The sequence below is a fragment of the Aquarana catesbeiana genome, linkage group LG05, assembly GCF_042186555.1.
Source record: "Aquarana catesbeiana isolate 2022-GZ linkage group LG05, ASM4218655v1, whole genome shotgun sequence".
Taxonomy (NCBI): domain Eukaryota; kingdom Metazoa; phylum Chordata; class Amphibia; order Anura; family Ranidae; genus Aquarana; species Aquarana catesbeiana.
In genome coordinates, this window is record NC_133328.1 from 650,991,496 (window position 1) to 651,061,910 (window position 70,415).

At 50.1% G+C, this 70,415-nt stretch overlaps 3 protein-coding genes across 7 annotated transcripts in view; 2 read left to right on the plus strand and 1 right to left on the minus strand.

Annotated features, from left to right (window-relative positions):
- The window catches only part of LOC141145691 (uncharacterized), a 22,072-nt gene extending 20,470 nt beyond the window's left edge, over positions 1–1,602 (plus strand). For 3 of the 4 annotated variants that reach the window (XM_073632555.1, XM_073632556.1, XM_073632552.1), the window contains exon 8: positions 1–1,602. This exon is cut by the window's left edge and continues 964 nt beyond it. The gene's annotated coding sequence lies outside the window, so the exon portion shown is untranslated. The other variant, XM_073632553.1, reaches the window with a different exon arrangement.
- A 17,179-nt stretch (positions 1,603–18,781) lies between these two features.
- AP5Z1 (adaptor related protein complex 5 subunit zeta 1) lies at positions 18,782–21,383 on the minus strand. The gene has a single exon (XM_073632557.1). It carries the CDS (start codon positions 21,320–21,322, stop codon positions 18,920–18,922), a length of 2,403 nt encoding a protein of 800 aa, XP_073488658.1. The 5' UTR covers positions 21,323–21,383; the 3' UTR covers positions 18,782–18,919.
- A 4,397-nt stretch (positions 21,384–25,780) lies between these two features.
- LOC141145693 (uncharacterized) lies at positions 25,781–56,535 on the plus strand. 2 transcript variants are annotated; one of them, XM_073632559.1, is made up of 4 exons: positions 25,781–25,900; positions 34,409–34,498; positions 45,676–45,789; positions 50,405–56,535. In XM_073632559.1, exons 2-4 carry the CDS (start codon positions 34,456–34,458, stop codon positions 56,320–56,322), a joined length of 6,075 nt encoding a protein of 2,024 aa, XP_073488660.1. In that variant the 5' UTR covers positions 25,781–25,900; positions 34,409–34,455; the 3' UTR covers positions 56,323–56,535. The 2 variants fall into 2 exon arrangements, with proteins under 2 accessions (XP_073488660.1, XP_073488659.1); XM_073632558.1 differs by having other exon boundaries at positions 25,787–25,900; positions 34,409–34,535.
- The last annotated feature ends 13,880 nt before the right edge of the window (positions 56,536–70,415 follow it).

Genomic DNA, 70,415 nt, shown 5'->3' on the forward strand with positions numbered 1-70,415 from the left:
TCAAAATTTGGGGTTTCCTGTCACATCCTGTTTTAGTGACACCAGAACAAATGGGGTGAATCTCCCCTGTGGGGACACAGGAAGTAGAAGAAAGGTGTGAGGCGCTGGATCTTTTAAGGCAGTAGATGTTCCCAGTCAGGTCTTAGGGGGAATGATGGGAATGGGCAGATCTCTCAGGAGTGGTGGATGAAAGTCCAACGTGTTTCAAGGCGTCGTGTGGCTTTTACCAACGCGTTTCAGCGGATAAAGTGGGTTTTTTTTTTAATCCAATGCGTTTCGGGGGATCAAGTGGTCCTTCATCAGGGCTTGGTACTCTTGAATTGAGCCTGTACTGGACTGCCAACATTGGAGGAATCCCGAGGCTTAGTGTGGTCACTCCAGATGCTGGCTAAATTCGACCCCTGGCCCTCTCTCCAGTCTTGCACAGGTGTACCGGCTCCCCTCCCCCCATCTGGACAGAAATAGCTTCCTCTTATTTCACTGCACACTGTGAGCATCTCACAATGTGTATTAGAAGTTGCAGCATGTCAGATAGAGCCCCGCCCCATTTCCTGGCTGGAGGACGCCCAGCATCATCTAGCGCTTTCCTCTCCAGACTGTCCCTGACCCCGCCCTTTTCTTTCATTGGATTTCAGTTCTTTCAATCATGAAGGCTCAGCATCACATGTGGGCGTGACCAAGACATGCCACCCCTACAGGCTGTCACCCCCCCATCAAGGAATTTTGATATTTGCATAACTCCTCCCAGGAACCTCCCCACTGCTTGCATCACAATTTTAGTTCTTTCAATCTTGGAGGGTCAGCATCACATGTGGGCGTTACCTATGCAAATCCAGCCAGCCTAGGAACGCCCACTCCTCCAGATTGACACCTGCCCATCAAGGCATTTTGATATTTGCATAACTCCTCCCACTGCTTGCATCAGATTTGAGGGGCTGGGATGTTTTTAGGAAGCTATGTACAGCACCCTGCTGGCCCCTCCCACCAGCCAATGATCTGCCTGCATTGCTTAGAGAAGCACAGAGGCCCGGTGATGACATCACTGGGACTAAAATAAACGTCATAAAAATGAAAAGATTTTATTTAAAAGTGTAATTCACATGTTGGTGGTTGGGGGGGGGGGGGGGGGGGATAATAAAGGAAACCTGACAGGGGGTCTGACCCTTCCGCTCTCCATCCAAACCTACATAGAAATCCACGGAGGAGACACTGGATACAAATCAGGAAGTCCGAATCCCCAAATCTGCAGTTCACTGACCCTCAGCCAGGGGGAGCCTGTCAGATGCTGCCGCTGCCAATTAACATGCAGAAAATGTGCCTGGACCCGCCCACCAATCTCCCGCCTCTCCCTTGGGAGCCCCGCCCAGTCCGTCCAGCAGCCAGTAACAGCTTAGTACATCCCGCCCACCGAGTCCTTCCCGCTGAAGACCATCTGTAAAGATTTTGTTACAAAGTAACAATACAAAGATACAAGAGAAATACAGAGGATCCCGCCCCCTGAGAATGCTGCTCACCTGGCTGCCTCAAAGTGGGGGTTACAACCTAAAAGTTGGGGGTGTAAAGTGGGGGTTCCAACCAAAAAAGTGGGGGGGTCCAACCTAAAATTGGGGGGTGTACAACGGGGGGGGGTCCAACCTGAAAGTGGGGGGTGTACAACAGGGGGGTCCAACCTAAAAATGGGGGGGCGTGCAGAAAGGATTCCAACCAAAATGTGGGGGGGTACAACAGGGGGGTCCAACCTAAAATTGGGGGGCGTGCAGCGGGGATCCAACCTAAAAGTGGGGGGTGTACAACGGGAGGGGTCCAACCTAAAAGTGGGGGGGGGGCGTGCAGAGCGGGTTCCAACCAAAATGTGGGAGGTGTACAACAGGGGGGTCCAATCCTAAAATTGGGGGGCATGCAGCGGGGATCCTACCTAAAAGTGGGGGTGTACAACGGGGGGTCCAACCTAAAAGTGGGGGGTGTGCAGCGGGGGGTTCCAACCAAAAAAGTGGGGGTGTACAACAGGGGGTCCAACCTAAAAGTGGGGGGGGGGTGTTCAGCAGGGATCCAATCTAAAATTGGGGGGTGTGCAGTGGGGATCTAACCTAAAATTGGGGGGTGTACAGCAGGGGTTCCAAACTAAAGACAAACTATGGGCTGGGCCCTTAAAGTAAATGTCCCCCCCCCCCCCAGCACTTCTGGTCCTTCCAGGGTAATACTTGTCGAGTAAGACAGCCATGCACATAGCATTTCCTTCAGGGCCCATTCACATTTCTGAGTTGTAGTAATCTGCATATGAATGCGCACATTACCACAGCACACACTACATGCATTGTGGTGTCGTTCATTTTGAATGGCGCCCAATTCACATGCATTGCAGCACGCCCCTGATTGGTGATCCTTGTGCAGCTCCGCCCCCTTCCTGTAAAGAGAAGCTGATACCTATTTCAGGAACTATTTACACTTACGGGATTTCCCAAAAATTGATTAAAAGGGTCAATGGAAGATTGTGACAAACCTTCGCCCATCTTTGTCAAATTCTGACTACATTTTAGGATCGTTGCCTCCATCTGGTGGCCGTAATGCGATATTTTTTTCTGAAATCCCTCAATCAGGTGAATACCACATTGTGGCCACTAGATGGAGCTGAGGATCATCGGAAATCAACACATTAGGGCAGAATTAGTGAAGGACGGGTGAATGTTCGCAACAAATGTTTAGATTTAAATCGAAATGGTCCTAATAAACACATAGCGGCATTTGTTAATATATATTTGTTTTAATTTATTGTTAAATGCAGCAAGGACCAGAATTCTGCTTTAGATCAGCTTCTGGACTGGAAGAGGATGGGGCGAAATGGGGGAGCCAATCAGGACCCACCTGTGTTTTCACATGAGCTGACCAAAGGAGTGACCTCATCCATGTGCTGCTCCTTCCCTGTCCAATGAGCGGGTTGGGGGGTGTTTCTTTTTGAGTGGAGACCACCCACTGTCGGCTCTCCCACTCAACCGTCTTCTGTCCAGCCTGATTCTCCTTCAGGTCCTGGCAACCTCACCATCTGAGCTGCAGGGGGAGGCTACAAGGGACCTCTCCCAACCCAAGGGACCCGCCTGCCCAGGAACAGGGACCCGCCTGCCCAGGAACAGGGACCTGCCTGCCCAGGAGGACTGGCGTCCCCAGGCTGGCTGTAGGGGAAGGTGCCGGGCGACTGCTAGTCCCCGAAGGCTGAAACCTGGGCAGTCCTTCCCCTCCCATGCCGTGGCGAAGGGGGATCTATCAGTTGGTGCCTAATATTTAAGGTTTTCCCTAGGTGCCAATTAACCTGGCTCCTGGATTGGTCATACTGGCTACCAATTCCATGTTGATTTGTCCACCCCTGTGGATATTAGAAAAAGCTACTAGGATCTCCATAGTTTCCCTCCCATTTTTCTTCACTGTCAGCACTGATGGTGCAGAAGTTATCTGGGCTTATTGAAACCCTCGTTCAGCAGATCCCCTGCTCAGTAGTACCCCCAGCTCTGCTAATGCCCCACTCAGTAGTAACTCCAAGCTCTGCTGATCCACCACTCAGTAGTAACCCCCCCAACCATACCAGGTCACATGCCATCGAAATGATGTGGGGTCCATGTTGATGAGGACAAGGGCCTCTTTCCCACAACCCTGGCCCGGTGGGTGTGCGGGCTTATTGGAATCTGGAAACCCTTTTAGGATAAAGTGGTTCCCATATACCCACCCCAAGTTATTTGTGTGAACTTCCAGTTTGGAGGCGATGACTGTTGGGTCAGTGGGAACCTGAAACTACCAAAATGGATCCATTTCTTGAGGTCACGGGTCCCAGGTCCAGTACTCACATTATTAGTCTCCAATATGACGGGGGGGGGGTCATGTTGATGAGGACAAGGGCCCGGTGGGTGTGGGGGTGTGGGCTTATTGGAATCTGGAAGCCCTTTTAAGATAAAATGGTTCCCATATACCATCCCACATTTAAATTCTTGGTGTGAACTTCCACTTTGGGGGGGGGGGGGGCGATGACTGGTGGGTCAATGGGGACATGAATAATCCATTTATGAGGTCCAATTCCTTGAGGTCATTGGTCTCAGGTTTGGTACTCACATTTATAGTCCTCAATATGACTGAGGGAGGGTCATGTTGACGAGGACAAGGGCCTCTTCCCCACAACCCTGGCCCAGGGGCTGTGGGGGTGCGGGCTTATAGGAATCTGGAAGACCCAATTAGGATAAAGTGGTTCCCACATACCATCTCACGTTTAAGTTCTTGGTGTGAACTTCCACTTTGGGGGATGACTGTTGGGTCAATGGGGACCCAAACTGATCCATTTTTTGAGGTCACATTCCTTGAGGTTATGGGTCTCAGGTCTGGTTGTGGGGGTGTAGACTTATCGAAATCTGGTAGCCCTTTTAAGATAAAGTGGTTCTCGTATACCCCTCTCACATTTAGACTCTTGGTGTGAACTTCCACTTTGGGGGGTGATGACTGTTGGGTCAATAGGGACCCAGAATAATCCATTTATGAGGTCCAATTCCTTGAGGTCATTGGTCTCAGATCTGGTACTCACATTTTTAGTCCTCAATATGACTGTGGGAGGGGGGTGAGGCATGTTGATGAGGACAAAGTCCTCTTCCCACCAACCCTGGCCTGATGGTTGTGGGGGTGCGGGCTTATCGGAATCTGGAAGCCCTTTTAGGATAAAGTGGTTCCCACATACCCTCTAACGTTTACATTTTTGGTGTGAACTTCCACTTTGGGGGGCGACTGTTGGGTCAATGGGGACCCGAAGCGACCCAAATGAATCAATTACTTGAGATTGCTGGTCTCTGGTCCAGGACTTACATTTTCTTGTCTGATTTGGTCAGCCTGGCACGGCTCAGAATAAGGTACTCCATGTGGAAATTAACTAACCAGCCAATCACCATCATCAACAGATTCCAAAACATTTTCATATTTAGGGTTCCCCTTAGTGTGTTACACCGTCTATGACTACTACACCTTCCAGCACGCATGGCTCTGCGCGATCACATGACACAAAAGGGGTGGAGCCCCATCACAAACCGACAGACCAAACAAGCACAGCTTGTTGAATTTTACCAAAAATGTTCGGGTTCTTCCTGTGTTACGAAGTTAGTTTATTTATTACAGAAGGTTTTTGTTGAAGTTTATTACACATGTAGATGTTGTATTATCAAGTTGCGTTATTTGTATTGTAAGGAGCTGGGAATTGTCCGCTATGTCCTACAAAGAAGCCGGGAAATACCGCCAAGTCCTGGAAAGTGACGGAATACTGCGATTCCTACTAGAGATCCGGAACTTTCCATGTGTGTACCCCAGTCTTGTGATCGAAGTGAAGAGAATAAAATAAAACTTTTATGTTCTTTTTTTTAAACCTGGGTGTGATTTCTGCCTCTCCGGAACGTTCTTCTACAGTGGTCAGTCTCACTCGGCGATGTCTCGATCTTTAGTCTACTCAGACTGCCAACATGGTGGTGAATCAGATAACGCAGGTCACCTCGTAGTTAGTTGACACCTCTGACTGGCCAAACGTGGGACTGGTTTCTGATAAAAGTGGCTCACTATGAACTTAAACTTGATTTGGTACCTTCAAGCTCACTACCCAGCTCATGCAATGCCATCTTCTTCTGCACCCCACCAATGGGCTCCTGTAAGGTCATGTGGGCCTATCAGCTGGGTTTAACTAATACAGGTAGACCTACATTCTTAACAAGTGAGGCCATAATACATTTTCCTGGGGCCAGCATGGCACCGTACATGTGGGGGTGGCTCTGCCCTCCTATTTTCCCCCCAGGACCAGTGATAGCCCTTGAAGGGATTGACCAGACCATCGAGTACCCGTCTATCTCTTTCCGAGGGTTCCTCAGTGATGTTTGGATTGGTCACACTGGCTACCGAATTCCATTTGATTTGTCCACCCCTGTGGATATTAGAAAAAGCTACTAGGATCTCCATAGTTTCCCTCCTATTTTTCTTCACTGTCAGCACTGATGGTGCAGAAGTTATCTGGGCTTATTGAAACCCTCATTCAGCAGATCCCCTGCTCAGTAGTAGCCAAAGCTTTGCCAATGCCCCACTCAGTAGTAACCCCCGGCTCTGCTGATCCCCCACTCAGTAGTAACCCCCAGCTCTGCCGATCCTCCACTCAGTAGTAACCCCCAGCTCTGCTGATCCCCCACTCAGTAGTACCCCCAGCTCTGCCGATCCTCCACTCAGTAGTAACCCCCAGCTCTGCTGATCCTCCACTCAGTAGTAACCCCCAGCTCTGCTGATCCCCCACTCAGTAGTAACCCCCAGCTCTGCTGATCCCCCACTCAGTAGTACCCCCAGCTCTGCCGATCCTCCAATCAGTAGTAACCCCCAGCTCTGCTGATCCTCCACTCAGTAGTAACCCCCAGCTCTGCTGATCCCCCACTCAGTAGTAACCCCAAGCTCTGCTGATTATCCACTCAGTAGTAACCCCCAGCTCTGCTGATCCTTCAATCAGTAGTAACCCCCAGCTCTGCTGATCCTTCACTCAGTAGAAACCCCCAGCTCTGCTGATCCCCCACTCAGTAGTAACCCCCAGCTCTGCTGATCCCGCACTCAGTAGTAACCCCCAGCTCTGCTGATCCTCCACCTAGTAGTAACCCCAAGCTCTGCTGATCCTCCACTCAGTAGTAACCCCCAGCTCTGCTGATCCCCCACTCAGTAGTAACCCCAAGCTCTGCTGATCCTCCACTCAGTAGTAACCCCCAGCTCTGCTGATCCTCCACTCAGTAGTAACCCCTAACTCTGCTGATCCTCCTTTCTTTGGTCCCTGCTCACCTCCCGCTATAATGCTCCCACGCTGTACACCACAAGTGACCGCTGCTAAGCTCTCCTCCTCTGGTTCCCCCAGCTCCACTGATCCTCTGCTGCTCAGTCCCTTTCACCTTCTGCTAAAGCATTGCCATGTTGCGCACCGTGTGCCGTCGGCTAGTTGCTCCAGTCCGGACCTCACTCACCTTCACGCTGCACACCAGATGTGACGTCTGCATTAGACACTCCCAGAATATATACACATGAACCGGAAGTGACTGCTGATCCCAGTGCATCCTGGGATATCTCATACCTGTAATATCTCCAAAACAAAGCAAACCTAAATAAAAGCTCCACAGAAGCTGCAGGTGCTGTCAGCGAGCGTCTCATAGACTTCTATGGAGGCTTTGGAGACACTTTAAAGCACCAAGAAAGTGACATGGGGGATCATTTTTGAAGTGAAGCAAACACAACGTTTGACCAGGACTGTAAGGCCACCATTTTATTTAGTGGGAGGAATTTTGATTGGCATTCAGAGCGCTTTAAAAAAAAAAGTGTCCAATGTCACATTTTGAGGCGAGTGTGAGCGAGGCTTTAGGGGGAAGATTCTCATAGACGTGCCCATTGGGGAGTCATCAACAGATACGTTTGCTACTCCCACCAATACTAGACTGCTGAAGTCCCTTCCCCAGCTACCCGGCTCACTATATTCAGAAACCTTAAGCCCAACGTGGACCTTTCAAGTGGGTCATACCGGTGCCCCCGAACACGTTCCTCACCCCCTCTGGGATACCAGCTGGGATTAGTGCTAGATGTGGTGTGCTGTTCTCTGCCGGATCCTCCTCTCCATCCCAGGTATGCGACATCCCCTGGGAAGGAGGGGAGGAGGGGCTGGCGGGGAACAACAACCACAAGAGGATCCCAACCGCTTCCCTGCCTGCCCCTCCTCTCCATCCCAGGTGTTTGTTGTGGTGGGCTGTTCCCTGCCTGCCCCTCCTCTCCATCCCAGGTGTTTGTTGTGGTGGGCTGTTCCCTGCCGGGCCCTCCTCTCCATCCCAGGTGTTTGTTGTGGTGGGCTGCTCCCTGCCGGGCCCTCCTCTCCATCTCAGGTGTTTGTTGTGTTGGGCTGTTCCCCGCCGGGCCCTCCTCTCCATCCCAGGTGTTTGTTGTGTTGGGCTGTTCCCCGCCGGGCCCTCCTCTCCATCCCAGGTGTTTGTTGTGGTGGGCTGCTCCCTGCCGGGCCCTCCTCTCCATCCCAGGTGTTTGTTGTGTTGGGCTGTTCCCCGCCGGGCCCTCCTCTCCATCCCAGGTGTTTGTTGTGTTGGGCTGTTCCCCGCCGGGCCCTCCTCTCCATCCCAGGTGTTTGTTGTGGTGGGCTGCTCCCTGCCGGGCCCTCCTCTCCATCCCAGGTGTTTGTTGTGGTGGGCTGTTCCCTGCCGGGCCCTCCTCTCCATCCCAGGTGTTTGTTGTGGTGGGCTGTTCCCTGCCGGCCCCTCCTCTCCATCCCAGGTGTTTGTTGTGGTGGGCTGCTCCCTGCCGGGCCCTCCTCTCCATCCCAGGTGTTTGTTGTGGTGGGCTGTTCCCTGCCGGGCCCTCCTCTCCATCCCAGGTGTTTGTTGTGGTGGGCTGTTCCCTGCCTGCCCCTCCTCTCCATCCCAGGTGTTTGTTGTGGTGGGCTGTTCCCTGCCGGGCCCTCCTCTCCATCCCAGGTGTTTGTTGTGGTGGGCTGTTCCCTGCCGGGCCCTCCTCTCCATCCCAGGTGTTTGTTGTGGTGGGCTGTTCCCTGCCGGGCCCTCCTCTCCATCCCAGGTGTTTGTTGTGTTGGGCTGTTCCCCGCCGGGCCCTCCTCTCCATCCCAGGTGTTTGTTGTGGTGGGCTGCTCCCTGCCGGGCCCTCCTCTCCATCCCAGGTGTTTGTTGTGGTGGGCTGCTCCCTGCCGGGCCCTCCTCTCCATCCCAGGTGTTTGTTGTGGTGGGCTGCTCCCTGCCGGGCCCTCCTCTCCATCCCAGGTGTTTGTTGTGGTGGGCTGTTCCCTGCCGGGCCCTCCTCTCCATGCCAGGTGTTTGTTGTGGTGGGCTGCTCCCTGCCGGGCCCTCCTCTCCATCCCAGGTGTTTGTTGTGGTGGGCTGTTCCCTGCCGGGTCCTCCTCTCCATCCCAGGTGTTTGTTGTGGTGGGCTGTTCCCTGCCGGGCCCTCCTCTCCATCCCAGGTGTTTGTTGTGGTGGGCTGTTCCCTGCCGGGCCCTCCTCTCCATCCCAGGTGTTTGTTGTGGTGGGCTGTTCCCTGCCGGCCCCTCCTCTCCATCCCAGGTGTTTGTTGTGGTGGGCTGCTCCCTGCCGGGCCCTCCTCTCCATCCCAGGTGTTTGTTGTGGTGGGCTGTTCCCTGCCGGGCCCTCCTCTCCATCCCAGGTGTTTGTTGTGGTGGGCTGTTCCCTGCCTGCCCCTCCTCTCCATCCCAGGTGTTTGTTGTGGTGGGCTGTTCCCTGCCTGCCCCTCCTCTCCATCCCAGGTGTTTGTTGTGGTGGGCTGTTCCCTGCCGGGCCCTCCTCTCCATCCCAGGTGTTTGTTGTGGTGGGCTGTTCCCTGCCGGGCCCTCCTCTCCATCCCAGGTGTTTGTTGTGGTGGGCTGTTCCCTGCCGGGCCCTCCTCTCCATCCCAGGTGTTTGTTGTGTTGGGCTGTTCCCCGCCGGGCCCTCCTCTCCATCCCAGGTGTTTGTTGTGGTGGGCTGCTCCCTGCCGGGCCCTCCTCTCCATCCCAGGTGTTTGTTGTGGTGGGCTGCTCCCTGCCGGGCCCTCCTCTCCATCCCAGGTGTTTGTTGTGGTGGGCTGCTCCCTGCCGGGCCCTCCTCTCCATCCCAGGTGTTTGTTGTGGTGGGCTGTTCCCTGCCGGGCCCTCCTCTCCATGCCAGGTGTTTGTTGTGGTGGGCTGCTCCCTGCCGGGCCCTCCTCTCCATCCCAGGTGTTTGTTGTGGTGGGCTGTTCCCTGCCGGGTCCTCCTCTCCATCCCAGGTGTTTGTTGTGGTGGGCTGTTCCCTGCCGGGCCCTCCTCTCCATCCCAGGTGTTTGTTGTGGTGGGCTGTTCCCTGCCGGGCCCTCCTCTCCATCCCAGGTGTTTGTTGTGGTGGGCTGTTCCCTGCCGGCCCCTCCTCTCCATCCCAGGTGTTTGTTGTGGTGGGCTGCTCCCTGCCGGGCCCTCCTCTCCATCCCAGGTGTTTGTTGTGGTGGGCTGTTCCCTGCCGGGCCCTCCTCTCCATCCCAGGTGTTTGTTGTGGTGGGCTGTTCCCTGCCTGCCCCTCCTCTCCATCCCAGGTGTTTGTTGTGGTGGGCTGTTCCCTGCCGGGCCCTCCTCTCCATCCCAGGTGTTTGTTGTGGTGGGCTGTTCCCTGCCTGCCCCTCCTCTCCATCCCAGGTGTTTGTTGTGGTGGGCTGTTCCCTGCCGGGCCCTCCTCTCCATCCCAGGTGTTTGTTGTGGTGGGCTGTTCCCTGCCTGCCCCTCCTCTCCATCCCAGGTGTTTGTTGTGGTGGGCTGTTCCCTGCCGGGCCCTCCTCTCCATCCCAGGTGTTTGTTGTGGTGGGCTGTTCCCTGCCGGGCCCTCCTCTCCATCCCAGGTGTTTGTTGTGGTGGGCTGTTCCCTGCCGGGCCCTCCTCTCCATGCCAGGTGTTTGTTGTGGTGGGCTGTTCCCTGCCTGCCCCTCCTCTCCATCCCAGGTGTTTGTTGTGGTGGGCTGTTCCCTGCCGGCCCCTCCTCTCCATCCCAGGTGTTTGTTGTGGTGGGCTGTTCCCTGCCTGCCCCTCCTCTCCATCCCAGGTGTTTGTTGTGGTGGGCTGTTCCCTCACGGGCCCTCCTCTCCATCCCAGGTGTTTATTGTGGTGGGCTGTTCCCTGCCGGGCCCTCCTCTCCATCCCAGGTGTTTGTTGTGGTGGGCTGTTCCCTGCCGGGCCCTCCTCTCCATGCCAGGTGTTTGTTGTGGTGGGCTGTTCCCTGCCTGCCCCTCCTCTCCATCCCAGGTGTTTGTTGTGGTGGGCTGTTCCCTGCCTGCCCCTCCTCTCCATCCCAGGTGTTTGTTGTGGTGGGCTGTTCCCTGCCGGGCCCTCCTCTCCATCCCAGGTGTTTGTTGTGGTGGGCTGTTCCCTCACGGGCCCTCCTCTCCATCCCAGGTGTTTGTTGTGGTGGGCTGTTCCCTGCCGGGCCCTCCTCTCCATCCCAGGTGTTTGTTGTGTTGGGCTGTTCCCTGCCGGGCCCTCCCCTCCATCCCAGGTGTTTGTTGTGGTGGGCTGCTCCCCGCCGGGCCCTCCTCTCCATCCCAGGTGTTTGTTGTGTTGGGCTGTTCCCTGCCGGGCCCTCCTCTCCATCCCAGGTGTTTGTTGTGGTGGGCTGTTCCCTGCCGGGCCCTCCTCTCCATGCCAGGTGTTTGTTGTGGTGGGCTGTTCCCTGCCTGCCCCTCCTCTCCATCCCAGGTGTTTGTTGTGGTGGGCTGTTCCCTGCCGGGCCCTCCTCTCCATCCCAGGTGTTTGTTGTGGTGGGCTGCTCCCTGCCGGGCCCTCCTCTCCATCCCAGGTGTTTGTTGTGGTGGGCTGTTCCCTGCCGGGCCCTCCTCTCCATCCCAGGTGTTTGTTGTGGTGGGCTGTTCCCTGCCTGCCCCTCCTCTCCATCCCAGGTGTTTGTTGTGGTGGGCTGTTCCCTGCCGGGCCCTCCTCTCCATCCCAGGTGTTTGTTGTGGTGGGCTGTTCCCTGCCGGGCCCTCCTCTCCATCCCAGGTGTTTGTTGTGGTGGGCTGTTCCCTGCCGGGTCCTCCTCTCCATCCCAGGTGTTTGTTGTGGTGGGCTGTTCCCTGCCGGGCCCTCCTCTCCATCCCAGGTGTTTGTTGTGGTGGGCTGTTCCCTGCCTGCCCCTCCTCTCCATCCCAGGTGTTTGTTGTGGTGGGCTGTTCCCTGCCGGGCCCTCCTCTCCATCCCAGGTGTTTGTTGTGGTGGGCTGTTCCCTGCCGGGCCCTCCTCTCCATCCCAGGTGTTTGTTGTGGTGAGCTGCTCCCTGCCGGGTCCTCCTCTCCATCCCAGGTGTTTGTTGTGGTGGGCTGTTCCCTGCCGGGCCCTCCTCTCCATCCCAGGTGTTTGTTGTGGTGGGCTGTTCCCTGCCGGGCCCTCCTCTCCATCCCAGGTGTTTGTTGTGGTGGGCTGTTCCCTGCCGGGCCCTCCTCTCCATCCCAGGTGTTTGTTGTGGTGGGCTGTTCCCTGCCGGGCCCTCCTCTCCATCTCAGGTGTTTGTTGTGGTGGGCTGTTCCCTGCCGGGTCCTCCTCTCCATCCCAGGTGTTTTTTGTGGTGGGCTGTTCCCTGCTGGGCCCTCCTCTCCATGCCAGGTGTTTGTTGTGGTGGGCTGTTCCCTGCCGGGCCCTCCTCTCCATCCCAGGTGTTTGTTGTGGTGGGCTGTTCCCTGCCGGGCCCTCCTCTCCATCCCAGGTGTTTATTGTGGTGGGCTGTTCCCTGCCGGGCCCTCCTCTCCATCCCAGGTGTTTGTATGTGAAATCCCATACGAAGGGGGGGCTGGCGGGGAACAGCACACAAAAGAATCCCAACCTCTTCCCTGCCATGCTCTGGGCATTTGTGCAGAAAACCCCAGTAGAAGTTTCACATTAAGTTGAAAGTTTAAATATGAATTACATTATTTAATGCTATTTCTAAAAATAATTATTTTTATATCATCAGCTGGCCGATCACAGCGATGTTCTGAGCTGTAGATGGGAACATTATTTCAGGGGCTCCCCAAGTTGAGAAACTCAGATCTAGCGACCTCTAGAGGGCCCTGTGCACCTCCGAGACACAACGGGGTTGGTGTAGTAAAGGGAAAGAGGCTTCTCATTTTGCAAAGGAATTGGGAAAGTCACATGGAAGGGAAAAAAAAGCCAGCAGAACTTCCCCATATTCACAAAGCTCTGGGGAAAACTCCCTTACAAAGTACACGGCCTATTTACCTTCAAAGTAAGTCACCCCCAGTGTCTCCAATCCACTTCTGAAGCACCTGACCGTCTTCTCAGTGGACCTCTACCTGAGACACGAGGAAAAGCCCCGCAATACCTCTGCAACAAAATAAAGCTCTACACCCCAGGTCCCTCCCTCTGGTCAACTAACCAGAACCTCCTCCACATCCCCAAGACCCGTTATAAATTAAAAGGCCAACGAAGGTTCGCAGTCCAAGGACCACGGCTATGGAACACTCTACCCGTGGACATCTGCTCGGAAGAAAACCATCTGGCCTTCAGGAAGAAGCTCAAGACCCATCTCTTCTGAAGACCCAGATGGACACTGGCGGCAAAAGCTCCTTGAGGCGATTTAGTTGGCATATGTAGCGCTATAAGTTAGTTATTCATTCACACAGGGTTACATTTCTGGATGAACTGTTTATAACAGGGGGAGGCAACTTGGGACCCTCCAGCTGTTGCAGAACTACTAGTCCCATCATTCCTCTGGGAGTAACTGCCAGCCTTGCAATGCCTCATGGGAAAGGTTGCCTATCCATGGTTTACTACAAACCTTCAAAGCTCAAATTCCTCCACCATGTATCTGGATGAAAGTTGCCGTACTTCCTCTGTTATGTGAGGCTCCTGTATCATCAGCACCACCTAGTGGCCACAATACGTCTTCTACCACACTCTATGACCACTAGATGGCGATGACAATATAGGAACCACAGGTTTTTTTTATTTTGTTTTTTTTTTTAAATAGAGCAGAGTAGGGGGTGCTAGAACCCCAGCCAGGTTTTTGTTGCCATCTGAGTCCCCGTTAGAGATTTCCACTGACTTCCTGTCTGGTTAAAATGGTTGTCAGTGGGAAAAGGAAGTGAGGACCAATCTCTATCAGGGAGCCCCAGGAAGACCTGACCTGACATACACACGGAGGAGGGGCCGTCCACACCATAAACGCAGTCCGGATGCTTTTCTGCATGTGCGTTTTTGATGCGTTCCAGTGCACCCCCCCCTTTCTTTTTCCTTAACTTTAAATAAGGGTCAGTTCACACCACATGCAGCCCAGGGCATTTTTTTTCTACATTAATAAACGCATGGAAAGAAGGTTATATGTGTTTTCAATGGCATAGTTCACACCCGTGCTTGTGATTCCAGTTCCAGGAAAAAAAAAAAACAAAGTAGAACATGCTGCGTTTTTCCAGCACTGGGATGCACCGGAACACGCACCGTCCTTATTTAAGGTTAAGGAAAAAAAAAAAAAGGAGGGAAAAAATGCACTGGACTACATCAAAAAACACACCAAAAACGCGCATGCAGAAAAGCATCTGGAATGCATTTTTATGGTGTAAACCAGCCCTAAGGACGTGCGTGTTACGGTGCGTTTTTGGTGCATTCCAGTGCATTTTTCATGCTTTTTGCAGCATTCCAGGACAGTCCAGTGCAGGAAAAATGCAGCATGTTCTACTTTTCTTTTCTGGAACTGCAAGCACCGGTATGAACAATGCCACTGAAAACCATATAGCCTACTTTCCAAATGCGTTTTTTGGACTGCATGTGGTGTGAACTGACCCGGAGATGGTTCCTTCCCCCCCCCCTCCCCCTCCATCATACACGTGTGCATTTTGTTTTTTTGTGTCCAGCTCCCCCATGCAGTATTCTGGCCCCCATGCACCCCCCCCCCCCGGTCCTCCTGAGGGCGGGTGCCAGAACATGGAAAGAGGACCAAGATGGAGGTCCCGGGCCAATGACACTCAAGGAGGACCAAGATGGAGGACCCGGGCCAATGTCACTCAAGGAGGACCAAGATGGAGGACCCGAGCCAATGTCTCTCAAGGAGGACCCGAGCCAATGTCTCTCAAGGAGGACCAAGATGGAGGACCCGAGCCAATGTCTCTCAAGGAGGACCAAGATGGAGGACCCGAGCCAATGTCACTCAAGGAGGACCAAGATGGAGGACCCGAGCCAATGTCTCTCAAGGAGGACCCGAGCCAATGTCTCTCAAGGAGGACCAAGATGGAGGACCCGAGCCAATGTCTCTCAAGGAGGACCAAGATGGAGGACCCGAGCCAATGTCACTCAAGGAGGACCAAGATGGAGGTCCCGGGCCAATGTCACTCAAGGAGGACCAAGATGGAGGACCCGGGCCAATGTCACTCAAGGAGGACCAAGATGGAGGTCCCGGGCCAATGTCACTCAAGGAGGACCAAGATGGAGGACCCGGGCCAATGACACTCAAGGAGGACCAAGATGGAGGACCCGGGCCAATGTCACTCAAGGAGGACCAAGATGGAGGACCCGGGCCAATGTCACTCAAGGAGGACCAAGATGGAGGTCCCGGGCCAATGTCACTCAAGGAGGACCAAGATGGAGGACCCGAGCCAATGTCACTCAAGGAGGACCAAGATGGAGGACCCGAGCCAATGTCTCTCAAGGAGGACCAAGATGGAGGACCCGAGCCAATGTCACTCAAGGAGGACCAAGATGGAGGTCCCGGGCCAATGTCACTCAAGGAGGACCAAGATGGAGGACCCGGGCCAATGTCACTCAAGGAGGACCAAGATGGAGGTCCCGGGCCAATGTCACTCAAGGAGGACCAAGATGGAGGACCCGGGCCAATGACACTCAAGGAGGACCAAGATGGAGGACCCGGGCCAATGTCACTCAAGGAGGACCAAGATGGAGGACCCGGGCCAATGTCACTCAAGGAGGACCAAGATGGAGGTCCCGGCCAATGTCACTCAAGCAGCAAAACCGCAGGACAGCGCTGGCTTTGCTGTGGGGGGGTGGGGTGAGAATGTATACAATAATAAAACACATTGAAGAGGGGGAGGGGAATTGGTGATGCTTTGCTATCACTTTATATAGTTCCCTTTGTGCAGTAATGTGGCCGTTGTCGGGATCTCTATCACATCAGCAGCCACTTCCCTGCCTGGCTCTGCAGAGGGGGGTGCGATCGACCCATCAGCTGCGTGCCACCGACGGGCAGATGGCGACAATCCCCTCTCTAGATGGCGGATGCTCCAGGGTGCGGTAGCATTAGCTCCATACAGCAGGTGGCGCTGTGTTCCCAGCAGAAATGGGGGGGCTTCCCGTCTGCTGCCAGAACAAACAAGGAGGTGGAAGCCTTGCACTTAAATCTATGGATACAAAGCTACCTCTGATTGGCCGAAGTGGAGATAGTGGTGTCATCTGCCCGCCTCTCCACCACAGCCAACCAGAGGTGGCTTTGTATCTACTGATAAGAAAAAAAGACTCCCTGTGAATGGCTGAGAAGCGCTCAGCCCGCCTCATCACTTACAGTAGAACTATAGGTAAAATGTTTTCATATCGGATGGAGTAAGAAGGGGGGGGGGGGTCATAACCCGGGATTTATTTTTTCGCCATCTGTGTCCCATTGAGATTTCCCTTCACTTCCTGTCCCATAGCCAAACAGGAAGTGAGAGGAAATCCCTACAAATTAGGGAGGACCCCCAGGTCACCAGAACTAGTGTCCCCATTAGGGGAGATTTCCCTTCACGTCCAATAGCCAAACAGAAAAAATAGGGGGACTTTGGAGGCACAGTAACACCAAGTATTTACATCAAAGATAATTTATTGAAAAAACATATACATAGAATATTGGTTAAAAACCACAAATCACCAAAATACAGCGAGATATTGAGTAGATCGATTGCTATACAAAGCCATCTATATACATCACAGCTCAGACATGTGGATAGCCATCCAGAGTAGCGGCAGGTCCGAGGCGATGGTTGAATAGCAGATCAAGGGATAACAGATTCGTATCACATAAGTGCTCAACTCGTTGCGCGTGTCGTCCACGCTTCTTCAGGAGGCGAACACTGTGTTGTGGTAAGTATAAATGTATCAAGTCATAAGAATGACCCCCAGGAGTTTGAAAAAAAAAGCAGACGGTGCAGATTAGCACCACACGTGTAAATTCAATAAAGATCTAAGGGGACATATGGTAAAACCAGTGATTGAATTATTTAATGGGGTATGTATGTTGTAGATAGTAAAGCCTCATAGAGCTAATGCAGATAGATATAGGGGCTTGTGAACAAAGCTTCAAGTAGCCAACAATTTTAGAGATGCCAAAAACACAGTAGTTACATCCGCCTGAGCCCCAGGGGGAGAAGATTAGCAGCGTGTGGTGCCGTCCGTAGGCTGGAGCGGGATTCTTATGACTTGATACATTTATACTTACCACAACACAGTGTTCGCCTCCTGAAGAAGCGCGGAAGACACGCGCAACGAGTTGAGCACTTATGTGATACGAATCTGTTAACCCTTGATCTGCTATTCAACCATCGCCTCGGACCTTCCGCTACTCTGGATGGCTATCCACATGTCTGAGCTGTGATGTATATTGATGGCTTTGTATAGCAATCGATCGACTCAATATCTCGCTGTATTTTGGTGATTTGTGGTTTTTAACCAATATTCTATGTATATGTTTTTTCAATAAATTATCTTTGATGTAAATACTTGGTGTTACTGTGCCTCCAAAGTCCAAAGTCCCCCTATTTTTTCTTTTGTCAATATAGTTTTAGGACGTGGCACGCTTATACTTCAATATGTATCCACAGTACCACTCTGTGTCATGATACTTTCTTCTGTTGTATTCAATAGCCGAACAGGAAGTGAGAGGAAATCCCAATTAAGGGGGATTCCCCCCAGGTCACCAGAACTGGTGTCCCCATTTGGGAGATTTGCCTTCACTTCCTGTCCCATAACCAAACAGGACGTGAGAGGAAATCCCTACAAATTAAGGGGGACCCCCAGGTCACCAGAACTAGTGACCCCATTGGAGAGATTTCCCTTCACTTCCTGTCCCAAAGAAGAAAGCGAGAGGAAATCCTTACAAATTAGGAGGGACCCCCAGATCTCCCCAATATGGAAACACTAGTTCTGGTGAGCTGGGGGTCCCCCTTCACTCGTAGGTTTTTCCTCTCGCTTCCTGTTTGGCTATGGGACAGGAAGTGAAATCTCCCCAAGGGGGACACTAGTTCTGGCGATTGCCCTTCACTTCCTCTCCTATAGCCAAACAGGAAGTGAGAGAAAATCCTTACAAATGAAGGGGGTCCCCCAGGTCACCAGAACTAGTGTCCCCATTGGGGATATTTCCCTTCACTTCCTGTCCTATAGCCAAACAGGAAGTGAGAGGAAATCCCAACAAATGAAGTGGGTCCCCCAGGTCACCAGAACCAATGTCCCCATTGGGGGAGAATTCCTTTCACTTCCTGTCCAATAGCCAAACAGGAAGTGAGAGGAAATCCCTACAAATTAAGAGTAACCCCCAGGTCACCAGAACTAGTGTCCCCATTGGAGAGATTTCCCTTCACTTCCTGTCCCATAGCAGAAAGTGAGAGGAAGTCCTTACAAATTAGGAGGGACCCCCAGATCTCCCCAATATGGAAACACTAGTTCTGGTGAGCTGGGGGTCCCCCTTCACTCGTAGGTTTTTCCTCTCGCTTCCTGTTTGGCTATGGGACAGGAAGTGAAATCTCCCCAAGGGGGTCCCCATTGGGGGAGATTTCCCTTCACTTCCTGTGAAATAGCCAAACAGGAAGTGAGAGGAAATCCCTACAAATGAAGTGGGTCCCCCAGATCACCAGAACCAGTGTCCCCATTGGAGAGATTTCCCTTCACTTCCTGCCCCACAGCAGAAAGTGAGAGGAAGTCCTTACAAATTAGGAGGGACCAACAGAACTAGTGTCCCCATTAGGGAGATTTCCCTTCACTTCCTGTCCTATAGCCAAACAGGAAGTGAGAGGAAATCCCTACAAATTAAGGGGAACCTCCAGGTCACCAGAACTAGTGTCCCATTGGAGAGATTTCCCCTCACTTCCTGTCCTATAGCAAAAAGTGAGAGGAAATTCTTACAAATTAAGGGGGACCCCCCAGGTCACCAGAACTACTGTCCCCATTGGGGAATTTCCCTTCACTTCCTGTCCCATAGCCTGAAACCTGAATCTGCTGAGCAGATGATTCCTCAATTGTCCGGAAACACAATAATGCACAACAAGACACAGTTGCTCGAGTGCTTTAATGTAAGGAAAATATATTCTCTCTCCAGGCAGCATGAATGAAATATACATATTGGGAATGGCTGAGACCTACAAGGCGGCCGGCACCATTGTCATCGAAACGTTATTGGGGGTGTGGTCATCCCGGGGTCTTCCTCTCCCTCTGCAGCAGATAACTGGAGGTCCGGATGGCGAGTGGCAGGGAGTAGGCACGGTCCTGGTGAAAGCATGGCTTACCCACATCGCCCGGAGGGGTCAGCACAAACTGAGCCACGCTAGGCAGCTTCAGGAGGTTGAGGAGCTCGGTGGCCCGTATGAGGATCTGCTCGCTGTCCTCCCTCCCGTACGCCGTCACCATGGCGGAGCTCTGCACGCAGGACCTCATCTTGGATAGGTAGAGGGACATCCTGGGGATGAGGTCCTGGCTGCGGGAGGCCAGCTTGGTGAGAGTCGTCATCAGGGTGGTGATCACCCGTGGCGAGGAGATGGGGGTGCTGGAGGAGCCTCGCAGCTGAGTGATCTCAAACAACAAGGCCTCCAGGACCTCGAAGAACCTGTTCACCTGCTCCACGGTGCAGCGCTTGTCGTAGGACACGGAGACGTACTCCCCAATGGCCCACACCACGTGGGTGAAGAAGGCCTCCTTGTTCTGGATGTTGCCCACCGTGCTTATAAAGTCCAGCAGCTCCCGAGAAAGTTCGATGACCATGGAGGGGTGGAGGCGGCACAGGTGAGGGATCTGGGAGCTCAGCACCCGGTGCGCCTCGGCCTGGAAGGCGGGGGAGCCGTAGAGGAGGCCGCTGCGCCCCAAGATGGTCAGCAGGACTTTGTTGACCAGGGGGCCGTCTGCAAACGTTGCGATGTTGCGGATGTAGAGCTGGAGGAGGGCGGGGACGACCTGCGCACACTGGACCACACGGGGAGAGGTGCTCAAGTCCGACAGTAGGTGCCGCAGCTGGGCGAAGTCCTCGGGGGGCGGCCCGTTCCATGCCTCGCAGCGCAGCAGGTACTGAAAGGCCTTCTTGTATTGGGGATGGCGGAACGCCTCGGCGGAGCTGGCGGGGAGCGAGGACAAGTCCGGGGCTGTCTTCTCCACCGACAGGGCAAAGTTCTGCTTGAGCTCCATGGCGGCCGTCAGGCACGGCAGGTCCAGCAAGGCGTGGAGCATCTCGATGGCCGAATCCGCCTTAAACAGGAGCGGGAGGAGCTCGGCGAACTCCGCCGCCAGCGACGGGGCGTTCCACGCCAGCAGCTTCAGGAGGTTGGGGAAGCCGGAGCGGAAGGCCTCCACGTTCTCTGCCAGGAAGGCGCCATTGGCTCTGCAGAAGCGGAGGAACTGGAAGGCCAGGGTGGGCCGGTGGTAGTAGTCTGCGGGGACCCTGGAGAAGAGGTGGCGGTAGACGGCCTCGGACTCCACCGCGGCGGCTTCGCTGTGGTTGAGGTAGAACTGGGCGACGGGCAGCAGGGCGGGCGCCAGGGAGGGCTCGGAGCAGAGGCGGCCGTGGAGGACCTTGAGGAGGGGGAGGGTCCGGTAGAGGAAGGACACATCTTGCTTACACAGGAGGTCGATGAGGAGGACGGCCTCCACCACGCAGGCCTTCTGGAGGTCCAGGTCGGCTCTCCTGGCCGGCTTGCGGTTGCATTGCTCCAGGACCCGGAGGCAGTACTCAAAGCTCTTCTCCCTCAGGCGTTCCCGGGGCGGGAGGAGGCGGCTGGAGGTGGACGAGGCGGACACCATGGAGATGACGGAGCCCTCCACCTCCGACTTATCTTCAGGCCCCGCCCCCGCCGTGCCGTAGAGGAGGAGCCAGCGGCGGAGGACGGAGAACCCTTGGACGTTCATCCACTGCTCCTCGCCCAGGTTGGGGCTCCCGCTGAGGACGGTGAAGAAGTCGGTGGAGGCCGCGCCGTCCACCTCGCAGATGGCGCCGGGCTGCCTGAGGCGGGGGCTGGTGAAGAAGCCGGCGGCGGGGGCCGCGGGGCCCCCCTGGTGGTGGAAGGAGGCGTAGCGCAGCCAGTCGGCCATCTTCTTGCTGACCCCGTTGACGTTCTCCTCCTGGAGGATCTCCGGGCGGGCGCCGGCCACTCCCATCAACGCCGGCAGGGCGGCCCGCAGGACGTGGCCCTCGGGGGCCCGGGACTCCAGCACGCGGCACAGGCGGGGCCCCAGGTCCGTCAGGTCGCTATGGGTGGCCTGGGCCAGCAGGGCGGAGAAGAAGGGGCCCCCGGGCTGAAGGTTGGGGCCCCAGGACAGGCTCACCTCGGGGGAGGGGCATAGCTGGACCAAGATGGCGGCACTCAGGGCCTGGAGCTGAGGCTGGGGCCCCCACAGAGTCTCTACTAACTGCCCCAGCAGGGGGGAGGGCAGGCGGCGGCGCCCCCTACTGGCGGCTGTGATCAGCTGCAGCCTCCGCAGGATCTCCGCCGTCTCCGGCCCGGGGCTGCTCAGGAGGCTCCGACACCGGCTATAGAACTTGTCCAGCTCCTCCCCCGACACTTCCCGGGCCTGCCGGAGCAGACTGTCCGCCGCCGGACCGAACATCCCGCAACACTTCCGGGTTCAAAGTCAGCTGACTGCGGAGGAGGAGTCACATGACGACCGAGCGCGCCGCTGTCTGTCTTCCGTGGAGTCACGTGATCATCCCCGCCTCCTCTTCCTCCAATGGTGGGATGTAAACAGGGCGTGTCATGGGAACTATTCCATTGCCATAGCAACCGGCTCTCTGCTTCCATAGCAACCAGCTAGTGTTCTCCTTTTCTGGAAAGTAAAGACTCTGATTGGTTGCCATGGTGACTGCAGAGCCCTGACTGGCCCCAGGAGCTGACAGTCTACCAGGATAACTATGTATGGGGGGACTCCAGTACCATTCCCAGTACTAGCACTGTACCAAGTCCTACCAACCCAAGAACCATACAAAGTCCAATCACCATACCTATCCCAGAACCATACCAAGTCCTACCAACCTAGAGTTGCCACCTCATCCCTCTAAACCCGAACACATATGAATTACACGGGTTCTGAGGTGAATATACTACAGACGAGGCACCAAGTTCAATTATCACCTTAATTAGCCTCAGAATCTGTGTAATTCATATGTGTTCGGGTTTAAAGGGATGAGATGGTAACCCTATACCAATCCCAGAACCATACCAAGTCCTACCACCATACCAATCCCAGAACCATACCAACCCAGTCCTACCACCATAACCATACCAAGTCCTATCACCATACCAACCCCAGAACCATACCCAGTCCTACCACCATAACCATACCAAGTCCTATCACCATACCAACCCCAGAACCATACCCAGTCCTACCACCATAACCATACCAAGTCCTACCACCATACCAATCCCAGAACCATACCAATCCCAGAACCATACCAAGTCCTACCACCATACCAATCCCAGAACCATACCAAGTCCTACCACCATACCAATCCCAGAACCATACCAATCCCAGAACCATACCAAGTCCTATCACCATACCAACCCCAGAACCATACCCAGTCCTATCACCATAACCATACCAATCCCAGAACCATACCAAGTCCTATCACCATACCAACCCCAGAACCATACCAACCCAGTCCTACCACCATAACCATACCCAGTCCTACCACCATACCAATCCCAGAACCATACCAACCCAGTCCTACCACCATACCAACCCCAGAACCATACCCAGTCCTATCACCATAACCATACCAAGTCCTATCACCATACCAATCCCAGAACCATACCAATCCCATACCCAGTCCTACCACCATACCTATCCCAGAACCATACCCAGTCCTACCACTATACCTATCCCAGAACCATACCCAGTCCTACCACCATACCAATCCCAGAACCATACCCAGTCCTACCACTATACCTATCCCAGAACCATACCCAGTCCTACCACCATACCTATCCCAGAACCATACCCAGTCCTACCACTATACCTATCCCAGAACCATACCCAGTCCTACCACCATACCAATCCCAGAACCATACCAAGTCCTACCACCATAACCATACCCAGTCCTATCACCATACCAATCCCAGAACCATACCCAGTCCTACCACCATACCAATCCCAGAACCATACCAACCCAGTCCTACCACCATACCAACCCCAGAACCATACCCAGTCCTATCACCATAACCATACCAAGTCCTACCACCATAACCATACCCAGTCCTATCACCATACCAATCCCAGAACCATACCAAGTCCTATCACCATACCAACCCCAGAACCATACCAAACCAGTCCTACCACCATAACCATACCCAGTCCTATCACCATACCAATCCCAGAACCAATCCAGTCCTACCACTATACCTATCCCAGAACCATACCCAGTCCTATCACCATAACCATACTAAGTCCTACCACCATACCAATCCCAGAACCATACCAATCCCATACCCAGTCCTACCACCATACCTATCCCAGAACCATACCCAGTCCTACCACTATACCTATCCCAGAACCATACTGTTACGTTCCCTACCGTGCCATGCAAATGGCCAGGCGTAGTCATGCCCCAAGTGGCTCAAGGAGGTATTGAACCCATGACTTTCTGTGTACTGCTCCTATTGTATTGCCTCTGAGCCACATCTCAGTTCATTATTCAGCCTGGTTTCCAGCTATGCCTTGTTCTGCATGCAGCACTGAGGGATATACTCTGGATCTTGCTTTGCAATTAGCACCTGTCACTCCTGGTTCAGCTGAGGCAGTTTATCTAATCAGCTGGGTATAAAACACTGCCTCACTCTGAGGGCTTGGTCGGTTCATTGTCTCTGTATTGCCAAAGGTTCCTGTGTTCCTGTGTTCCTGTGTTCCTGTGTTCCTGTGTTCCTGTGTTCCTGTGTTCCTGTGTTCCTGTGTTCCTGTGTTCCTGTGTTCCTGGACAGACTCCGGCTTCTGACCCTGGCTCTGTTTATCGTTTATTCTGACTTCTGGAATCCCTGACTACAGTTTCATCTTCACATTCCTTTGGTAAATCCCAGTCCTACCACCATACCTATCCCAGAACCATACCCAGTCCTACCACTATACCAATCCCAGAACCACACCCAGTCCTACCATCATACCAATCCCAGAACCACACCCAGTCCTACCACCATACCAATCCCAGAACCACACCCAGTCCTACCACCATACCAATCCCAGAACCATACCCAGTCCTACCACCATACCTATCCCAGAACCATACCCAGTCCTACCACTATACCTATCCCAGAACCATACCCAGTCCTACCATCATACCAATCCCAGAACCACACCCAGTCCTACCACCATACCAACCCCAACCCCATACCAAGTCCTACCACCATACCAATCCCAGAACCATACCCAGTCCTACCACCATACCAATCCCAGAACCACACCCAGTCCTACCACCATACCTATCCCAGAACCACACCCAGTCCTACCACCATACCTATCCCAGAACCACACCCAGTCCTACCACCATACCTATCCCAGAACCACACCCAGTCCTGCCACCATACCTATCCCAGAACCACACCCAGTCCTGCCACCATACCAATCCCAGAACCACACCCAGTCCTGCCACCATACCAATCCCAGAACCACACCCAGTCCTGCCACCATACCTATCCCAGAACCACACCCAGTCCTGCCACCATACCTATCCCAGAACCATACCCAGTCCTGCCACCATACCTATCCCAGAACCATACCCAGTCCTGCCACCATACCTATCCCAGAACCATACCCAGTCCTGCCACCATACCTATCCCAGAACCATACCCAGTCCTACCATCATACCAATCCCAGAACCATACCCAGTCCTACCACCATACCTATCCCAGAACCATACCCAGTCCTATCACCATAACCACACCCAGTCCTATCACCATAACCACACCCAGTCCTATCACCATACCAATCCCAGAACCATACCCAGTCCTGCCACCATACCAATCCCAGAACCATACCCAGTCCTGCCACCATACCAATCCCAGAACCATACCCAGTCCTGCCACCATACCAATCCCAGAACCACACCCAGTCCTACCACCATACCAATCCCAGAACCACACCCAGTCCTACCACCATACCAATCCCAGAACCATACCCAGTCCTGCCACCATACCAATCCCAGAACCACACCCAGTCCTGCCACCATGCCAATCCCAGAACCACACCCAGTCCTACCACCATTCCTATCCCAGATCGCTACAGAGCCCTGTAGGGATCAGGCCCCCCTTCCTCCCAGCTGATGGGGGGGCCTGATCCCTACAGCTGGGGGGATAGGGGCCTGATCCCTACAGCTGGGGGGATAGGGGCCTGATCCCTACAGCTGGGGGGATAGGGGCCTGATCCCTACAGCTGGGAGGATAGGGGCCTGATCCCTACAGCTGGGAGGATAGGGGCCTGATCCCTACAGCTGGGAGGATGGGGGGCTGATCCCTACAGATGGGGGGCCTGATCCCTACATCTGGGAGGTTAGGCGGCCTGATCCCTACAGCTGGGAGGATGGGGGGGCTGATCCCTACAGATGGGGGGCCTGATCCCTACATCTGGGAGGTTAGGCGGCCTGATCCCTACAGCTGGGAGGATGGGGGGCTGATCCCTACAGATGGGGGGGCTGATCCCTACAGATGGGAGGATGGGGGGCCTGATCCCTACATCTGGGAGGTTAGGCGGCCTGATCCCTACAGCCGGGAGGATGGGACAGATGTAATAAATTGAGGATACAATGTGTGATATATTGGGGAGGAGATTTACTAAGTCTGGAGAAGAGTCTGGAGCCGCTCTGCATTGTAACCAATCAGATTCTAGATATAATTTTCTAAAGTTTCACTGAAAATCTGAAGATAGAATGTGATTGGCTGATGCTCCAGTTTCAGGTCTCTCCCCATAGAGGATACAATGTATACACTGAGCGCTCCTCCTCCTCTATATATAATGATACAATGTGTGACCCCGCCCCCTCCTCCGCTCTCCGCGGCTCCTCGGCACCGGAAGTGCTGCCGAGTCAGTGTCAGCCGGCAGCCACGTGACCCCGCACCACTTCCGGTCTCCTGCAGTCACGTGACCAGCGGCCTCCTCCACAGCACAAGATCCGAGAGACACCGGAGGATGGAGGAGACCCCCGGGGTGAGCGAGGGGGAGGGGAGCACACTGCAGAGCATCTCAACCCCCCCCCCCTCCTCTGCAGAGCATCACCCCCCTCCATATACACTGCAATACTCTGCACCCCCTGTATACACAACACCCTGCAGAGCATCACACCCCCTGTATACACAACACCCTGCAGAGCATCACCCCCCTCCATATACACTGCAATACTCTGCACCCCCTGTATACACAACACCCTGCAGAGCATCACACCCCCTGTATACACAACACCCTGCAGAGCATCACACCCCCTGTATACACAACACCCTGCAGAGCATCGCACCCCCTGTATACACAACACCCTGCAGAGCATCACACCCCCTGTATACACAACACCCTGCAGAGCATCGCACCCCCTGTATACACAACACCCTGCAGAGCATCACACCCCCTGTATACACAACACCCTGCAGAGCATCACACCCCCTGTATACACAACACCCTGCAGAGCATCGCACCCCCTGTATACACAACACCCTGCAGAGCATCGCACCCCCTGTATACACAACACCCTGCAGAGCATCACACCCCCTGTATAGAGTGCCCTACACAACTTTATACACAGTATAGCACTCTGCAGAGCATTACACCTTCTACACACACAGTACCCTGCAGACCATCACATCCTCTGTATACACCGTGCAATGCTCTACTGAGCTTCACACCCATATCCACAGTCTGCAGAGCATCACACCTGAGCAGACGCAGAGCCCTCTCCCCGTATACAGACGGTGTAATACTCTGCAGAGCCCTCTCCCCGTATACAGACGGTGTAATACTCTGCAGAGTCCTCTCCCCGTATACAGACGGTGTAATACTCTGCAGAGTCCTCTCCTCGTATACAGACGGTGTAATACTCTGCAGAGCCCTCTCCCTGTATACAGACGGTGTAATACTCTGCAGAGTCCTCTCCTCGTATACAGACGGTGTAATACTCTGCAGAGCCCTCTCCCTGTATACAGACGGTGTAATACTCTGCAGAGTCCTCTCCCTGTATACAGACGGTGTAATACTCTGCAGAGCCCTCTCCCTGTATACAGACGGTGTAATACTCTGCAGAGTCCTCTCCTCGTATACAGACGGTGTAATACTCTGCAGAGTCCTCTCCTCGTATACAGACGGTGTAATACTCTGCAGAGTCCTCTCCTCGTATACAGACGGTGTAATACTCTGCAGACTCCTCTCCTCGTATACAGACGGTGTAATACTCTGCAGAGTCCTCTCCCTGTATACAGACGGTGTAATACTCTGCAGAGTCCTCTCCCTGTATACAGACGGTGTAATACTCTGCAGAGTCCTCTCCCCGTATACAGACGGTGTAATACTCTGCAGAGTCCTCTCCCCGTATACAGACGGTGTAATACTCTGCAGAGCCCTCTCCTTGTATACAGACGGTGTAATACTCTGCAGAGTCCTCTCCCCGTATACAGACGGTGTAATACTCTGCAGAGTCCTCTCCTTGTATACAGACGGTGTAATACTCTGCAGAGTCCTCTCCCTGTATACAGACGGTGTAATACTCTGCAGAGTCCTCTCCTTGTATACAGACGGTGTAATACTCTGCAGAGCCCTCTCCCTGTATACAGACGGTGCAATACTCTGCAGAGCCCTCTCCCTGTATACAGACGGTGTAATACTCTGCAGAGTCCTCTCCCCGTATACAGACGGTGTAATACTCTGCAGAGCCCTCTCCCCGTATACAGACGGTGTAATACTCTGCTGAGCCCTCTCCCCGTATACAGACGGTGTAATACTCTGCAGAGTCCTCTCCCTGTATACAGACGGTGTAATACTCTGCAGAGTCCTCTCCTGTATACAGACGGTGTAATACTCTGCAGAGTCCTCTCCTCGTATACAGACGGTGTAATACTCTGCAGAGCCCTCTCCCCGTATACAGACGGTGTAATACTCTGCAGAGCCCTCTCCCCGTATACAGACGGTGTAATACTCTGCAGAGTCCTCTCCTTGTATACAGACGGTGTAATACTCTGCAGAGTCCTCTCCTTGTATACAGACGGTGTAATACTCTGCAGAGTCCTCTCCCTGTATACAGACGGTGTAATACTCTGCAGAGTCCTCTCCTCGTATACAGACGGTGTAATACTCTGCAGAGCCCTCTCCCCGTATACAGACGGTGTAATACTCTGCAGAGTCCTCTCCTCGTATACAGACGGTGTAATACTCTGCAGAGTCCTCTCCCTGTATACAGACGGTGTAATACTCTGCAGAGCCCTCTCCCTGTATACAGACGGTGTAATACTCTGCAGAGCCCTCTCCCTGTATACAGACGGTGTAATACTCTGCAGAGCCCTCTCCTCGTATACAGACGGTGTAATACTCTGCAGAGTCCTCTCCCTGTATACAGACGGTGTAATACTCTGCAGAGCCCTCTCCTCGTATACAGACGGTGTAATACTCTGCAGAGTCCTCTCCCTGTATACAGACGGTGTAATACTCTGCAGAGTCCTCTCCTCGTATACAGACGGTGTAATACTCTGCAGAGTCCTCCCTCTGTATACAGACGGTGTAATACTCTGCAGAGCCTTCTCCTCGTATACAGACGGTGTAATACTCTGCAGAGTCCTCTCCTGTATACAGACGGTGTAATACTCTGCAGAGCCCTCTCCTCGTATACAGACGGTGTAATACTCTGCAGAGTCCTCTCCCCGTATACAGACGGTGTAATACTCTGCAGAGCCCTCTCCCCGTATACAGACGGTGTAATACTCTGCAGACTCCTCTCCTCGTATACAGACGGTGTAATACTCTGCAGAGTCCTCTCCTCGTATACAGACGGTGTAATACTCTGCAGAGTCCTCTCCTCGTATACAGACGGTGTAATACTCTGCAGAGTCCTCCCTCTGTATACAGACGGTGTAATACTCTGCAGAGTCCTCTCCCTGTATACAGACGGTGTAATACTCTGCAGAGTCCTCCCTCTGTATACAGACGGTGTAATACTCTGCAGAGTCCTCTCCCTGTATACAGACGGTGTAATACTCTGCAGAGCCCTCTCCCCGTATACAGACGGTGTAATACTCTGCAGAGTCCTCTCCCTGTATACAGACGGTGTAATACTCTGCAGAGTCCTCTCCCCGTATACAGACGGTGTAATACTCTGCAGAGTCCTCTCCTTGTATACAGACGGTGTAATACTCTGCAGAGTCCTCTCCTCGTATACAGACGGTGTAATACTCTGCAGAGTCCTCTCCTTGTATACAGATGGTGTAATACTCTGCAGAGTCCTCTCCTTGTATACAGATGGTGTAATACTCTGCAGAGTCCTCTCCCCGTATACAGACGGTGTAATACTCTGCAGAGTCCTCTCCTTGTATACAGACGGTGTAATACTCTGCAGAGTCCTCTCCTTGTATACAGACGGTGTAATACTCTGCAGAGTCCTCTCCTCGTATACAGACGGTGTAATACTCTGCAGAGTCCTCTCCTTGTATACAGACGGTGTAATACTCTGCAGAGTCCTCTCCTTGTATACAGACGGTGTAATACTCTGCAGAGTCCTCTCCCTGTATACAGACGGTGTAATACTCTGCAGAGTCCTCTCCCTGTATACAGACGGTGTAATACTCTGCAGAGTCCTCTCCCTGTATACAGACGGTGTAATACTCTGCAGAGTCCTCTCCCCGTATACAGACGGTGTAATACTCTGCAGAGCCCTCTCCTCGTATACAGACGGTGTAATACTCTGCAGAGTCCTCTCCCCGTATACAGACGGTGTAATACTCTGCAGAGTCCTCTCCCCGTATACAGACGGTGTAATACTCTGCAGAGTCCTCTCCTCGTATACAGACGGTGTAATACTCTGCAGAGTCCTCTCCCTGTATACAGACGGTGTAATACTCTGCAGAGTCCTCTCCCCGTATACAGACGGTGTAATACTCTGCAGAGTCCTCTCCTCGTATACAGACGGTGTAATACTCTGCAGAGCCCTCTCCTCGTATACAGACGGTGTAATACTCTGCAGAGTCCTCTCCCTGTATACAGACGGTGTAATACTCTGCAGAGTCCTCTCCTTGTATACAGACGGTGTAATACTCTGCAGAGTCCTCTCCTCGTATACAGACGGTGTAATACTCTGCAGAGTCCTCTCCTCGTATACAGACGGTGTAATACTCTGCAGAGTCCTCCCTCTGTATACAGACGGTGTAATACTCTGCAGAGCCCTCTCCTCGTATACAGACGGTGTAATACTCTGCAGAGTCCTCTCCTCGTATACAGACGGTGTAATACTCTGCAGAGTCCTCTCCTCGTATACAGACGGTGTAATACTCTGCAGAGTCCTCTCCTCGTATACAGACGGTGTAATACTCTGCAGAGTCCTCCCTCTGTATACAGACGGTGTAATACTCTGCAGAGTCCTCTCCCCGTATACAGACGGTGTAATACTCTGCAGAGTCCTCTCCTCGTATACAGACGGTGTAATACTCTGCAGAGTCCTCTCCTTGTATACAGACGGTGTAATACTCTGCAGAGTCCTCTCCCTGTATACAGACGGTGTAATACTCTGCAGAGTCCTCTCCCTGTATACAGACGGTGTAATACTCTGCAGAGCCCTCTCCCCGTATACAGACGGTGTAATACTCTGCAGAGTCCTCTCCCTGTATACAGACGGTGTAATACTCTGCAGAGTCCTCTCCCCGTATACAGACGGTGTAATACTCTGCAGAGTCCTCTCCCCGTATACAGACGGTGTAATACTCTGCAGAGTCCTCTCCTCGTATACAGACGGTGTAATACTCTGCAGAGCCCTCTCCTCGTATACAGACGGTGTAATACTCTGCAGAGTCCTCTCCCTGTATACAGACGGTGTAATACTCTGCAGAGTCCTCTCCTTGTATACAGACGGTGTAATACTCTGCAGAGTCCTCTCCTCGTATACAGACGGTGTAATACTCTGCAGAGTCCTCTCCTCGTATACAGACGGTGTAATACTCTGCAGAGTCCTCCCTCTGTATACAGACGGTGTAATACTCTGCAGAGCCCTCTCCTCGTATACAGACGGTGTAATACTCTGCAGAGTCCTCTCCCTGTATACAGACGGTGTAATACTCTGCAGAGTCCTCTCCCCGTATACAGACGGTGTAATACTCTGCAGACTCCTCTCCTCGTATACAGACGGTGTAATACTCTGCAGAGTCCTCTCCCCGTATACAGACGGTGTAATACTCTGCAGAGTCCTCTCCTCGTATACAGACGGTGTAATACTCTGCAGAGCCCTCTCCTCGTATACAGACGGTGTAATACTCTGCAGAGTCCTCTCCCCGTATACAGACGGTGTAATACTCTGCAGAGTCCTCTCCTCGTATACAGACGGTGTAATACTCTGCAGAGTCCTCTCCTCGTATACAGACGGTGTAATACTCTGCAGAGTCCTCTCCTCGTATACAGACGGTGTAATACTCTGCAGAGTCCTCCCTCTGTATACAGACGGTGTAATACTCTGCAGAGCCCTCTCCTCGTATACAGACGGTGTAATACTCTGCAGAGTCCTCTCCCTGTATACAGACGGTGTAATACTCTGCAGAGTCCTCCCTCTGTATACAGACGGTGTAATACTCTGCAGAGCCCTCTCCTCGTATACAGACGGTGTAATACTCTGCAGAGTCCTCTCCCTGTATACAGACGGTGTAATACTCTGCAGAGTCCTCCCTCTGTATACAGACGGTGTAATACTCTGCAGAGCCCTCTCCTCGTATACAGACGGTGTAATACTCTGCAGAGCCCTCTCCCTGTATACAGACGGTGTAATACTCTGCAGAGTCCTCTCCCCGTATACAGACGGTGTAATACTCTGCAGAGTCCTCTCCTCGTATACAGACGGTGTAATACTCTGCAGAGTCCTCTCCTCGTATACAGACGGTGTAATACTCTGCAGAGTCCTCTCCTCGTATACAGACGGTGTAATACTCTGCAGAGCCCTCTCCTCGTATACAGACGGTGTAATACTCTGCAGAGTCCTCTCCCTGTATACAGACGGTGTAATACTCTGCAGAGTCCTCTCCTCGTATACAGACGGTGTAATACTCTGCAGAGTCCTCTCCTCGTATACAGACGGTGTAATACTCTGCAGAGTCCTCCCTCTGTATACAGACGGTGTAATACTCTGCAGAGTCCTCTCCCTGTATACAGACGGTGTAATACTCTGCAGAGCCTTCTCCTCGTATACAGACGGTGTAATACTCTGCAGAGTCCTCCCTCTGTATACAGATGGTGTAATACTCTGCAGAGTCCTCTCCCTGTATACAGACGGTGTAATACTCTGCAGAGTCCTCCCTCTGTATACAGACGGTGTAATACTCTGCAGAGTCCTCTCCCTGTATACAGACGGTGTAATACTCTGCAGAGTCCTCTCCCTGTATACAGATGGTGTAATACTCTGCAGAGTCCTCTCCTCGTATACAGACGGTGTAATACTCTGCAGAGTCCTCTCCTCGTATACAGACGGTGTAATACTCTGCAGAGTCCTCTCCCCGTATACAGACGGTGTAATACTCTGCAGAGCCCTCTCCCCGTATACAGACGGTGTAATACTCTGCAGAGCCCTCTCCTCGTATACAGACGGTGTAATACTCTGCAGAGTCCTCTCCTCGTATACAGACGGTGTAATACTCTGCAGAGCCCTCTCCCCGTATACAGACGGTGTAATACTCTGCAGAGCCCTCTCCTCGTATACAGACGGTGTAATACTCTGCAGAGTCCTCTCCTCGTATACAGACGGTGTAATACTCTGCAGAGTCCTCTCCTCGTATACAGACGGTGTAATACTCTGCAGAGTCCTCTCCTTGTATACAGACGGTGTAATACTCTGCAGAGTCCTCTCCTCGTATACAGACGGTGTAATACTCTGCAGAGCCCTCTCCCCGTATACAGACGGTGTAATACTCTGCAGAGCCCTCTCCTCGTATACAGACGGTGTAATACTCTGCAGAGTCCTCTCCTCGTATACAGACGGTGTAATACTCTGCAGAGTCCTCTCCCTGTATACAGACGGTGTAATACTCTGCAGAGTCCTCTCCTTGTATACAGACGGTGTAATACTCTGCAGAGTCCTCTCCTCGTATACAGACGGTGTAATACTCTGCAGAGTCCTCTCCTTGTATACAGACGGTGCAATACTCTGCAGAGCCCTCTCCCTGTATACAGACGGTGTAATACTCTGCAGAGTCCTCTCCTCGTATACAGACGGTGTAATACTCTGCAGAGTCCTCTCCTCGTATACAGACGGTGTAATACTCTGCAGAGTCCTCTCCTCGTATACAGACGGTGTAATACTCTGCAGAGTCCTCTCCTTGTATACAGACGGTGTAATACTCTGCAGAGTCCTCTCCTCGTATACAGACGGTGTAATACTCTGCAGAGTCCTCTCCTCGTATACAGACGGTGTAATACTCTGCAGAGTCCTCTCCTCGTATACAGACGGTGTAATACTCTGCAGAGTCCTCTCCTCGTATACAGACGGTGTAATACTCTGCAGAGTCCTCGGTCTCTGAAGTTGGCCCCTCCCCTGATACTGAGCTCTGCAGCTTCAAGCAGTCCTGGTGTCTGAGGGGCCCCCGGGGGGTGAAACACTTTCTACGTTTTCTTTAGTCATGTGACTTGTATGACCGGAAAGACCAGGACAGGTTTGGTTGCAATTCCCAGCGGGGGAGGGGGGCCTCCCATATATGTGTAGGTGGGGGAGGGGGGTCACTATCCATACACTGAGACCCAAGCCCCACCCACTGCCCCCTGCGGGGAACACGGCCCCACCCACTGCCCCCTGCGGGGACCTCGGCCCCACCCACAGCCCCCTGCGGGGCACTCGGCCCCACCCACAGCCCCCTGCAGGGCACTCGGCCCCACCCACAGCCCCCTGCGGGGCACTCGGCCCCACCCACAGCCCCCTGCGGGGCACTCGGCCCCACCCACAGCCCCCTGCGGGGCACTCGGCCCCACCCACAGCCCCCTGCGGGGCACTCGGCCCCACCCACAGCCCCCTGCGGGGCACTCGGCCCCACCCACAGCCCCCTGCGGGGAACACGGCCCCACCCACTGCCCCCTGCGGGGAACACGGCCCCACCCACTGCCCCCTGCGGGGAACACGGCCCCACCCACTGCCCCCTGCGGGGCACTCGGCCCCACCCACTGCCCCCTGCGGGGCACTCGGCCCCACCCACAGCCCCCTGCTGGGAACTCGGCCCCACCCACAGCCCCCTGCGGGGCACTCGGCCCCACCCACAGCCCCCTGCGGGGCAATCGGCCCCACCCACAGCCCCCTGCTGGGAACTCGGCCCCACCCACAGCCCCCTGCGGGGAACTCGGCCCCACCCACAGCCCCCTGTGGGGAACACGGCCCCACCCACTGCCCCCTTCCGGGCACTCGGCCCCACCCACAGTGTATTATTGTTGAAATGATTTCAGGTTCAGAAAAGACAGTCTCCCTCTTCAGGGTACAGTGACCGATGATGATGATGTATTTGTGTGTTGCAGGGTCAGGTGACGTTGGAGGACGTGGCGGTGTATTTCACGGAGGAGGAATGGTGGAGTCTGGAGACGTGGCAGAGGGAGCTCTACAAGGAGGTGATGATGGACAATATCCGCAACCTGAGCTCCATCGGTGAGACCCCCCAACCCTGAGATCTGTGTGTTCTTCCCATCCCCCCCCCCCCCGCATGGCGGGAATGAGCCTTCTTTACACTTCTCTTCTCCCTCTGAAGGGTGATTTGTACTAGATCACTCTTCAGAGGGTGTTTGTACAGAGGGTGAGGAGGTATTATGATATCTTCTCACTGACCCTAAAAACTGGCCCCACCGTGCCACAAACCCTGCATTGCCCCACCGTGCCACAAACCCTGCATTGCCCCACCGTGCCACCAACCCTGCATTGCCCCACCGTGCCACCAACCCCTGCATTGCCCCACCGTGCCACCAACCCCTGCATTGCCCCACCGTGCCACCAACCCTGCATTGCCCCACCGTGCCACCAACCCTGCATTGCCCCACCGTGCCACCAACCCCTGCATTGCCCCACCGTGCCACCAACCCTGCATTGCCCCACCGTGCCACCAACCCTGCATTGCCCCACCGTGCCACCAACCCTGCATTGCCCCACCGTGCCACCAACCCTGCATTGCCCCACCGTGCCACCAACCCTGCATTGCCCCACCGTGCCACCAACCCTGCATTGCCCCACCGTGCCACCAACCCTGCATTGCCCCACCGTGCCACCAACCCCTGCATTGCCCCACCGTGCCACCAACCCCTGCATTGCCCCACCGTGCCACCAACCCCTGCATTGCCCCACCGTGCCACCAACCCTGCATTGCCCCACCGTGCCACAAACCCTGCATTGCCCCACCGTGCCACCAACCCCTGCATTGCCCCACCGTGCCACCAACCCCTGCATTGCCCCACCGTGCCACCAACCCCTGCATTGCCCCACCGTGCCACCAACCCCTGCATTGCCCCACCGTGCCACCAACCCCTGCATTGCCCCACCGTGCCACCAACCCCTGCATTGCCCCACCGTGCCACCAACCCCTGCATTGCCCCACCGTGCCACCAACCCCTGCATTGCCCCACCGTGCCACCAACCCCTGCATTGCCCCACCGTGCCACCAACCCCTGCATTGCCCCACCGTGCCACCAACCCCTGCATTGCCCCACCGTGCCACCAACCCCTGCATTGCCCCACCGTGCCACCAACCCCTGCATTGCCCCACCGTGCCACCAACCCCTGCATTGCACGCAGTTGCAGCGGGGGTGGGGGGGTTCATTGAGTTGATTGTAAACACGCATTAAAGCAAAAAATCCCCCAATAGTGCCCCCACCCCTCACCCACACATCTTCCCCTCCCCCAACACACAAAACACTAAACAGTTATTACAGTTGTGAAATTCCTCACCATTGAAAAGAAAAGTCTGATTGGATTTTCAGGAAGTCGGCTCTCTAATTCAAAAAACAGTGAAGACATCACATCCTGTCCCCTCTCTTGTCATCAAACTACATTTCCCATCATGCTTTGCAAATTGGAATGAATGTGGGAGGGGGACACTAGGCCTGTACATGTAAATGTGAACACGCCCACTTCACCATCAACCCCGCCCCTCATTCTGCAGCCACACTACAGTGAGGGGGGGATTCTTATAACTGTAAAGCTCCTCCCCCTCCAGCCACAGCAGCAGATAAACATATTTCCCTTACATGCTTTATATAATCAGTGCTGAGCTGTACATCCCATAATGATCTATTATACACTCTGTACTCTGCAGTATTAGAAATATTCCTCCTCCTTATGCAGCTCTGAGATCTTTCTAACAACAATCAGTGCTTGTATGGTGTATAGGAGCACATCCCATCCGCACCACAGACACAGAAAGCCGGGACATGCTGCTTTACATCAGTGTGTGATAAAAAACAAAACTAATCAATACTAATCAATACCACAATAATGGAGGAACCCTCCAATGTATGGAAATCTCAGTAAGCTTCAATATTACATCCCTATCAGTCTCTGTGATATGTAAAGTCACATAAAATATGACTGCAAACTTTGCAGGGATGGTGGAAACCCCTCCTACAGATATTTAGCAGTGAATGGTGTCCAATGCTTATCAGTGCAGTCTCATCAGTGCCCATTTGTGTAGCCTCATCAGTGCGGTCTCATCAGTGCAGCTTATCAGAGTCCATCAGTGCAGTCTCATCAGTGCCCATTTGTGTAGCCTCATCAGTGCGGTCTCATCAGTGCAGCTTATCAGAGTCCATCAGTGCAGTCTCATCAGTGCCCATTTGTGTAGCCTCATCAGTGCGGTCTCATCAGTGCAGCTTATCAGAGTCCATCAGTGCAGTCTCATCAGTGCCCATTTGTGTAGCCTCATCAGTGCGGTCTCATCAGTGCAGCTTATCAGAGTCCATCAGTGCAGTCTCATCAGTGCCCATTTGTGTAGCCTCATCAGTGCAGTCTGATCAATGCAGCTTATCGGTGCAGATCAGTGCGGTATCACCAGTGCCCATCAGTGCGGTCTCACCAGTGCCCATCAGTACGGGGATAGTTAGAGATGACAGAGCAGATCTCGGCTGACAGGTATTGTATGTGAGAACGCGGCTCGCCGTACAGCGCTGAGCGCACTGCTACAATGCCGGTACAGGGAGGGGGCGGGGCTGTACGGCGAGCCGTGTTCTCACATACAATACCTGTCAGCCCGAGATCTGCTCTGTCATCCGGATCATCTCTAACTATCCCCGCTCTGCACTGGAGAGAGATGGCCGGCGGTGGCGACAGGGGTGGTGCTGGCTAGGAGTGGAGGGGGAGGAGCACACCACCTCTATGGCCGGCACAGACCGGGGGGTTGTGAGACTCCCTCCGCCCTCTACAGCGAGCGGGGTGGAAGTACAAGTCCCTCCTCACTTTCAGAGAACTACAGGTGGGCAGTGATAAGACCGCCGGCTGAGGATACAGGAGGAATAGCAGCCAGCGGTTTTACAATCAGGAAACCACAGGGCAATAACGGTTTTTCAGCAAGATCAGCAGGTTATTGCAGAGGAACTACAGAGCTCAGAAGAACATGGATGGCATAGGAGGTGAAGGTAGGAGATCAGCAACAAGGACATAGAAAAAAAAATTTCCTGGAGTTCTTCTTTAAGTTTGGTGTACCCACAGCTGACCAATAGGAACACACATTAAGGAGGGTGTAGTCACAGTTGACCAATGAGAACACACATTGAGGAGGGAGGACTCTCAGCTGACCAATGAGAACACACATTGAGGAGGGAGGACTCACAGCTGACCAATGAGAACACACATTGAGGAGGGAGGACTCACAGCTGACCAATGAGAACACACATTGAGGAGGGAGGACTCACAGCTGACCAATGAGAACACACATTGAGGAGGGAGGACTCACAGCTGACCAATGAGAACACACGAGGAGGGAGGACTCACAGCTGACCAATGAGAACACACATTGAGGAGGGAGGACTCACAGCTGACCACTGAGAACACACATTGAGGAGGGAGGACTCACAGTTGACCAATGAGAACACACATTGAGGAGGGAGGACTCTCAGCTGACCAATGAGAACACACATTGAGGAGGGAGGACTCTCAGCTGACCAATGAGAACACACATTGAGGAGGGAGGACTCACAGCTGACCAATGAGAACACACATTGAGGAGGGAGGACTCACAGCTGACCAATGAGAACACACATTGAGGAGGGAGGACTCACAGCTGACCAATGAGAACACACATTGAGGAGGGAGGACTCACAGCTGACCAATGAGAACACACATTGAGGAGGGAGGACTCACAGCTGACCAATGAGAACACACAATGAGGAGGGAGGACTCACAGCTGACCACTGAGAACACACATTGAGGAGGGAGGACTCACAGCTGACCACTGAGAACACACAATGAGGAGGGAGGACTCACAGTTGACCAATGAGAACACACAATGAGGAAGGAGGACTCACAGTTGACCAATGAGAACACACAATGAGGAGGGAGGACTCACAGCTGACCACTGAGAACACACAATGAGGAGGGAGGACTCACAGTTGACCAATGAGAACACACAATGAGGAAGGAGGACTCACAGTTGACCAATGGTAGTAAATGGGGTTCACTCAGAACAGAGAGCAGTCACTAGTGGGGTACCCCAAGGCTCTGTACTGGGTCCTGTTCTATGTAATCTCTATGAAGTGATATAACTAAAGGTTTGTTGGGTAAGTTGTGTGATCGGGTAGATATTCATGGAGGGGTCTGTAACATGGAACATGATTTGGTATTGGTGGAAGATTGGTCAAAGCAGCGGAGACTGCAGTTCAATATTTCTAAATGTAAAATAATGCATGTGGGGAAAGAGAATCCCCCGAGAGAGTACAACATTGGGGGTACAGTGTTAGCCAGCACTACAGAAGAAAAATATTTGGGGGGGCTTATTTCAGATGATTGCAAAATGAGAAAACAGTGTGACCAGACAGTGGGGAAAGCAAACAGAATTCTAGGATGCTTCACTAGAGGGGTCACCAGCAGGAGGAAGGAGGTCCTGATTCTTCTATATAGATCTTTATATCACTGGAGGGGTCACCAGCAGGAGGAAGGAGGTCCTGATTCCTCTATATAGATCTTTATATCACTAGAGGGGTCACCAGCAGGAGGAAGGAGGTCCTGATTCCTCTATATAGATCATTATATCACTAGAGGGGTCACCAGCAGGAGGAAGGAGGTCCTGATTCTTCTATATAGATCTTTATATCACTAGAGGGGTCACCAGCAGGAGGAAGGAGGTCCTGATTCCTCTATAGAGATCTTTATATCACTAGAGGGATCACCAGCAGGAGGAAGGAGGTCCTGATTCCTCTATAGAGATCTTTATATCACTAGAGGGATCACCAGCAGGAGGAAGGAGGTCCTGATTCTTCTATATAGATCTTTATATCACTAGGAGGAAGGATTCACAGCTGACCAATGAGAACACACATTGAGAAGGACAGACTCACAGCTGACCAATGAGAACACACATTGAGGAGGGAGGACTCACAGCTGACCAATGAGAACACACATTGAGGAGGGAGGACTCACAGCTGACCAATGAGAACACACATAGAGGAGGGAGGACTCACAGCTGACCAATGAGAACACACATTGAGGAGGGAGGACTCACAGCTGACCAATGAGAACACACATAGAGGAGGGAGGACTCACAGCTGACCAATGAGAACACACATTGAGGAGGGAGGACTCACAGCTGACCAATGAGAACACACATTGAGGAGGGAGGACTCACAGCTGACCAATGAGAACACACATAGAGGAGGGAGGACTCACAGCTGACCAATGAGAACACACATTGAGGAGAATGGTGTAAGAAGGGGTTGAACTCCATGTTACATTTATTCATTTATTGACAGGTTCAAATATTTTACCCTTTCAGATTTGTGGAAGAAGTACAACGATTAAAACAACACATAAGTAGAATAGTAACAAAATAGATTTACTTGGCTTCCAATAAAGATGTATTACAGATGATAAAATACAGATAAATACAGCATTCAATCCGGGGGAGTCACAATCTCATTAGAAATTAAATACCTTGACGTGACAGTCAACTTGATTCAGACTTTCTCTTCCTGAGTCCTAAATCAAACTCAAACTCGCTTCTGGCCTCCCGGTCATATACAGTGCCTTGCAAAAGTATTCACCCCCTTGGCTTTTTACCTATTTTGTTACATTACAGCCTTTAGTTCAGTTTTTTTTAATCATATGTGATGATCAGAACACAATAGTCTAATAAGTTGGTGAAGTAAAATTAGAAAAATATATACATAAAACTATTTTTCAGAAATAAAAAACTGATGATTGTCATGTGCGTATGTATTCACCCCCTTTGTTATGAAGCCCATAAAAAGCTCTGGTGCCACCAATTACCTTCAGAAGTCACATAATTAGTGAAATGATGTCACCTGTGTGCAATCTAAGTGTCACATGATCTGTCATTACATAGACACACCTTTGTGAAAGGCCCCAGAGGCTGCAACACCTCAGCAAGAGGCACCACTAACCAAACACTGCCATGAAGACCAAGGAACTCTCCAGACAAGGAAGGGACAATGTTGGTGAGAAGTACAAGTCGGGGTTAGGTTATAAAAAAAATATTCAAATCTTTGATGATCCCTAGGAGCCCCATCAAATCTATCATAACCAAATGGAAAGAACATGGCACAACAGCAAACCTGCCAAGAGACGGCCGCACACCAAAACTCACGGACCGGGCAAGGAGGGCATTAATCAGAGAGGAGCACAGAGACCTAAGGTAACCCTGGAGGAGCTGCAGAGTTCCACAGCAGAGACTGGAGTATCTGTACATAGGACCACAATAAGCTGTACGCTCCATAGAGTTGGGCTTTATAGCAGAGTGGCCAGAAGAAAGACATTACTTTCACCAAAAAACAAAATAGAACGTTTTGAGTTTGGGAAAAGGCATGTGGGAGACTCCTGAAATGTATAGAGGAAGGTGCTCTGGTCTGAGGAGACTAAAATTGAACTTTTTGGCCATCAAAGAAAAAGCTATGTCTGGGGCAAACCCAACACATCACATCACCCAAAGAACACCATCCCCACTGTGAAACATGGTGGTGGCAGCATCATGCTGTGGGGATGTTTTTCAGCAGTCGGGACTGGGAAACTGGTCAGAGTTGAGGGAAAGATGGATGGTGCTAAATACAGGGATATTCTTGAGCAAAACCTGTAGCACTCTGTGTGTGATTTGAGGCTAGGACGGAGGTTCACCTTCCAGCAGGACAATGACCCCAAATACACTGCTAAAGCAACACTTGAGTGGTTTAAGGGGAAACATGGAAATGTGTTGGAATGGCCTAGTCAAAGCCCAGAACTCAATCCAATAGAAAATCTGTGGTCAGACTTAAAGATTGCTGTTCACAAGCGCAAACCATCCAACTGGAAGGAGCTGGAGCAGTTTTGCAAGGAGGAATGGGCAAAAATCCCAGTGGTAAGATGTGGCAAGTCATAGAGACTTATCCAAAGCGACTTGGAGCTGTGATAGCCGCAAAAGGTGGCTCTACAAAGTATTGACTTTAGGGGGGTGAATAGTTATACACATTGACTTTTTCTGTTACTTTTTCTTATTTGTTGTTTGCTTCACAATAAAAAATAAAAAAAAAACATCTTCAAAGTTGTGGGCGTGTTCTGTAAATGAAATGATGGAAATCCTCAAACAATCCATGTTAATTCCACGTTGTGAGGCAACAAAACACGAAAAATGCCAAGGGGGGTGAATACTTTTGCAAGGCACTGTGTATGGCAGGGAAAAGCTACAACTGGTGAAAAAAAAGGTCAAAGGTTCCCAACTTTCCACAGCACAATGAAGCAGATGTCTGATGCATTAAGCATTTTGTATATAGATAGAAGGAAATACTTATACAACAACATAAAACTATTACTAAGTTTCTTGTAACTCAATAACTAAAATTAATTATGAATATAGACCCGTACTACAGATGAACGTACAGCTGACCAACGAGAACACACGTTGAGGAGGGAGGACTCACAGCTGACCAATGAGAACACACATTGAGGAGGGAGGACTCACAGCTGACCAATGAGAACACACATTGAGGAGGGAGGACTCACAGCTGACCAATGAGAACACACATTGAGGAGGGAGGACTCACAGCTGACCAATGAGAACACACATTGAGGAGGGAGGACTCACAGCTGACCAATGAGAAGACACATTGAGGGAGGACGGACTCACAGCTGACCAATGAGAAGACACATTGAGGAGGGAGGACTCACAGCTGACCAATGAGAACACACATTGAGGAGGGAGGACTCACAGCTGACCAATGAGAACACACATTGAGGAGGGAGGACTCACAGCTGACCAATGAGAACACACATTGAGGAGGGTGTAGCCACAGCTGACCAATGAGAACACACATTGAGGAGGGTGTAGCCACAGCTGACCAATGAGAACACACTTTGAGGAGGGAGGACTCACAGCTGACCAATGAGAACACACATTGAGGAGGGAGGACTCACAGCTGACCAATGAGAACACACATTGAGGAGGGAGGACTCACAGCTGACCAATGAGAACACACATTGAGGAGGGAGGACTCACAACTGACCAATGAGAACACACATTGAGGAGGATGGACTCACAGCTGACCAATAAGAACAAACATTGAGGAGGCTGTAGTCACAACTGACCAATGAGAACACACTTTGAGGAGGGTGTAGTCACAACTGACCAATGAGAACACACATTGAGGAGGGTGTAGCCACAGCTGACCAATGAGAACACACATTGAGGAGGGAGGACTCACAGCTGACCAATGAGAACACACATTGAGGGGGGAGGACTCACAGCTGACCAATGAGAACACACATTGAGGAGGACGGACTCACAGCTGGAGACGATTGTAGCAGAGATGGGGCTGAGTACACACAGCTCTCACACAGGGTAAGGATCTCCAGTGTCAGTCATGTGACTGTAGTTTCCATTGAGGAGGGAGGACTCACAGCTGACCATTGAGAACACACATTGAGGAGGGAGGACTCACAGCTGACCAATGAGAACACACATTGAGGAGGGAGGACTCACAGCTGACCAATGAGAACACACGTTGAGGAGGGAGGACTCACAGCTGACCAATGAGAACACACATTGAGGAGGGAGGACTCACAGCTGACCAATGAGAACACACGTTGAGGAGGGAGGACTCACAGCTGACCAATGAGAACACACATTGAGGAGGATGGACTCACAGCTGACCAATGAGAACACACATTGAGGAGGGAGGACTCACAGCTGACCAATGAGAACACACGTTGAGGAGGACGGACTCACAGCTGACCAATGAGAACACACATTGAGGAGGGAGGACTCACAGTTGACCAATGAGAACACACGTTGAGGAGGGAGGACTCACAGCTGACCAATGAGAACACACATTGAGGAGGGAGGACTCACAGCTGACCAATGAGAACACACATTGAGGAGGATGGACTCACAGCTGACCAATGAGAACACACATTGAGGAGGGAGGACTCACAGCTGACCAATGAGAACACACATTGAGGAGGGTGTAGCCACAGCTGACCAATGAGAACACACATTGAGGAGGGTGTAGCCACAGCTGACCAATGAGAACACACTTTGAGGAGGGAGGACTCACAGCTGACCAATGAGAACACACATTGAGGAGGATGGACTCACAGCTGACCAATGAGAACACACATTGAGGAGGGAGGACTCACAGCTGACCAATGAGAACACACATTGAGGAGGGTGTAGCCACAGCTGACCAATGAGAACACACATTGAGGAGGGTGTAGCCACAGCTGACCAATGAGAACACACTTTGAGGAGGGAGGACTCACAGCTGACCAATGAGAACACACATTGAGGAGGGAGGACTCACAGCTGACCAATGAGAACACACATTGAGGAGGGAGGACTCACAACTGACCAATGAGAACACACATTGAGGAGGATGGACTCACAGCTGACCAATAAGAACAAACATTGAGGAGGCTGTAGTCACAACTGACCAATGAGAACACACATTGAGGAGGGTGTAGTCACAACTGACCAATGAGAACACACATTGAGGAGGATGGACTCACAGCTGACCAATAAGAACAAACATTGAGGAGGCTGTAGTCACAACTGACCAATGAGAACACACTTTGAGGAGGGTGTAGTCACAACTGACCAATGAGAACACACATTGAGGAGGGTGTAGCCACAGCTGACCAATGAGAACACACATTGAGGAGGGAGGACTCACAGCTGACCAATGAGAACACACATTGAGGGGGGAGGACTCACAGTTGACCAATGAGAACACACATTGAGGGGGGAGGACTCACAGCTGACCAATGAGAACACACATTGAGGAGGGAGGACTCACAGCTGACCAATGAGAACACACATTGAGGAGGACGGACTCACAGCTGGAGACGATTGTAGCAGAGATGGGGCTGAGTACACACAGCTCTCACACAGGGTAAGGATCTCCAGTGTCAGTCATGTGACTGTAGTTTCCATATCCCATTGGACAATTAGGATCCTTATCCCGGTGTGTTAGTTGTGTGGATTGAGCCATCCATTATTTTGTGGTTCCTTCCTCTGACTCCTCCCCCTCTGTGTCCTGTAGTCATTTACCTGGTTCAGGTGTCTATGATTCCACTCTATGTACACATACCATCCCCCTGAATGTCCCTGGCTCCACCTCTTTCATTCATTGGATATCAGTTCTACCAATCATTGAGGCTTGTGCGCCTTATCTATGCAAATACAACCTACCTGAGAACACCCACTCCTCCAGACTGACTCCACCCATCAAGGCATTTTGATTTTTAGGAGCACTGTGATGTTTTCAGGAAGCTTTGTACAGCCCCCCTGCCAGCCCCTCTCACCAGCCTTAATCTGCCATGATTGCATGGAGAAGCACAGAGACCCAGTGATGATCACCAGGTCCACAATAAGATATGTAATGAAAATGGAAAGGTTTTATATATGAATGTTATTATGGGGGAGGGGGGGGGGAACCAAAGGAGGACAAATCTAAAGGGAATAAACTTTAGATCTAAAACATTTCTAAATCAGATTCCATGCCCTGAAGCATTTGCGCTCTGTCATGTGTAAGCGTGAGCTTTAGAGCTGTGTCAGTCACTGTACTCTGTTCCTGAGCATTGTGTGAAAGAACACATCCACTGGCATCCCTTTGGACATGCATGCTCCTCCCTGCTGGCTGCTGCAGACTTTAGTTGAGCAATCTGATGATCAGTTGCTTGAATGCACACTAATAGAGAGATCAGCAGATTGCACAGCCCAAGTCTGCGGCACTCAGTGGCCAGCAGGGAGGAGCATGCATTTCTAAAAGGATACCAGGGATGTGTTTTTTTTTAAATATAATACTCAAGGCAGGGTGCTGGATGTTCATGGGAGCCTACTGGCCCCTCCCACTATATTCAGAGGAAAGACCATAAGACAGATCCAGGTGTGATGTCATTGGTGGGGGGGTGCATTACACTTCTGTGAATGGATACTGCATGGACCAAAAGAAGACTCCATGGCTCATTGAGGGGCTTGCCCTATAAAATGCCCTTTATGTGTAAATAAATATTCTGTGTAGGGCTTGGCTGGTTTGGGGGTACATGGGGATCATTCTAATCTACGAAGTGGTACTCCATCTACAGCTCTGCTGTTATAATCCTCCTGTAGATCCGACTGCGGTGAGACCAGAAATCATGCTGAAGATCCTGATGGGGAGCGTCCTATATGGGGAGTACGTGCCCAACCCGACATCCAGGAAGGAGACCAGAGGATCCACCGCCGGTAAGAAGACAAATAACACTTCTCATCTTCCATTAGTCTGGTGGTATCTCAGTAGGGACTGGGGAACCTTCCTCCTCTTTATGCCCATTATTGGTCACTCGGCTTGGCCTATACGGGCCGCCACAAACAGGCAGATCCGGTGTGAGGGGAGATCGAGGAGAGGTCTGTGTGGGATCTGCTCTTTATATTCTTCATTGTGTATAAAAACAATCCCAACTCACCCAAGTGTGTGGTTGGTGTAATGTGCTCTCCTCCCTTCTTCCTTCCCTTCTTTCGCTCCTCCCTTCTTCCTTCTCTCCTCTTGTCTTCCTCCTCTCCTCCCTTCTTCTTTCTCTCCTCCCTTCTTCCTTGTCTTCCTCCTCTCCTCCCTTCTTCTTTCTCTCCACCCTTCTTCCTTCTCTCCTCCTCATTATCATTCTCTCCTCCTTGTCATCCTTCTCTCCTCTTGTCTCCCTTCTCTTCTTTCTTTCTTCCTTCTCTTCTCATTTCCTTCCTTCTCTTCTTTTCTTCCTTCTCTTTTCCTTGTTTTCCTTCTGTACTCTTGTCTTCCTTCTCTTCTCTGTCTTCCTTCTCTTTGTCTCCCTTCTCTTCTCCTCGTCTTCCTTCTCTTCTCCTTGATTTCCTTCTCTTCTCCTTGTCTTCCTTCTCTTCTCCTTGATTTCCTTCTCTTCTCCTTGTCTTCCTTCTCTTCTCCTTGTCCTCCTTCTATTCTCCTTGTTTTCCTTCTCTCCTCATTTCCTTTCTTTTCTTCCTTCTCTTCTCCTTGTTTTCTTTCTCTTCTCTTTGTCTCCCTTCACTTCTCCTTGTCTTCCTTCTCTCCTCCCTTCTTCCTTCTCTTCTCCCTTCTTCTTTCCATCCTTCTCTCCTCCTTGTCATCCTTCTCCTCTTGTCTTCCTTCTCTTCGTCTTCCTTCTCTCCTCCTTGTCTTCCTTCTCTTCTCCTTGTCTCCCTTCTCTTTTCCTTGTCTCTCTTCTCTTCTTGTTTTCCTTCCTTCTCTTTCTCCTTGTTTTCCTTCTGTCCTCTTGTCTTCCTTCTCTTCGTCTCCCTTCTCTTCTCCTTGTCTCTTTTCTCCTTGTCTCTTCCCACTCTCCTCCGTTCTTCCTCCTCTCCTCCTTGTCATCCTTCTCTTCTCTTGTCTTCCTTCTCTTCTCTTTGTTTTCCTTCTCTTCTCCTTGCCCTTCTCTTCTCCTTGCCCTTCTCTTCTCCTTGTCTCCCTTCTCTTCTTGTTTTCCTTCTCTTTGTCTTCCTTCTCTTCTCTTTGTCTTCCTTCTCTTCTTGTTTTCCTTCTCTCTTCCTCGTCTTCCTTCTCTTCTCCTTGTCTTCCTTCTCTTCTCCTTGTTTTCCCTCTCTTCTCCTTGTTTTCCTTCTCTTCTCCTTTTCTTCCTTCTCTTCTCCTTGTCTCTCTTATCTCCCCCCTTCTTCCTTCTTTCCTCCCATCTTCTCTCTACCCTTCTTCCATCTCTCCTCGTCATCCTTCTCTCCTTCTTGTCATCCTTATCTTCTCCTTGTCTCCCTTCTCTTCTTGTTTTCCTTCTCTTCGCCTTTCCTTCCTTCTTTTCTCCTCGTTTTCCTTCTCTCCTCTTGTCTTCCTTCTCTTCTCCTTGTCTCCCTTCTCTCCTCCCTTCTTCCTCCTCTCCTCCTTGTCTTCCTTCTCTTCCACTTCCTTCTCTTCTCCTTGTCTCCCTTCTCCTTGTCTCCCTTCTCCTTGTCTCCCTTCTCTTCTCCTTGTCTTCCTTCTCTCCTCCTTGTCATCCTTCTCTCCTCTTGTCTCCCTTCTCTTCTCCTTGACTTCATTCTCTTCTCTTCGTCTTCCTTCTCTTCTCCTTGTCTTCCTTCTCTTCTCCTTGTCTTCCTTCTATTCTCTTTGTTTTCCTTCTCTTCTCATTTCCTTTTTTCTTTTCTTTCTTCTCTTCTCCTTGTTTTCCTTCTCTTCTCTTTGTCTCCCTTCACTTCTCCTTGTCTTTCTTCTCTCCTCACTTTTTCCTTCTCTCCTCCCTTCTTCTTTCCACCCTTCTTCCTTCTCTCCTCCTTGTCATCCTTCTCCTCTTGTCTTCCTTCTCTCCTCTTGTCTTCCTTCTCTTCATCTTCCTTCTCTTCTCCTTGTCTCCTCATTTCCTTCCCTCCTTCTCTTCTCCTTGTTTTCCTTCTGTCCTCTTGTCTTCCTTCTCTTTTCCTTCTTTCTCTTCTCCTTTCTCTTCTCCTTGTCTTCCTTCTCTCCTCCGTTCTTCCTCCTCTCCTCCTTGTCATCCTTCTCTCCTCCTTGTCATCCTTCTCTCCTCTTGTCTTCCTTCAATCTTCTCCTTGTCTTCCTTCTCTTCTCTTTGTCTTCCTTCTCTTTGTCTTCCTTCTCTTCTCCTTGTCTCCCTTCTCTTCTTGTTTTCCTTCTCTTTGTCTTCCTTCTCTTCTCTTTGTCTTCCTTCTCTCCCTTTTCTCTTCGTTGTTTTCCTTATCTTCTCCTCGTCTTCTTTCTCTTCTTGTTTTCCTTATCTTCTCCTCGTCTTCTTTCTCTTCTTGTTTTCCTTCTCTTCTCTTTCTTCCTTCTCTTCTCTTTGTCTCCCTTCTCTTCTCCTTGTATATCTTCTCCTTGTCTCCCTTCTCTTCTTGTCTTTCTTCTCTCCACCATTCTTCCTTCTCTCCTCCTTGTCATCATTCTCTCCTCCTTGTCATCATTCTCACCTCTTGTCTCCTTTCTCTTCTCCTTGACTTCTTTCTCTTCTCTTTGTTTTCCTTCTCTTCTCCTTGTCTTCCTTCTGTTCTCCTTGTTTTCCTTCTCTTCTCATTTCCTTTCTTCCTTCTCTTCTCCTTGTTTTCCTTCTCTTCTCTTTGTCTCCCTTCACTTCTCCTTGTCTTTATTCTCTCCTCCCTTCTTCCTTCTCTCCTCGTCATCATTCTCTCCTCCTTGTCATCCTTCTCTCCTCTTGTCTCCCTTCTCTTCTCCTTGACTTCTTTCTCTTCTCCTTGTCTTCCTTCTCTTCTCCTTGTCTTTCTTCTCTTCTCCTTGTCTTTCTTCTCTTCTCCTTGTTTTACTTCTCTTCTCATTTCCTTTCTTCCTTCTCTTCTCCTTGTCTTCCTTCTCTTCTCCTTGTTTTCCTTCTCTTCTCATTGTCTCCCTTCTCTTCTCCTTGTCTTCCTTCTCTTCTCTTTGTCTGTTTATTGTCTTCCTTCTCTTCCCCTGTTCCTTGTCATCCTTCTCTCCTTCTTGTCATCCTTCTCTTCTCCTTGTCTTCCTTCTCTTCTTGTTTTCCTTCTCTTTTTCTTTTGTCTCCCTTCTTTTCTCCTTGTCTCTCTTCTCCCTTGTCTTCCTTCTCTTCTCCTTGTCTCCCTTCTCTTCTTGTTTTCCTTCTCCTCTCCTTGTCTCCCTTCTCTTCTTGTTTTTCCTTCTCTTCTCCTTTCCTTCTTTCTCCTTGTTTTCATTCTCTTCTCCTTTCCTTCCTTCTTTTCTCCTCGTTTTCCTTCTGTCCTCTTTTCTTCCTTCTTTTCTCTTTGTCTTCCTTCTCTTCTCCTTGTCTTTCTTCTCCTTGTCTCCCTTTTCTTCTTCCTTCTCTCCTCCTTGTCATTCTTCTCTTCTCCTTGTCTCCCTTCTCTTCTCCTTGTCTTCCTTCTCTTCTCCTTGTCTGTTCCTTGTCTTCCTTCTCTTCTCCTTGTCTTCTTTCTCTTCTTGTTTTCCTTCTCTTTGTCTTTCTTCTCGTCTTCCTTCTCTTCTCCTTGTCTCCCTTCGCTTCTTCTTGTATCCCTTCTTGTTTTCCTTCTCTTCTCTTTGTCTTCCTTCTCTTCTCCTCGTCTTCCTTCTCTCCTCCTCGCCTTCCTTCTCTCCTCCTCGTCTTCCTTCTCTTCTCCTCGTCTTCCTTCTCTCCTCGTCTTCTTTCTCTTCTTGTTTTCCTTCTCTTCTCCTCGTCTTCCTTCTCTTCTTGTTTTCCTTCTCTTCTCCTTGTCTCCCTTCTCTTCTTGTCTTCCTTCTCTTCTCCTCGTCTTCCTTCTCTTCTCCTCGTTTTTCTTCTCTCCTCGTCTTCCTTCTCTTCTTGTTTTCCTTCTCTTCTCCTCGTCTTCCTTCTCTTCTCCTCGTCTTCCTTCTCTTCTCCTCGTCTTCCTTCTCTTCTTGTTTTCCTTCTCTTCTCCTCGTCTTCCTTCTCTTCTTGTTTTCCTTCTCTTCTCCTTGTCTCCCTTCTCTTCTCCTCGTCTTCCTTCTCTTCTTGTTTTCCTTCTCTTCTCCTTGTCTCCCTTCTCTTCTTGTTTTCCTTCTCTCCTCCTCGTCTTCCTTCTCTCCTCCTCGTCTTCCTTCTCTTCTCCTCGTCTTCCTTCTCTTCTCCTCGTCTTCCTTCTCTCCTCGTCTTCCTTCTCTTCTCCTCATCTCCCTTCTCTTCTCCTTGTCTCCCTTCTCTAAATTAATGGAAACATTGACTGGAGTGATAGAGAGCTGAGCATTGGAAGAAAAGGGGTCCCTGCTTCATCTAAGGTCTGCATGGGAGGGGCGTACTGAGGAGGGGCAGGGATTTGAAAACTTTTGGGCGGGTTAAAACTTTTTGGGGGCCTAATCATATACTTTTAAGTCATACAGAGTGTTAGGGTCACTTTCCATACTAATAATCTAACTATATTTTTTTCTTGGTTTTCGCAGAAAAAACGTCGCTGCAGTCTCTGGTTGGCATCGGGACTCGCGCGACACAAAACGCTACCGAGAAACCCAAAGAAGTTAGGATTCAAAATATGCAAATCCAATCCAAGTCCACCCTGGAAATCCTCACTGATTTCACCTTACAGCTTCATGGTCTAAAAATGGGAGAGCCTTGTAACCAGAGCATTACTGCAGAGAATGTCTCGGAGGAGGGCCATGAACCAACTAAGTCCTGTAAGACAATGAAGCGCGCTGGCCCAGCTGTGAAGCGTAAGCCAGTGGCGTGCAGCGAACGAACGGTCAACCCTCAACCAGTGGTGTGCCCTCAGCCAATGGAGCGCAGTGAAGTAGCTATCAACCCTCAACCAGTGGTGTGCCCTCAGCCAATGGAGTGCAGTGAAGTAGCTATCAACCCTCAACCAGTGGTGTGCCTTCAGCCAATGGAGTGCAGTGAGCCACCTGTAAGTCCATGCTGTGAGCCAATGAAGTGCAGTGAACCTCCTTTAAGTCCCTGCCCACAGACAGGGATGCTAAGTAAGCCAACTGAAGAAATAAGTCCCTGCCCTCAGCCAGTGGCATTAATTGAGCAGACTGCGTGCCCTCAACCAGTGGAGTGCAGTGAGCCAGATGTGTGCACTCAGCTGCCAGAGTGCAGTGTGCCAGATACATGCCATGAACCAGTGGTGTGCCATGCGTCAGCTGTATGCCCCACACCAGCTGGCACCAGTAAGGGAGAGGAGCTCCACAAGTCCATGGAAAGTAGTGAGCCAGCCAAATGCAACAATCAAGCTGAATGCCCGCCACCAGAACATCCTGAGTTGGAAGGGCACCACGAGCTAGGGAAGAGCCCAGAGCCAAAAGACTCCCCCGAAACTAAAGAGGCCAATAAACCCATCGCAGAGGAACCAGACTCAGGAGAAAAACTCTATATCTGCGCCAGTTGTGGTGAAACTTTTGACGTGTGGAAATTTCTGGTTCGCCATTTCATCATTCATGGCGGGATGAAACCTTACAAGTGCCCAGACTGTGACAAATCCTTTACTTACCCGTCTAAGCTGGTCACCCACCGGAAAACTCACACCAAGCCCAAGTCTTACTCATGCGACAACTGTAACAAGCACTTCACTCACCAATCCAACCTTCTCATCCACCAGAAGACTCACTGTGGACAGAAGCCACACGTCTGCCAGGACTGTGGAAAGTCTTTCTTGTACCCCTCTAAGCTACTCACTCACCAGAAAACACATTCTGGAAATAAACCTCACCATTGCCCCGACTGCGGTAAAAGCTTTATATACCGGTGCATGCTCCTCGCGCACCAGGAATCTCACAATGGCCAAAAACCTTTCCAGTGCTCGGTCTGCGAAAAAGGCTTCCCTCGGAAATCCTCTCTGATTATTCACATGCGGAGGCACACCGGAGAACGCCCCTACCAATGTCACATTTGCAGTAGGGGCTTTGTTGAACATGCCAAGCTGCGGAGGCACATCAGAGTTCACACTGGGGAGAAACCCTTTCAGTGCTCCGTCTGCGGCAAGAGGTTCAATGACTCTTCTACTCTGAACCGTCACAAGCGAATGCACTTTCCATTGGTGGATAATAAACAGGACATTATGGATCCAGCTAGTCAATACATGGACAATTATGGTAAGCTCAGTTCTTTGGACACCACTCAACACATGGAACTTCTGGGTGAACCAAGGTTGACATATTCACATATTGCTCAACCGATAAAATCTGAGCCTGAAGACTTGATGGACATTAGTTCATGGCAGGACCCTCACACGGGGCACCAACTTAAAAGTTTAGAGCTGTGCAAGCATCCGGAGCCCCGGAACGAACACCATATGAAATATTCTGAACCCTGGCAATACCCACAATCCCAAAATAAAAGACAGGTGGATTATTCAGACCTCCGTCAACATCTGGAGCCCCAAAATAAGCGACAGGTGGAACATTCAGAACCCTGGCAACACCTGGAATCCCTAAATAAACGACAGGTGAAACATTCGGACTTCCATCAATATCTGGAACCCCAAAATGAGCACCCGCTAAGATTTTCACACACAAAAAGTGAGAATGAAAGAGTGTTCATCTATGACAAATGCATGAAATCATCGCAAAACTTAGAACCCCAAATAGAGCGACAGGTGGAACATTCAGTCTTCCATCAACATCTGGAACCCCAAAATAAGCACTCACTAAGATTTTCAGACTATGGTCCACACATAATTACTGAAAATAAAGGAGTATTTGTCTATGACAAACATGTGAAATCATTGCAATATCCAGAACCCCGAATAGAACAGGTGAAACATTCAGACATCCGTCAACATCTGGAACCCCGAAATGAGCACTCGCTAAGATATTCAGACCTTGGCCCATACACAAGAACTGAGAACGAAAGGGTATCCGTCTATGATAAACATGTGAAATCAGCGCAACATCCAAAACCCCTTACTGAACCACAGGTGACACGTTCAGACCTCCATCAACAACTAGAACCCCGAAATGAACCACAGGCGAAACAGTCAGATCTTTGTCCATATCCAGAGCTTCAGAATAAATGCCAGCTAAAATTTTCAGACCTCAGGCCTCACATAAAAACTGAAAACGAAGAGGTATTAGTCTACCAGAAACACGTAAAATCAGTGCAACATCTGGAACCCATAAACGAACAGCAGGTGAAACTTTCAGACCTCCGTCAACAGTTGGAACCCCGACATGAAGAACAGATTAAACATTCAGACCTCCGTCAACATCCAGAACCCCAGAAAGAACCCCATCTGAAGTTTTCAGACCTTGGTCCACACATAAAAAAAGAGAATGAAGAGGTATTAATTTATGACAAACACCTAAAATCACAGAAACATCCGGAATCCCGAAATGAACAACAGGGGAAGCATTCAGACCTCCTTCAACATCTGGAACCCCAGAAAGAACACCAGCTAAAATTTTCAGACCTTGGTCCTCATGTAAAAACTGAGAACAAAGAGGTATTGGTCTGCGACAAACATATGAAGTCACAGCAACATCCAGAACCCCAAAATGAAAAACAGGTGAAACATTCAGACCTCCGTCAACATCTGGAACCTCGACTTGAACAACAAATAAAACATTCAGATCCCTGTCAACATCCAGAACCCCAGAATAAACACCATTTGAAATTTCCAGACTTGGCTCCTCGCATAAAAACTGAGAATGAAGGGGTATTAGTCTACGACAAACACATGAAATCACAGCAACATCCAGAACCCCGAAATGAGCAACAGGTGAAACATTCAGATCTCCATCAACATCTGGAACCCCAGAAAGAACATCAGCTGACATTTTCAGACCTCAGTCCACACATAAAAACTGAGAATGAAGAGGTATTGGTTTATGAAAAGCATGTGAAATCACAGCAACATCCGGAACCCCGACATGAACAACAGATTAAACATTCGGAACATCTGGAACCCCAAAATGAAAAAAATGTGCCACATTCTGTTCACTTTCAACAGCTGGAACCCCAGAATAAACATCTGAAATTTTCAGACTTCACTCGACACATAAAAACTGAGAATGAAGAGGTACTGGTCTACGACAAACATGTAAAATTGCAGCAACGTCTGGAACCTCGAAATGAGCATCAGGCAAAACATTCAGACCTTGGTCAATATCTGGAACCTCAACATGAACGACAGATAAAACATTTAGATCCCCATCAACGACTGGGACCCCAAAATGAAAATAACGTGCAACATTCTGTTCTCTTTCAACATCCGGAACCCCAGAATAAACACCATTTGAAATTTTCAGACCTTGGTCCACACAAAAAAACTAAGAACGAAGAGGTATTGGTCTACGACAAACACGTGAAATCGCAGCAGCATCTGGAACCCCGAAATGAACAACAGGTGAAGCATTCAGATCTCCATCATCCGAAACCTCAAAATGAACGTCAGGTGAAGCATTCAGTATTCTGTCAAAACCCAGAACCCCAGAATGAACATCAACTGAAATTTCCAGACCTCGGTCCCCACATAAAAAATGAGAATAAAGAGGTATTAGTCTATAACAAACACCTGGAATCACAGCAACATCCGGAACCCCATAATCAACAAGTGAATCTTTCAGACCTCCATCAATCCTTGAAGCACCAGAATGAACACCAGCTGAAGTTTCCAGATCTTGGTCCACACATAAAAACTGAGAATAAAGAGGTATTAGTCTATGACAAACACCTGGAATCACAGCCACGTCTAGGACCCTGTAAGCAACAGCCAGTGAAATATTCAAACCTCCTTCAACATCAAGAACCCCAAAATGAACACCAACGAAAATTTTCAGACTTTGCTCCACACGTAAAAACTCAGAAAGAAAAGGTATTGGTCCACGACAAACAAGTGAAATCACAGCAACATCCGGAACCCCAAAAGGAACGACAGGTGAAACATTCAGATCCCTGTCAACATCTGGAACCCCAAAATCAAGTGCCATATTCTGTCTTCTTTCAAAATCTGGAACCCCAGAATAAACAACATTTGAAATTTTCAGACTTTGCTCCACACATTAAAACTGAGACTGAAGAGGCATTAGTCTATGACAAACATGTGAATTCACAGCAACATCCAGAACCCCGTAATCAACAAGTGAAACTTTCAGACTTCCGTCAACCTCTGAATCACCAGAATGAACAACTAAAATCACAGCCACGTCTGGAACCCTGTAAGGAACAGCCAGTGAAACATTTAGACCTCCTCCAACATCGAGAACATCATAATGAGCACCAGCTGAAATTCTCTGACCTCGCTCCACAAATAAAAACTGAGAATGAAGAGGTATTAGTCTACGACAAACACCTGAAATCACAGCCACGTCCGGAACCCCGTAAAGAACAGCCAGAGAAACGTTCAGACCACCTTCAACATCGAGAACATCATAATGAGCACCAACTGAAATTCTCTGACCTCGCACCACAAATAAAAACTGAGAATGAAGAGGTATTAGTCTACGACAAACACCTGAAATCACAGCCACGTCCGGAACCCCGTAAAGAACAGCCAGAGAAACGTTCAGACCACCTTCAACGTCGAGAACCCCAGAATAAAAACAAGTTGAAATTTTCAGACCTCGCTCCACAAATAAAAACTGAGAATAAAGAGGTACCCGTCTACGACAAACACATGACATCACGGCAGGAACACCTACTGAAGTCTCCAGGTGGCTTCCAATGCATTGAGACTGAAGATGAAATTGTGATTAAATACCCAGGAAGAAGCCTGCACATGAACACTCAGCCAAAGGAGGAAGTGTTGAAGTGGTCGGTCAATAGCCAAAAAGTGGAAAACGAGAAGCAACTTCTGCTGGATTGTCCGGGACCCATTCAACATGTAGAGCCACAAATGTGGACAGTCAACAACCTACAGGTGGGAGTTCAAGGGGAACCCACGTTGAAATGTTCGGATAAACTTCCAGAACCATGTAACGATCAGGTACTGAAGTGGACTGTCGACAACCAGCAAGTGGAAACCTTGAACGAACACATGTTGAAACAATCGCAGACGAAAACTCAGACTGAATGCCAGTTGAAGTGCTTAGACTGCGGCCTGGTCTGTCAGTCCCTGTCGCAGTTCATAAAACACAGACGCACCCATAGAATTAAGAATACAAGACTGTCCAACTTTGATGTCCAGTCACCATTGCTGGTCCCTATGGCCGAGAAACCGAGTGAGCCCAGCAGCATGTGCCGGGACCTTGTACTAAAAAACTTGGCCCTTATCCCAGCCAAAAACTCAAATAGTGTCAATGATTTTACCATGAGCGAGAATGGAGGCAAGGTGGTGGTTAACCTCCAGGCCTTTCCACACGTAACCCCCATAGCAGATACAATTAATACACAAGTTGGAAGTGAAATTGAAGTGATACAGCTTGAATAGTTCTATATACTGTGTAAATGTTACAACTGATAGCAAACAGGGTGACTGTAAGGAGAACATCAGACATTTAGGGCCTCTCCTTACAATGGTCATGAAGACACCCAAAGTCCAGTGTGATATCTCTGTCTTGGAGAGTGACGCTTCTTCCACTATAAGTAAACCTAATGTAAATTCTCTGTATATAAATATCCTATTATACTATTGGTGGTGGAACGTTGGTGTCCTGCTGTTTACTATTCTCTATCCTCAACTCATTTTGGTATTGTTAAGCATTATACTGGTTGGAGCAAGTGGTCCATTCTAAAGTCTGGCCTGGGGTCAAGGTTGATTTTGCGAGGCAGCCAGTGAGACCGCTAGTACAAAGGTGTAGAGCACTCGTCTTTGCGTATCTTTTGTTACTTGGGGGATAAGCCACCTGGCTGACTGGTCTTAAAGCAGCAGAGCCCTTGATGACCTTGGCTAGTTAGGAAGCGTGTTAAAATACTTTTAGCAAAAGTGCTTCCTTCTGACCACCATGCCGAGTAATAGCCACACCCCTCCATGTGCGTACAGCCAGCAGAGCTGAGTAACAGCCACACCTCTCATTGTGGGGACAGCCAGCAGAGCTGAGTAGCAGCCACACCCCTCAGTACAAGTGAGGACAGCCAACAGCTGAGTAACAGCCACACCCAATGCAAGTGTGGACAAGCAGCAGAGCTGAGTATCAGCCACACCCCTCAGTGCAAGTGAGGACAGCCAGTAGAGCTGAGTAACTGCCACACCCCTCGGTGCAAGTGAGGACAGCCAGCAAGGCTGAGTAGCAGCCACACCCCTCAGTGCAAGTGAGGACAGCCAGTGGAGCTAAGTAGCAGCCACACCCCTCAGTGCAAGTGAAGACAGCCAGCAGAGCTGAGTAACTGCCATAATCCGCAGTGCAAGTGAGGACAGCAAGCAGAGCTGAGTAACAGTCACACCCAGTGCAAGTGTGGACAGCCTGTAGAGCTGAGTAACAGCCACACCCCTCAATGCAAGTGAAGACAGCCAGCAGAGCTGAGTAACAGTCACACCCCTCAGTGCAAGTGAGGACAGCCGGCAGAGCTGAGTAACAGTCACACCCCTCAATGCAAGTGAAGACAGCCAGCAGAGCTGAGTAACAGTCACACCTCTCAATGCAAGTGAGGACAGCCGGCAGAGCTGAGTAACAGTCACACCCCTCAATGCAAGTGAGGACAGCCGGCAGAGCTGAGTAACAGCTACACTTTAGTTGCAGAGGAGTGGGTGTGTCTGACCAGGTCTATTTGAATTACTAAGTGCACTGGGTGTTTTCTGGTGCCAGTTAGATTGCAGGGTATCTAGACCCCCCCCCCCCCAATAACTGCTGTAACAGGAGAGTAAAAGTAAGACTATGAAAATGAAGTCTATTCATACAATGTCTGACTGTATCTTTATTTCTATGACTTCAGTTAAGCTTTAGGCCCCTTTCACACTTCTGCGACTTGGGACTCGCATGACAAGTCATACCCCATGATTTCCAACGAGTACCATTCATATCTGTGCGACTTCAAAGTAGTCCCTGCACTACTTTGGTCCGACTTTGATTTGACTTGTGGTCCATGGATCTCAAGATTACATAGTCATTGCTTCAAGTCGCGGCAAAGTGGCACTGAAAGGGGCCTTAAGGAATTTGTGCAGGCATGCCCAAATATACACCCAAACCTCCCTCTCGCCCTTCAGAGCATGTGTCAGGATGTAGAAAACTTGTGAAAGTCTTTCAGGGGCAGCAGCTGGAGCTCAGATCCTGTTGACGTAGGAATGCCCCCAGAGCTACATCTCCAAGGAGCCCTTTTCATACACACACTATGTGGGCGGCATTCAAAGCAGCAGTGTTGTTTTGCTGGGAAATAAATATATACACGTGGAATGGGACAGATATAGGCGAAGATTGGTGGAGTTCTTTTCGCCAGTAGACATGGCTGATAAAGTGCAGGAGGCAGCCTCATTGAAATCAGTGGTAGGCTGACGGCTCCCGCAGCTAATTGCAGCCCTTACATGTAATTGCTCCTGGAGTGATCGGCCCTGGATGCAGACGGTCCACGTCATGGGCCGATCACTCTCAGGTAAAATTGCTTCATGAGCATTTACATGCAAGCAGCCGTGATTGGTCAAAGGAGCTGTTAGCCTCCCTATTGATTACAGTGAGGCTGCCCCCTGCACCTAATCGCCCGGGAACCCTCAATGCGGTTCCCACATGTGATTGCATGCAGCCCCAATCACAAGTGTAAAGAGGGAAATGTACATGTATTGCAGAGCTGCACCAAACGTTTTTCTACATCTCTAGCGTACATCACAGTCACAGGATTGGTCATTCATAGACCAATGGGTCCAGATCCTGAAGACCCCTTGTGGGGCTTAAGCCAGACAAGAATGGCGGTGGATTGAGCTGGGTCACTAGGACGGGCATCTTTGCACCAGGTGATTGAAATGGTAAGTGTCTGTGCTGCATGGTGGGAGTGCTGCCTTCTGGCAGTGGGGCATGGTGACCGCGGAATGGTGTTAGCTGGCCGTGGACTTCCTTCAGTGGCTGAGGAGCATGCCCCTTTTGTTTGAATTTGGCACCATTTCGCCTATATGACTTTTGCTGCACAGGACTGTTTTGAGACCGTATTGCACAGGCAGACACCCTTCAATCAGAACACCATTTTGGGAAAGTCCTCTTCCACTCCTCCATGACGAGGTCTCCAACATCCACCAGCTCCGTGATGTCGTCATGGAGGAGGGGAAGAGGACTCCAGTGACAACCTGTGAAGCTCTGGTGACCTCCATGCCCAAGAGGGTTAAGGCAGTGCTGGAAAATAATGGCGGCCACACAAAATATTGACACTTTGGGCCCAATTTGGAGATTTTCACTTAGGGGTGTACTGACTTTTGTTGCCAGCGGTTTAGACATTAATGGCTGTGTGTTGAGTTATTTTGAGGGGACAGCAAATTTACACTGTTATACAAGCTGTACACTCACTACTTTACATTGTAGACAAGTGTCATTTCTTCAGTGTTGTCACATGAAAAGATAGAAGAAAAGATTTACACAAATGTCACTGAGGGGTGTACTTACTTTTGTTGCTAGCGCTTTAGACATTAACCCTTTCACTACCAAGTCCATATGCCATACGGACCTACAAAAGAGCCAACAGGTGGCCAGGTCAGTACGACGTACGGACCACCTTTCTGCCTCTCCTATAAGCTTATGGTCACTTCAATGACCATAAGCTTATATCAGAATTGTTCAGGAGACTCTGCTGAACAATTCTATAACAATTCTATAACTGATCAGCGGATTACAACCCTCTGATCAGAGATATTAACCCCTAATGTGACCCCCCTCAATGCCGCCACTTCCCTGTCCCCAGAATCTACACCTCCCGCAGCTCCTTTCCCCCTAAAACTACTCCCCCAACTCTCCTCTCCAACCCCACACCCGATGATCCGACCCCCCCCCCCCCCAAATTCGATCCCCCGCAGCTACCATCATAAGCTGGCATCCCTCCTCTGCCGCTTCAGGTGCTGTTGGGGGGGGCCAGATGTGTCCCCCCCCATTACTCAGCCCCCCCCCCATACCGCATCCCCTGATCCATCCCTGCTCCGGCGGCATCTCTCCTTCCCCTCCCGCAGCTTCTGCTCCGGTAAACTGACAGGCTGGGGATCGTGGCGGGGGAGGGGGGGAGCGATGCGGGTGATGTTTGGGCTTAGGGGGGCTTGGTACTGGGGTGATCATGCCCCGCTGCCTGGGCCGACTAGGGGAAATCCGAAATACTATGTAGAAAAGGGAAAGGAAGGTGCGTGGCCTGATGCATGAATCATAGTATAAAGTTTATTATAAACAATTGGGTTTATATAGAGGTAGATACTACGTATTCAAAATAAAATAATGATAATAACTAACAGCAATGTTGTCACTAGATAGAATGATATAAAAAATGATACCCATACAAGGGATAAAATAAAAATGAATACTTGGCTGACGCATTTCGAGGTGACGCTGAGTGCTGCATGGCTGTGGACTCTGTACAGCTCCTCGATGGGTGAACTACCATGATAGGCCAGCAAAGGCTTGGACTTCCAGGAAACGGATCTCGGGTTGAGACACCTGAACTAAACACTAGGAGGTCTTCATGACCAATAATAACAAACTACAGACAACTGCATTTGTGTATATCTGCCCCCCCCCCCCCCCCCCCACGGTGCTGAGAACACTGTGATGGGGAAGGATAAATCCCTACAGGGAAGGATATTCCACCCATATGGTTACACCACTCAACTAGAGTTACAGTGCCTTGCAAAAGTATTCACCCCCCCTTGGCATTTGTTGTGTTTTGTTGCCTCACAACCTGGAATTAACATGGATTGTTTGAGGATTTCCATCATTTCATTTACAGAACACGCCCACAACTTTGAAGATGTTTTTTTTTTTTTTTTATTGTGAAGCAAACAACAAATAGGACAAAATAACAGATAAAGTCAATGTGTATAACTATTCACCCCCCTAAAGTCAATACTTTGTAGAGCCACCTTTTGCGGCTATCACAGCTCCAAGTCACTTTGGATAAGTCTCTATGACTTGCCACATCTCACCACGGGGATTTTCACCCATTCCTCTTTGCAAAACTGCTCCAGCTCCTTCAAGTTGGATGGTTTGCACTTGTGAACAGCAAATCTTTAAGTCTGACCACAGATTTTCTATTGGATTGAGGTCTGGGCTTTGACTAGGCCATTCCAACACATTTCCATGTTTCCCCTTAAACCACTCAAGTGTTGCTTTAGCAGTGTGTTTGGGGTCATTGTCCTGCTGGAAGGTGAACCTCCGTCCTAGCCTCAAATCACGCACAGAGTGCTACAGGTTCTGCTCAAGAATATCCCTGTATTTAGCACCATCCATCTTTCCCTCAACTCTGAACAGTTTCCCAGTCCTGACTGCTGAAAAACATCCCCACAGCATGATGCTGCCACCACCATGTTTCACAGTGGGGATGGTGTTCTTTGGGTGATGTGATGTGTTGGGTTTGCGCCAGACATAGCGTTTTCTTTGATGACAAAAAGTTCAATTTTAGTCTCCTCAGACCAGAGCACCTTCCTCCATACATTTTGGGAGTCTCCCACATGCCTTTTCCCAAACTCAGAACCTGCCATTTTGTTTTTTGCTGAAAGTAATGTCTTTCTTCTGGTCACTCTGCCATAAAGCCCAACTCTATGGAGCGTACGGCTTATTGTGGTCCTATGTACAGATACTCCAGTCTCTGCTGTGGAACTCTGCAGCTCCTACAGGGTTACCTTAGGTCTCTGTGCTCCTCTCTGATTAATGCCCTCCTTGCCCGGTCCGTGAGTTTTTGTGTGCGGCCGTCTCTTGGCAGGTTTGCTGTTGTGCCATGTTCTTTCCATTTGGTTATGATAGATTTGATGGGGCTCCTAGGGATCATCAAAGATTTGAATATTTTTTTATAACCTAACCCTGACTTGTACTTCTCAACAACATTGTCCCTTCCTTGTTTGGAGAGTTCCTTGGTCTTCATGGCAGTGTTTGGTTAGTGGTGCCTCTTGCTTAGGTGTTGCAGCCTCTGGGGCCTTTCACAAAGGTGTGTCTATGTAATGACAGATCATGTGACACTTATGCCGCGTACACACGGTCGGACTTTTCGACCGGACTTGTCCAACGGACCAAATCCAGTGGACAATCCGATCGTGTGTGGGCTTCACCGGACATTCAGCGGACTTTTCCAGCCGCAAATCTGACGGACTTTAGATTTAGAACATGCTTCAAATCTTTATGTCGTAACTCCGCCGGACCCAGAAATCCGCTCGTCTGTATGCTAGTCCGACGGACAAAAACCAACGCTAGGGCAGCTATTGGCTACCGGCTATCAACTTCCTTATTTTAGTCTGGTGAACGTCATCACGTACCAATCCGTCGGACTTTGGTGTGATCGTGTGTAGGCAAGTCTGGTTGTTAGAAAGTCCGCCGCAAGTCCGCCAAAAGTCTGTCGGACGGGCTGTCGGACTTTTGTAGCTGAAAAGTCCGACCGTGTGTACGCGGCATTAGATTGCACACAGGTGGACATCATTTCACTAATTATGTGACTTCTGAAGGTAATTGGTGGCACCAGAGAATTTTATGGGCTTCATAACAAAGGGGGTGAATAAATACGAACATGCCAATTATCAGTTTTTTTATTTCTGAAAAATAGTTTTATGTGTATATTTTTCTAATTTTACTTCACCAACTTAGACTATTGTGTTCTGATCATCACATATAATTCAGATTAAAAAAACATTGAACTAAAGGCTGTAATATAACAAAATAGGTAAAAAGCCAAGGGGGGTGAATACTTTTGCAAGGCACTGTATACCACCCATCCAGTTGTTTCTCTATTATAACACTCGGACCAGAATTTATTCTTCAAGGCTCTGATGAAGAGAAAAACCCTCTAATCATGTGGCTTGAAAAAAATAAAAAAACCTCATACAAACGTATGAGTCCTGCAGGGGGGCAGCGCCCCTAATGGACCGGCCGCTCCTGGTAAGACCCCTCTCACATCTCACATGGAGCGGACTCTGTCAAGCAGATCTGCCTGCTCAGCGGGGGGGGGGGGGATCTGTCTGATGATCCCCCCTGAGCAGGCGGATGACAGGTCTGTGTCCGCTGATGCAGAGTGGACACGGACACAGCCGCTGTTCTCTATGGGGCGGACGGATGGAAACGAACTGTCTGTCCATTTCCATCGGATGCCATCCGATCCGATCTTCTAGATGTTTTTAGAGGACTGGATCGAATGCCTCTCCATAGAGAACAATGGGTGGTCCAATTGGCCCCCCCACTAAAAAAATGGACAGGCGGACCCGATCGGTGTGCTTGTGTGAAAGGGGCCTAAGGCCTTGTTCACACCGGACATACACAGCGTACCGTTACAGGGACACACACAGGTGTTCTGTTCATCCCTGTGCAGGCCGTCCCATCGATATCATTTGGGATGTAGCAACTGCACCAACAGAGCCGTTCCTCCCAATTTTACACCCATGTAGGTCCGCATGCATTTCCCCAAGCTCACACTGCCTGCGTTCAGGGTCATGTACCCACACGGATGTCAGATCGGGAACAGCAGCTATGCCTGTGCAGTCGTTGCATCCCAATTGATGTAAATGGGACTTCCTGTATGGGGATGCATGGAACACCTGTGCGGGTAAACACGGCCCCCCCATGGGCGTACACTTCAGAATGCCACATGTGAACGATGCTTTAGTACTGAATTATCAGGAATTTTGTAAGCTACGTTGTGTTTATGTGCAATATTTTTGTGTATTTTTGGGAAAATGACGATATCATGAACATTTGTGCAATTATTGCGGGGCCCAAAAAAATCAGTAGCACCTTCTTTTTATTCTACAGGTCATGTGCTTTTAGAAAACGTCTGGTTTGAGGGATCTTATCAAATTCTGAAAGCTGTAGGGAGAAATGTAAACCCTTCAGATTTTTAGAGAAATTTGGATATTTACACTTTTGTTTCTGTTCAAGTTTCACCATTTAGCAAAAAGGCGCAATTTAAAAGTTACAAATATTTGTTATTTATTAACTCAATACAGGTTAAGCTTTTATATTTAGTAGGAATTTTGTCAAATTTGCTGTGTATTTATCTGCTAATAATGGTTTTAGTGTATTTTTTGCCAATATATTGGTTTGATAAACATTTGCGCAAATACTGCGGGGTCTAAAAAATCAGTAGCATCTTCTTTTTATTCTAGCGGTCCCGTGCTTTCAGAAAAGTATATGGTTTTGAGGGTCTTTCACAAATTCTGAAAGCTGTAGGGAGAAATGAAAACCTTCAGATTTTTAGAGAAATTTGAATATTTACACTTTTGTGTCTGTTCAATTTTCACCATTTTGCAAAAAGGCGCAATTTAAAATTTACAAATATTTGGTATTTATTAACTCCCATACACTTTAATCTTTTATATTTAGCATGAATTTTGTCAAAGTAGCTGTATTTTTATCTGCTAATAATGGTTTTGGTGTATTTTTTGCCAATATATTGGTTTGATAAACATTTGCGCAAATACCGCGGGGTCTAAAAAATCAGTAGCACCTTCTTTTTATTCTACTGATCATGTGCTTTGGGGTTTTTTTTTCACAAATTCTGAAAGCTATAAGTGAAAAATAAAAAAGCAAAGGAAAAATTGCAAAAATGGTCTGGCCACCTAAGTGTACAAAACGGAGCACAGGGCCTGGCAGCGAAAGGGTTAATAGCTGTGTGTTGAGTTATTTTGAGGGGACAGCAAATTTACACTGTTATACAAGCTGTACACTCACTACTTTACATTGTAGACAAGTGTCATTTCTTCAGTGTTGTCACATGAAAAGATAGAAGAAATGATTTACAGAAATGAAATGTGAGGGGTGTACTTACTTTTGTGACATACTGTATATAGATCTTTATATCACTAGAGGGATCACCAGCAGGAGGAATGGGGTCCCGATTACTCTATATACGGTGCCTTGACAAAGTATTCATACCCCTTTGAAATTCTCCACATTTTGTCGTGTTACAACCAAAAACGTAAATGGAAAGGCTGGCCGCAGGTCAGCCTGAATTTGTAGGTGGAGTCGGGCTGTAGTTAAACCTGCCCTCCTCCTCCTCCTCCTTTCTCATGTTGGCTTTCCCTCTCGTATGACGCTTCTGGACGTTACGCGTCATTTCCGGGTGACCGCCCAACGTCATTTCCGGTTTTTAGCACCGCGAGGAAGGCGCTCGGCTGCAGCAGGAGTCGGGTTTCTGCTCGATTTTCGTAGGGACAGGTATGGTATCGGGTGGGGGGGGAGTCCATGGGCGGGTAAGAGGTCACCCGTTTAGCTTGCTCGGTCCGGACATGGGGGGGGTCAAAAGGGGGGGTTCCTTTTCATGTTGGGGGGTTTTTAGGGGCTGGGGGGTGTTGGCATACAGCTACAGGTGGGTGGGCAGGGGGGAGGTCTGGTGTCTGCCTCATGCAGGTCGGGGTTGTTGTGAGCAGGTGCACCCGAGCCAGCCATGGTGGGTCAGCAGGTGAGGCTCAGAGCTGCCCTCATGCAGCACTTTCCCTGCACCGCCGCTCCTCCATGTGCAGAGGTTCAGTGACTATGGCGCTGTCTCTCTGTCTCAGGTTCTCTCATGCTGTTTCATCATTTGGTACTTTGTGGGAATGTTTGTTGCATCTGATACCCCTTCCGCCCAGCCCAGCGTCTGGTTTGGGCCACTTCAGTTCTGGAAGTATTACCCTCTATTTGAACCAGGCGGTTGGGAATCCGCTCTCTGGGGGGGAAGGAGGGGGTTGGTATGGGGCAGGGGGGAGTGAGTGGTCAGCACTGATGGTGGGCGGCAAGAGGGGGTCAGGCTTTGGTCACCCGGCCCGCATCTCCTTGTTTTCACTCGTTCGTTGATGTATTTATATTTACAAGTAATGCCGTGTTCAGCAGTCATCTTGGGTTAGCTCTTCATGTTAATTGTTCACACGTCTGTCATATATTGGACACTGGCAAAAAAGTCCCTTTTTTGCTCATGACAGGGATGGAAATGTATGACCTTACCGGGCAATATTTTCACATAAAGTCCCAAGGGATGGATAATTGATCTTACCAGGCCATGTCTTCATTTAAAGTCCCTAAAAATATTTACACTCTAGTTATTTTATGGTCTGGGTTCACAAGTTTCACTTATATTGTCTTACACAGGCTTCCTTTGGTGACGCTCGCATAGGGTGAGGCTGGGGTTGGACTTTCGGCGGGGTGGTATGGCATAGTAGGATTGGTTGGGGCTCATGTCCGTTAGAGCCGCCAAGTCTCACATTGTTCATGGCCAAGTGAGGAGGAGGGTTGCTGCGGCAGCACGTGCTACACCGGCCAGGTCATCAGTGCCACAGTCCTGAGGTAGTCATTTTCTTTAGTTGGGACGTTGGCAGCACGGCTTCCACCTTCCCACCATCGGCACGGCCGTATCCCACCACGTCACCTGGGGTTGGCCAGTGGAGGGCACCTGCTAGGGATACCTAGGCATCTCACAGATCAGTGGCCGGGTCATTTATTACGTTCTGTTTTGCCCTCCTCCATTCACTCGCTGTGTTTATATGTTAGTCATGCGATTTGTTGTCACGATGATGTTTCATTTCCTACCTGAGTTTCATACAACCATGCGTCATTCCAAGCTTTGGTATGTTTTGTTCCTTTTTTCTTGTAGTTTCATGTTCCTGCTTAGCAACTAAGGGTCCTGAGGTATCATTCTTCCGATTTCAGTCCAGCTCGGGTCGGTGATTGTTGGTTCATCTTATATTGGCTGCCAAACCTCACACATGGGTTGAGGTCATTTTTTCATGTACTAGGCCTCACGGTTCATACCACTGCGGCGTCTTTGTTGATTGCCGCCCACGATGTGGCTGATGATAAGTCTTTTATGCCTGTGGTGATGTTTTTGTGATTGTTAAGACCAGGGATCACAGGCTCAACCACAAACTCTCTATCCCAGAGTTTGTCTTGGCTTTCAGTATGTTGAGGGATATTGTTTGCTCAGTGTGCCCCCATAGGAGGGAGGAACTGGATCATCACCTTTATGCGGTGGTGGAGTTGGGACAGAAGTTTGGAGGGACGGCGTTTTTTTTACGATTATCATCGTTTGTTTTCCGCCAAAGCCATGTTTTCTCAACATCACAGTCTGGAGAAGGGTTGATACTGAGCTGTGTTGCCGGAATTTTGCTGGGCTGAGGTCACCAGTTTGTGCGACATGCCAGTCATCCTCGCATACCACATACTGGTGCCCCAATGCTGAACTTCCTGTTCTACCAGGCACACCCGGGGCTTTCCCTAGTTCCCTCCCGGCCCAGGCTCATGCTGCTGCATTCGATAAATTAGGTCGACCTATTCAGTTTTTGGAGAAATCTCAAATTTGTAATAACTTTAATCATGGCGTATGCAACTATAATCAGCGCCGTCTTCTGCACGTATGTGCCAGCTGTTTCAGGGCTCACCCAAAGTCGGCCTGTTCTCTTAGGCAGGGCAAGAACAGTTGACTAAGCCGTATCATCGTGGCATATTTATGGGCTTGTTTGACCCCTCGTCCTTCACCCAGTTTGTGTCAGTTTTTGGTGGACGGTTTCACGAGGGGGTTCCATAGAGGGTTTATTGCTTTGCCTTTAGGCACACTCGAAAGTCCAAATCTGAGGTCATCAGCTGCAGACATGGAGGCAGTGGACTCGCTGCTCCAGTCTGAACTGGATAAGGGTTGTGTTATTGGTCCTTTTTCCTCACCACCTTTCCAAAGTTGGAGGGTCAACAAAGTTGTCTTATTTTAATATAGAGTCTAGGTGTTGGTGGTGGGTACCTAGTTTTTGTGTTCCTATAAACTTACTGTGCAATAAATCTTTTTCCCTATACAAGCTGCTTGGTCCTCCCGTGACTTCTTTTTCGATTATAATCACCAATGCTGTTTTTTGCTTTGGGCGTTCAGCATTACTAATTCTGGTGTTCCAATCACCTCCATGGCCACAGGTGTATAAAATCAAGCAATCCTTTTGGCCTACACGGCCACTGGGTTTTCACCAAGGACAGGTTTGTGGGGAGAGCCAGGGACCCTTTTGCCTATGCAGTGGATGTTCTGGTGTCTGTGGGATCAGTTCCACCTTTTTTATGCCTTTTGTGCCTCTCCAGCTTCTCCCCTTGCCTGCCACCCAGAATAGTGATGGAAGGCATTCCAGTGATTCTAATTACACCAAACTGGCCTAGAAGGAAGGTAATGCTTGAATATACTCAGACCCCTGGCAGACTCTCAATGGCCCCTTATGGATCTCCAGACTCGCCCATGGGTCAGTTTTCTATACTGTTTCTCGGTTGCTAGCTTTAATAGTATGACTGTTGAAGTCCAAGTCCTAAGGTACGAGGACCTTATCGGATTTGGTCAGCCTTACCCTCTTGAATGCTAGGAAGTTGACTATTTGCAAAGTCTATCATCACACCTACAAAACCTGTTTTATTTGGTTAAATCCTAGCAAACACTCCATGGAATGCGTCATTTCTTTCCTCCAGGCTGGTCTAGTTCAGCATCTTGCCTTGAGTATAATCAAAGGGCAAATCTCAGCCTTGGCCATTCTGTTTCAGAGACTGATGACTCCATAGGACCTTAACCTTGTTCTTTTGGCCTTTCAGAGGCTACCCTTCTCAACCTTTAGGGATATTCCCTTGTCTGATTCGACTTACAAGGTGGCCTTTCTCGTTGCGATCACCTCTGCATGGAATGTTCTCACCTTAGATGTAGCCAGAATCAGGGATCTAATGTATCTCAAAAGAAGGGATCTGAGTTATCCCAAAGGCTTGCTTCCCTAATAACTTTAGTAAGTCAATAAAGGGAACCCCTTAATCACTTGAAGCACAACCATGAACTGGACATGTATGCCATTGTGTTCAAGCAGTTATACCGGGGCTATAGCTGCAGCTGTCAGCCATAACCCCGTATAGTTTTTCTCAGCTGGCGATGCCCCACATTGTTAAAGTGATCCTAGCAGCTAATTAACTGCTGGATGGCTTTTAACAAGAGGCGTGAGGGCCCCTCCCTCCCGCCGCCCCCCAGTGCCTCTCCAAGCTCTCCTGTACGATCGGGGGGGGGGGGTGGCATTGAAGTCGCCGGTTCCGCCGGTTGATATGAGGCAAAAAGGAAGTTCTGGACAGCCGCACTCTTGAATATAGCCTCTATTTGTAATAAATCCAACAGATGCAAGCCACAGCAAAAAATGGGACAAACGAGCCGACGCGTTTCACACTTAACAGTGCTTAGTCATAGCTGCGGGGGTCTGGCATTGAAGTCGACGGTTCCGCCGGTTGATCATAGAGCTGAACGGGGAGTGGAATGTCCCCGATTATCTCTATGGTCTAAGGCTTGGTTCGCACTATTGCGACCTTCAGTGCGACTTTGCCAGGCGAGTTCCTGGCGATTTGTTGGCGACTTGAGTACAACTTTGATGTGACTTTGAGGCAACCTTCATGGAATGCCTGGGTAGTATTCCTGTTATGTTGGATCCAAATCACATCAATATAATATGAGGATCAGACTTGGAGGCGATTTCTATTAAAGTCTATGGGCACAAGGCGGATAGAAGTCGCCTTGAAGTAGTACAGGAACTATTTCTAAAGGTGGAGAGACTTCAGTGATGCTAATTAGGAGACGGCTCTCATTGACTAACATGGGATTTCACATGTCATGCGACTTGGGGGTCTCACGGATCCCAAGTCGCCGCCGTGTGAACTGAGCCTAAGGGACCAGAAGCAACCAGCTATTATTTGTTTCTGGAAAGCATGAGATCAATTTTTTTTTTTTTCCTTCATGCTTTCAAGGGTAGAGGAGAGATGTGGGGTATTATAGACCTCAGATCTCTCCTTAAAGAGGACCCGTCATGCTTTATTGATATAACGAGCAATGTTTACATCTCTTGTGATAGAAATAAAAGTGATAAGAAAAAAAAAAGAATTAAAGGGACATTTTAAAATTATATTTTTTAAAATAAAATAAATAATATATATATATATATATATTTTTTTTTTTAAAGCGTCCCCGTCCTCTGTGCTCAGAGGAAAACGCAGCATGCATGCATATGTAAACAATGTTTGCACCACACAAGAGCGGTATCACCGCCAACGTTATAGCGAGAGCAATAATTCTTGCAGTGGACTTTCTCTGTAACTCTAAACTGGTAACCTGATAAAAATATTTAAAGCGTTGCCTATGGAGAGTTTTAAGTATCGTAGTTTCTCACCATTCCACGAGTTTAAAGTGTGTCTTGTTAGGTATCTATTTATTCTGCGTAACATCGTCTTTTATACTTTACCAAAAAAATTGGGTTATATATTGTATTTTTTTGCAGTGAAATTTATTAAATTAATAAAATAAAAAAAAAATGCACATTCTCTAAAAAAGAAAGAAATACAAAAGAAGGTCACTATTGGGCAGCGCTATCACATTCACAATAAAAATATTTGAAAAAAAATGATTAAAATATGTATTTTTTTTTTTTAAAACTTGCATTGTGACAAAACTGCTGTACAAATGCCGTGTGACATA

Coding starts and splice junctions, on each gene's coding strand:
- AP5Z1 (XM_073632557.1), bottom strand. CDS start 21,322: ATGTTCGGTCCGGCGGCGGACAGTCTGCTCCGGCAGGCCCGGGAAGTG.
- LOC141145693 (XM_073632558.1), top strand. Junction 34,536..45,675: donor CCGCAACCTGAGCTCCATCG/GTGAGACCCCCC, acceptor ATCCTCCTGTAG/ATCCGACTGCGGTGAGACCA. Junction 45,790..50,404: donor GACCAGAGGATCCACCGCCG/GTAAGAAGACAA, acceptor TGGTTTTCGCAG/AAAAAACGTCGCTGCAGTCT.